General features: G+C 42.4%; 1 pseudogene; it reads right to left on the bottom strand.

Annotated features, from left to right (window-relative positions):
* Positions 1-56,874: 56,874 nt before the first annotated feature.
* On the bottom strand, positions 56,875-71,087 carry LOC123101675 (uncharacterized; annotated as a pseudogene).
* Positions 71,088-72,089: the final 1,002 nt, after the last annotated feature.

The following is a 72,089-nucleotide window of genomic DNA, read 5'->3' as shown; positions in this document are numbered from 1 at the left end:
CCAAATCCTGCCCTGCCAGCGCAGGTCTCACCGCATGTGGGAGCTTAATCCAGAAGGACCATGAACCCTACAACACTTCTTCGACACCACACATGAAGGGATGTGGAAGTTATTTTTCGGGAAGCGGAAACATTGGTCGGATACTGCCGAGGACGCTGGCCTTAACTGCAATCATCCGGATACCCTGGTAAGCACTTGGCTTTCGAACACTTTGTAATTATGCATACTGTAATATGGTACTGAGCAAGCTATCTTCTTCCAGAGCTAGATAAAGAAGGCGGAACTGATTATGTGTTCGGCCCTCTGCCCGAGGGCCCAGCAAATCCTGTTCTAACAAGGATGCTGGCCCTGGCACCATACCAGATGCCTGTGAAGGAGGGCGAGGCAGAGAGTGAGACGACCAAAGATGACCCCTATTCCCAGGGAACATCGGACTTTGTGTCTGGAGGAATCAAAATCCCCTTGTCCGAAGACAAAAGTGAAGGGGGGGGCACTCTCTCCTTCCCTCCTAGGAAGAAGAGGGCCACCTCCGAAGATTGGGAGAAGCAGGCTCCTAAGCGAGGCAAGATGCCTCTGGGGGGCGGCTCGGGCCTGGAGGACGTCGAAGCGCAGTCTTATGACGAGGACAAGCCTCTGGCCAAATCGTAAGTGAACAAGGCTGTTTTAAACATGTCCCATTCTTTTCTTATAATGCCTGGAATATATATATATTTTGCAGCTCAACGCGCAGTCCCCTTCAACAATCCTCTTCCTCGGGGGACCTTCTCCCGGAGATGATGGAAAGCGAGACGCCCTCACCGGCCTCTCCGTCCAATAGGGCGGACGACTTCAAGGTGTCGTCGCGGAGGGTCTCCCCCGACCAACAAGTGGTGCAAGGGATGATGAAGACATTACACGAAGGTGATACTTCGGCGGCCCAGGGTCCAGGGAACAACAATGAAGACCCCAATCAATCCGGAATACAGCCGGATACAAATAAACGGATCCCTTCAAAGGGTGGCCGTACTCCTGCAGCAACCTTCAGAGACCCAGAGGCGCTGGATATCCTGACGAACATGCTGCGACAGGCGTCCGTTTCAGAGGAACATCATACCTTGATGGGTACGGTGGTTAAAAAGTTCCTATCCACGAAGAGCGGATTGCATGAGGCCTTTGCGAGCCTACTAAGAGGCTTCGAGGTTTGTACTGTAATGTGTGCAATTGTGTTTTATTTAGAAAATACACCTGTGTATAGATAGCAGCCCCTGAGACTCGGGTTGGCTTCCCATGGGAGGCGAACGAAGGATCAAAAAGAAATATTCGAGGACTAATCTGATTAACTTTGAACACAGGCTGCTTCCCCCTGGCTACTTCCCAGACCGTGGATATTGCCGAGCTGCAACGGAAGCTTGATGTGGCCGGGGATGACATTACGTTAATCAATATGTGTCTTGACGAGTCGCAAGGTATGTATTCGGAGCAGTCCTTACACATACATTTTTGTGACATAAGCATGACGCTGAAAGTTATACATGGCTGCAGATGGTGCTGCCACCGTTGAAATTCTTCGAGCAGAGCTAGCCCGGGCCAAGGAGCAGGCCCGGTGTAGTAATGCGGCTGCCGAAAAGAAATCGGCTGAGTTAAAATCCGAACGAGCTTCTCGGCGTCAAGACGAGGAGAAGATATCCACGATGGCGCTTGAGCTAAAAAGTGCTGCTAGCCGCTGTGAACTCCTTGAGAAGGAGAATGAAGCCAAAACGGCTGAAATTGACATGGCCTGACGAGAGGCAAGAGAAGCGTGGTCTGAATCCAGAGCAGCTCGTGAGGAGATCCAGCAAGCTGGGGAGATTGCGGCTGGTAAGCCATTTTTGCTATAGACTAAGTTCGGTGATCCAAACTATGCTCAGCTTAACCAATTGTGGAGTTCTCCGGACGAGTTTTAAGACTTGCCGAAGAGTTCTTCCGATGCAGCGCAGTTTTACCAGGCACGAGAGGGGTATGCAACAGAGAAGCTTTTCTGGTCATAATTCGGCGCCTCGAAGCGCCCCTTGTTGCTGAATGAGCAGATGTCCTAGTGGGCCGAGCTTCATAGGATATGCGGTGCTGCCATGAAGAACGTCATAATCCATCTATGGCCAACTGAGCCTGTTCCGAATAGTTACTTCGGCTTGGTGTAGCGGCTTGTTGACGCGCTGCCACATATCGACATTGTGAAGCGGTCGGTGTGCATCGAGGGTGCACGGATGGCTTTTGCCCGAGTCAAGACATTCTGGGGGAAGATGAAGGCGATCGATGTTGCGGTGAAGAGTCCACCCAAGTGCAAGGACCGCCATGAACTAGAGCATTATTTTGAAGATGTCCAAGTAGCCGCCCGCTTGATAGAGGGTCAATGCCCGAAAGACATAATGTTTGAGTGAGGTGTATGAGAATTGTATGAGACAATTTTATAGTTAATCTATTTGTATGTTTTGCTCAAAACCTTGTGTTCCTCCTGTGCGGCCATTTTAATATAATCTGAAAGTTTTCCAGTCGTTGGCTTCAGCCCCCTTGTTGGAAGTACAGGGGTGTTCAAGAAAGCATCTGATCACTCTTGACCCAACGTCTTGGTCCGTTAAGGAGGTGTCAATGCGGCGAACCAGGCAACCAGACTATAGGGCGTTAATACTTTCACTTAGCCATAGGAGTTTTATGGTTGGTCTATGATATAGCCCCTGGTATGTATGCGGCTTATTCATATGATGCATTTACATATTTGACCGAAAAGTGGTCCTTCGTGTGACACGGAGGAATCATGAAAGATTCTGATAAGTCATCGAGTGGTTGACCAGCTCTCGCCACATCACGACAGTCAGTTTTTGGCTTTCTCTACTGAGGTGCTTAACCAGGTGAATCGATAGCACAATCACAGTAGTTCTCCCTTTACTACCCTAGCCGATAGAGCGGAATGTAGGATAGCCAACACAGGAGCCGGGCAACCCAACTATTAACCCAGGACATGATTCGGAGCTGATGCATATAAGGCCAAACTCGCGGCGCCGAAGTACGCTGTAAAAGCTGTTCGGACTTTGTTGGCAACTCATTTGTTCCCGTACCGAGCCCCTGGCAAGTTAAGCCGTGGTATATCCGTGAAACAACCATAGGAGGCGTATTCATTTGCGGAAAGACGCGGGTGATTAATTCGGATAATGTGAATTGGGACCTGAGCGATATGCCAATGATTACTTGATATACATAAAGGCCACGACCCTGGCTATTTGATATGCCCTGGGTCAAAGGCAGAGGAAAAAGGCATGTTACAGGCTCGAAAAGAAAGTGCGGTCTACAAAAAGTTATTTTGGACCTCCTGTCGCACGTCTGCGCCGCCTGTCCTCGGCGAGGGGAATCCTTGAAGGAAGTAGCCCCGTAGGTGAGTGTATGGATCCGAACTCCGATGGAGTCGGTCTTAGATGTTTCTCCTTAGCGCCACCTGTTTTTAAGGGATAATAATAAAAAAGGAAAGGAGATAAAAATGTTACCGGAGTGTTTGCAGACTTATCCGTATTGTGCTTCCGCCAATGCCCATGGCATCTTAAGCGCGTAGTTATGTATGTGCGGTATAGTTTTAACGTGTATATGAGATGGGCGGCGGCAGCCGAACTGCTATTTCTGTTCTGGATTTGATCGATCTTCAGGGGGAAATTGCCTCTGGCCCCCGACATATCGCTGGTGAACCACTCCGTCGTACCTATTGCCTGGCGGCCCCCTTCCCTTGTGTTCGGCGTTGAGCTTGCCGGCCTGCTTGTGGACCCAACAGCTTCTGTTGGTATGATTAGCTGGTTTATTGGGGTGGCCGTGAATCTGGCAGGGTCGGTCCAGTATCCTGTCTGGGTTGGATGGTCCGTATCTGTTCGCCTTGAATGGATTTTTCCGTTGACCGGGCTTGGGATTGCTGCTACCTCTTGAGCATTGCGTTGGTTTTCCCTTGAAGAGGAAAGGGTGATGCAGCAAAGTAGCGTAAGTATTTCCCTCAGTTTTTGAGAACCAAGGTATCAATCTAGTAGGAGGCTACGCACGAGTCCCTCGCACCTACACAAAACAAATAAATCCTCGCAACCAACGCGATAAGGGGTTGTCAATCCCTACATGGTTACTTACGAGAGTGAGATCTGATAGATATGATAAGATAATATTTTTGGTATTTTTATGATAAAGATGCAAAGTAAAATAAAAGGCAATGAAAATAACTGAGTGTTGGAAGATTAATATGATGGAAGATAGACCCAGGGGCCATAGGTTTCACTAGTGGCTTCTCTCAAGAGCATAAGTATTTTACGGTGGGTGAACAAATTACTGTTGAGCAATTGGCAGAATTGAGCATAGTGATACGTCCATTTTGCATCATGCTTTTATATCGATATTTATTGCATTATGGGCTGTTATTACACATTATGTCACAATACTTATGCTTATTCTCTCTTATTTTACAAGGTTTACCTAAAGAGGGAGAATGCCGGCAGCTGGGATTCTGGGCTGGAAAAGGAGTAAATATTAGAGACCTATTCTGCACAGCTCCAAAAGTCCTGAAACTTCACGGAAGACGTTTTCAGAATGTATAAAAAAATACTCAGTGGAAGAAATTCACCAGGGGGGCCACACCCTGCCCACGAGGGTGGGGGGCGTGCCCTACCCCCCTGGGCGCGCCCCTACCTCGTGGGCCCTCTGGTGGCCCTCGGTGGCCATCTTCTGCTATATGAAGTCTTTCGATGGAAAAAAATAAGAAGCCATCTTCTCGGACGGAACTCCGCCACCACTTGGCGGAACCAATCTAGGGCTCCGACAGAGCTGTTTTGTCGTTGAAACTTCCCTCCCGGAGGGGGAAATCGTCGCCATCGTCATCACCAACGCTCCTCTCATAAGGAGAGGGCAATCTCCATCAACATCTTCATCAGCACCATCTCCTCTCAAAACCCTAGTTCATCTCTTGTATCCAATTCTTGTCTCCAAGTCTGGGATTGGTGCTAGTAGGTTGCTAGTAGTGTTAATTACTCCTTGTAGTTGATGCTAGTTGGTTTATTTGGTGGAAGATCATATGTTCAGATCCTATATGCATATTAATACCCCTCTGATTATGAACATGTTTATGCTTTGTGAGTAGTTATGTTTGTTCCTGAGGACATGGGAGAAGTATTGCTATTAGTAGTCATGTGAATTTGGTATTCGTTCGATATTTTGATGAGATGTATGTTGTCTCTCCTCTAGTGGTGTTATGTGAACGTCGACTACATGACACTTCACCATTATTTGGGCCTAGAGGAAGGCATTGGGAAGTAATAAGTAGATGATGGGTTGCTAGAGTGACAGAAGCTCAAACCCTAGTTTATGTGTTGCTTCATAAGGGGCTGATTTGGATCCATATGTTTCATGCTATGGTTAGGTTTACCTTAATACTTTTGTTGTAGTTGCGGATGCTTGCAATAGAGGTTAATCATAAGTGGGATGCTTGTCCAAGTAAGGACAGTACCCAAGCACCGGTCCACCCACATACCAAATTATCAAAGTACCGAACGCGAATCATATGAGCGTGATGAAAGCTAGCTTGATGATATTCCCATGTGTCCTCGGGAGCGCTTTTCTCTATATAAGAGTTTGTCCAGGCTTGTCCTTTGCTACAAAAAGGATTGGGCTACCTTGCTGCACCTTATTTACTTTTGTTACTTGTTGCTCATTACAAATTATCCTATCACAAAACTATCTGTTACCACTTGTTTCGGTACTTGAAGAGAATACCTTGCTGGAAACCGCTTATCATTTCCTTCTGCTCCTTGTTGGGTTCGACACTCTTACTTATTGAAAGGACTACGATAGATCCCCTATACTTGTGGGTCATCAAGACTCTTTTCTGGCGCCGTGGCCGGGGAGTGAAGCGCCTTTGGTAGGTGAAATTTGGTAAGGAAAAATTTATATAGTGTGGTGAAATTTATTGTCACTTGTTACTATGGAAAGTAATCCTCTGAGGGGCTTGTTCGGGGTATCTTCACCCCGACCAGTAGAGCAAAGAGTTGCTCCTCAACCTACTGAACCTACTAAAAATGAAAATGTCTGCTTTGAAATTCCTTCGGGTATGATAGAAAAACTGCTAGCTAATCCCTTTTTAGGAGATGGAACAAAACATTCTGATGATCATCTAATATATGTGGATGAAGTTTGTGGATTATTTAAGCTTGCAGGTGTACCCGAAGATGTTGTTAAGAAGAAGGTCTTCCCTTTATCTTTGAAGGGAGATGCATCGACATGGTATAGGCTATGTGATGATATGGGGTCACGGAACTACAAACGATTGAAATTGGAATTTCATCAGAAGTTTTATCCTATGCATCTTGTTCATCGTGATCGCAATTATATATATAATTTTTGGCCTCGTGAAGGAGAAAGCATCGATCAAGCTTGGGGAGGCTTAAATCAATGTTATATTCATGCCCCAATCATGAGCTCTCAAGAAAAATGATTATTCAAAATTTTTATGCTCAGCTTTCTGATAACAATCGCACCATGCTTGATACTTCTTGTGCTGGCTCTTTTATGATGAAGACCATTGAATTCAAATGGGATTTATTGGAAAGAATTAAACGCAACTCTGAAGATTGGGACCTCGATAAAGGTAAGGAGTCAGGTATGACACCTAGGTTTGATTGTGTTAAATCTTTTATGGATACTGATGTTTTCCGTAAATTTAGCACTAAATAGACTCTGAGACAGTAGCTTCTTTCTGTGAATCTTTCTCTTCTTATGTTGATCTCCCCAAGGAGAAGTGGTTTAAATATCATCCTCCCATAGAAGTAAAAGTAGCTGCACCTATTAAAGTTGAAGAAAAGATTGTCACTTATAATGATCCTATTGTTCCTACTTCTTATGTTGATAAACCACCTTTTCCTGTTAGGATAAAGGATCATGCTAAAGCTTCAACTATGGTTCGTAAAAGCAATATTAAAACTTATACACCTCATGAGTAAATTAAAGTTGAACCTGATATTGCTATTGTTAAAGATCTCTTGTCTGATAATATTGATGGGTATGTTATTCATTTCCTTGATGAGACTGCTAGAATTGCTAAACCTTGTGCTAAAGATAAAAATAGACTTGTGGTAGGCATGCATGTTATTTTTGTTAAAATAGGAGATCATTGTTATCATGGCTTATGTGATATGGGTGCTAGTGCTAGTGCAATACCTTATTCCTTATATAAAGAAATTATGCATGATATTGCACCTGCTGAGATAGAAGATATTGATGTCACAATTAAACTTGCCAATAGAGATACTATTTCACCAATGGGAATTGTTAGACATGTTTAAGTCTTGTGTGGGAAAACTAAATATCCTGTTGATTTTCTTGTTCTTGGTTCCCCACAAGATAGCTTTTATCCCATTATATTTGGTAGACCCTTCTTGAACACTGTTAATGCTACCATAGATTGCAAAAGGGATGTTGTTACTATCGGTTTAGATGATATGACTCATGAATTTAATTTCTCTAAATTTAGTAGACAACACCGTGAAGAAGAATTACCTAGTAATGATGAAATTATTGGTCTTGCTTCTATTGCCGTACCTTCTAGTGATCCTTTAGAACAATGTTTGCTAGACCATGAAAATGATATGTTTATGAATGAAAGAAGGGAAATAGACGAAGTATTCTTTAAACAAGAACCTATTCTGAAAAACAATTTGCCTGTTGAAATCCCAGGGGATCCTCCTCCACCCAAGGGTGATCCCGTGTTTGAGCTTAAACCGTTACCTGATACTCTTAAATATGCTTATCTTGATGACAAAAAAATATATCCTGTTATTATTAGTGCTAACCTTTCAGAGCATGAGGAGGAGAGATTATTGAAAACTCTGAAGAAGCACCGTGCTGCTATTGGGTATACTCTTGATGATCTTAAGGGCATTAGTCCCACTCTATGTCAACATAAAATTAATTCGGAAGAAGATGCTAAACCAGTTTGTGATCATCAACGACGGCTGAATCCTAAAATGAAAGAAGTGGTAAGAAAGGAAATACTAAAGCTCCTTGAGGCAAGTATAATCTATCCCATTGCTAATAGTCGGTGGGTAAGTCCTGTTCATTGTGTCCCTAAGAAGGGAGGTATTATTGTCGTTCCTAATGATAAAGATGAATTGATTCCTCAAAGAATTATTACAGGTTATAGGATGGTAATTTATTTCCGCAAATTAAGTAAGGCAACTAAAAAGTATCATTACCCCTTACCTTTTATCGATCAAATGCTAGAAAGACTATCCAAACATACATATTTTTGCTTTCTAGATGGTTATTCTGGTTTCTCCCAAATACCCGTGTCAGCCAAAGATCAATCAAAAACTACTTTTACTTGCCCTTTTGGTACTTTTGCTTATAGACGTATGCCTTTTGGTCTATGTAATGCACCTGCTACCTTTCAAAGATGCATGATGGCTATATTCTCTGACTTTTGTGAAAAGATTTGTGAGGTTTTCATGGATGATTTCTCCGTCTATGGATCTTCTTTTGACGATTGCTTGAGCAACCTTGATCAAGTTTTGCAGAGATGTGAAGAAACTAATCTTGTCTTGAATTGGGAAAAGTGCCACTTTATGGTTAATGAAGGTATTTTCTTGGGGCACAAAGTTTCTGAAAGAGGTATTGAGGTTGATAAATCCAAGGTTGATGCTATTGAGAAGATGCCATGTCCCAAGGACATCAAAGGTATAAGAAGTTTCCTTGGTCATGCCGGATTTTATAGGAGGTTCATAATTAAGGACTTCTCAAAAATTTCTCAGCCTCTGACTAATTTATTACAAAAAGATATACCATTTGTTTTTTATGATGATTGTGTAGAAGCATTTGAAATACTTAAGAAAGCATTGATCTCTCCACCTATTGTTCGACCACGTGATTGGAATTTACCCTTTGAAATTATGTGTGATGCTAGTGATTATGCTATAGGTGCTGTTCTAGGGCAAAGAGTTGACAAGAAATTAAATGTTATTCAATATGCTAGTAAAACCCTAAACAATGCTCAAAGAAATTATGCTACTACTGAAAAAGAATTCTTAGCAGTTGTATTTGCTTGCGATAAGTTCAGACCTTATATTGTTGATTCTAAAGTAACTATTCACACTGATCATGCTGCTATTAAATATCTTATGGAAAAGAAAGATGCTAAACCTAGACTTATTAGATGGGTTCTCTTGCTACAAGAATTTGACTTACATATTGTTGATAGAAAGGGAGCTGAGAACCCCATTGCAGACAACTTGTCTAGGTTAGAAAATGTGCTTGATGACCCACTTCCTATTGATGATAGCTTTCCTGATGAGCAATTAAATGTCATAAATGCTTCTCGCACTGCTCCATGGTATGCTGATTATGCTAATTACATTGTTGCTAAGTTTATACCACCTAGTTTCACATACTAGCAACAAAAAGGTTCTTCTATGATTTGAGGCATTACTTTTGGGATGACCCACATCTTTATAAATAAGGAGTATATGGTGTTATTAGACATTGTGTACCTGAGCATGAACAGGAACAGATCCTACGCAAGTGTCACTCCGAAGCTTATGGAGGACACCATGCTAGGGATAGAACTGCACATAAGGTATTGCAATCTGGTTTTTATTGGCCTACTCTCTTCAAGGATGCCTGTAAGTTTGTCTTATCTTGTGATGAATGTCAAAGAATTGGTAATATTAGTAGACGTCAAGAAATGCCTATGAATTATTCACTTGTTATTGAACCATTTGATGTTTGGGGCTTTGACTATATGGGACCCTTTCCTTCCTCTAATGGATATACACATATTTTAGATGCTGTTGATTACGTTACTAAGTGGGTAGAAGCTATTCCAACTAGTAGTGCTGATCACAACACTTCTATTAAAAAGCTTAAAGAAGTTATTTTTCCAAGATTTGGAGTCCCTAGATATTTAATGACTCATGGTGGTTCACATTTTATTCATGGTGCTTTCCGTAAAATGCTTGCTAAATATGATGTTAATCATAGAATTGCATCTCCTTATCACCCACAGTCTAGTGGTCAAGTAGAATTGAGTAATAGAGAGCTCAAATTAATTTTGCAAAAGACTGTTAATAGATCTAGAAAGAATTGGTCCAAGAAACTTGATGATGCATTATGGGCCTATAGAACCGCATATAAAAATCCTATGGGTATGTCTCCGTATAAAATGGTTTATGGAAAAGCATGTCACTTACCTATCGAACTAGAACACAAGGCATATTGGGCTATTAAAGAGCTCAATTATGATTTTAAACATGCCGGTGAGAAGAAGTTATTTGATATTAGCTCACTCGATGAATGGAGAACCCAAGCCTACGAAAATACCAAGTTGTTGAAGGAAAAAGTTAAAAGATGGCATGATAAAAGGATACAAAAGCGTGAGTTTAATGTAGGTGATTATGTATTGCTATACAACTCTCGTTTAAGATTTTTTGCAGGAAAACTTCTCTCTAAATGGGAAGGTCCTTACGTTATCGAGGAGGTCTATCGTTCTGGTGCCATAAAAATTAAGAACTTCGAAGGCACAAATCCGAAGGTGGTAAACGGTCAAAGAATCAAACATTATATCTTAGGTAATCCCATAAATGTTGAAACCAATGTTATTGAGACCGTAACCCCGGAGGAATACATAACAGACACTTTCCGGAACGTTTCAGACCCCAAAAAGGAATAGGTATGTGGTATGGTAAGTAAACCGACTCCAAAACAGTTTTTAAGGCAATATTTCTCCGTTTTGGAATATTTAGAAAAATAGAAAAATAAGAAGCAGTCCGGGAAGGACACGAGGGCTCCACGGGGGTGGAGGGCGCGCCCTACCCCCTGGGCGCACCCCCTACCTCGTGGGCACCTCGTGCGCTTTTCGGACTCCGTTTTCTTACACGACACGTATTTTGGTCGGTAAAAATTCATTATATAATCTCCCGGGGGTTTCAACTCCCGTATCATGCAAAAAATCCCCTGTTTTTGTTTCGAGCTTTTTTTCTGACAGATCCAGGTTGTCATGTCGTCTTCAAGCGCCCCCAAGGACCAGTTCTTCGAGAAGGTCATCAACCCCTACCTCGCAGAAGTGCTGCAACACCCTCAAACCATTGAGATGCATGAGGGGTTGTTGCACATCCGCGATGCTGAGGGACCAAGGAAGACCGGAAGCACGGAGGCAAGGCTCGAAGCATTGGAGCAAGAAGTTTTCAAGTGTCAGGAGATGGTGGAGCATGGACTCGATTCCAATCACATTATGATCACGGAGTTCACCAACAACCACAAGCTGGACGTCAATGACATTGGGGAGGCCATCTTCAAGCTTAATGAGAAAAACGAGCACCTCCAAGCCCAGATCTATGACCTACAAAATCAAAACTGTGAGTATGAATATAGATTCAAGAGGATGAGTTTGGCTGCAGATTTGAGGTTTCAGGAGACTCGGTCGTCCTTCTATGATGGTGAGCCTATGCCTTGGAAGAAGGACGACAAGCCTAAGCCATCAACAAAATCACCACCGTCTCCACCAACGAATAAGAATTGAGTATCTAGTATGGGCACTCCCCTTGGCAACTTCCAAGCTAGGGGGAGTGCCCCAGTATCGTATAACCATCACTTTTATCTTTATCTTTTTCCTTAGTTCGATCCTTTTGGTATTATCTTGATCTAGTAGAATAAAGTTTATGGCATGATCTAGTTTTGAGTTTTTCTTTATAATTCCTCTATGTAATCGAGTCCGTGAGCTATATATATAATAAAGATTAGTGTTGAGTCAAGGTCTTGATTATTTTGCCATGATCCTAAGGGAATAAAAGAAAAAAGAAAGAAATAAAAAGAAACAAAGAGATCATGTGAGTCTTATGGAGAGTAATGAGCTCACATAGAAAAAGTACGATGAATAAAAGTTGTTGAGAGTTGACAAGCATAGTTTTGGTCATCGTTGCAATTAATAGGAAGTAATAAAGAAAGAGAGGTCTTCACATATAGATATACTATCTTGGACATATTTTATGATTGTGAGCACTCATTAAAATATGACATGCTAAAGAATTGATGTTGGATAAGGAAGACAACGTAATTGGTTATGTTTTCTTACATCTGAGATAAATTATATTATCATGGATCATCCAACATGGTTGAGCTTGCCTTTCCCTCTCATGCTAGCCAAATTCATCGCACCAAGTAGAGATACTACTTGTGCTTCCAAATACCCTTAAACCAGTTTTGCCATGAGAGTCCACCATACCTACCTATGGATTGAGTAAGATCCTCTATGTAAGTTGTCATCGGTGCAAGTAATAAAAATTGCTCTCTAAATATGTATGACTTATTAGTGTGGCAGAAATAAGCTTTGTACGATCGTGTGATATGGAAGAAATAAAAGCGACAGACTGCATAATAAAGGTCCATATCACAAGTGGCAATATAAAGTGACATTCTCTTGCACTAAGATTTTGTGCATCAAACCATAAAAGCGCATGACAACCTCTGCTTCCCTCTGCGAAGGGCCTATATTTTACTTTTATCTCCTACCTTGCATAAGAGTCATGGTGATCTTCGCCCTTCCTTTTTACATTTTATCCTTTAGCAAGCACAGTATGTTGGAAAGATCCTGATATATATGGCTAATTGGATGTGAGTTTTCATGAACTATTATTGTTGACATTACCCTTGAGGTAAAGCGTTGGGAGGCAAAACTATAAGCCCCTATCTTTCTTTGTGTCTGATTAAAACTCCATACCCATAAGTATTGCGTGAGTGTTAGCAATTGTGAAAGACTATATGATAGTTGAGTATATGGACTTGCTGAAAAGCTCTTATATGTTGACTCTTTCCTATGTTATGATAAATTGCAATTGCTCCAATGACTGGGATTATAGTTTGTTAGTTGTCAATGAAGTTTATGATTCATACTTGAAACTGTGATTTAATTGTTACCCTAGCATAAGAAATTATATGACAAGAATTATGTAAGTTGTTGTTCTAAGAATGATCATGATGTCCCCATGTCCGTATTTTATTTTATCAACACCTCTATCTCTAAACATGTGGACATATTTTTTGATTTAGGCTTTCGCTTGAGGACAAGCAAGGTCTAAGCTTGGGGGAGTTGATACGTCCATTTTGCATCATGCTTTTATATCGATATTTATTGCATTATGTGTTGTTATTACACATTATGTCACACTACTTATGCCTATTCTCTCTTATTTTACAAGGTTTACCTAAATAGGGAGAATGCCGACAGCTGGATTCTAGGCTGGAAAAGGAGCAAATAATAGAGACCTATTCTGCACAGCTCCAAAAGTCCTAAAACTTCAAGGAAGACGTTTTCGGAATATATAAAAAATACTCAGCGGAAGAAATTCACCAGGGGGGCCACACCCTGCCCATGAGGGTGGGGGCGTGCCCTAGCCCCTGGGCGCGCCCCCCTACCTCATGGGCCCCCTGGTGGCCCTTCGGTGGCCATCTTCTGCTATATGAAGTCTTTCGATGGAAAAAAAATAAGAAGCCATCTTCTCGGACGAAACTCCGCCGCCATGAGGCAGAACCAATCTAGGGCTCCGGCAGAGCTGTTCTACCGGGGAAACTTCCCTCCTGGAGGGGGAAATCGTCGCCATCGTCATCACCAACGCTCCTCTCATCGGGAGAGGGCAATCTCCATCAACATCTTCATCAGCACCATCTCCTCTCAAAACCCTAGTTCATCTCTTGTATCCAATTCTTGTCTCCAAGTCTAGGATTGGTGCTAGTAGGTTGCTAATAGTGTTAATTACTCCTTGTGGTTGATGCTAGTTGGTTTATTTGGTGGAAGATCATATGTTCAGGTCCTATATGCATATTAATACCCCTCTGATTATGAACATGTTTATGCTTTGTGAGTAGTTACGTTTGTTCCTGAGGACATGGGAGAAGTCTTGCTATTAGTAGTCATGTGAATTTGGTATTCGTTCGATATTTTGATGAGATATATGTTGTCTCTCCTCTAGTGGTGTTTTGTGAATGTCAACTACATGACACTTCACCATTATTTGGGCCTAGAGGAAGGCATTGGGAAGTAATAAGTAGATGATGGGTTGCTAGAGTGACAGAAGTTTAAACCCTAGTTTATGTGTTGCTTCGTAAGGGGCTGATTTGGATCCATATGTTTCATGCTATGGTTAGGTTTACCTTAATACTTTTGTTTTAGTTGCGGATGCTTGCAATAGAGGTTAATCATAAGTAGGATGCTTGTCCAAGTAAGGACAGTACCCAAGCACCGGTCTACCCACATACCAAATTATCAAAGTACCGAACGCGAATCATATGAGCGTGATGAAAACTAGTTTGATGATATTCCCATGTGTCCTCGGGAGCGCTTTTCTCTATATAAGAGTTTGTCCAGGCTTATCCTTTGCTACAAAAAGGATTGGGCCACCTTGCTGCACCTTATTTACTTTTGTTACTTGTTTCTCATTACAAATTATCCTATCACAAAACTATCTGTTACCAGTTGTTCAGTACTTGCAGAGAATACCTTGTTGGAAACCGCTTATCATTTCCTTCCGCTCCTCGTTGGGTTCGACACTCTTACCTATCGAAAGGACTACGATAGATCCCCTATACTTGTGGGTCATCACATAGTTATGAGAATATCTAGGTATGATCATCTATATAGGCATCACGTCCGAGACAAGTAGACCGACTCCTGCCTGCATCTACTACTATTACTCCACACATCGACCGCTATCCAGCATGCATCTAGAGTACTAAGTTCATAATAACAGATTAACGCTTTAAGCAAGATGACATGATGTAGAGGGATAAATTCATGCAATATGATAAAAAACCGATCTTGTTATCCTCGATGGCAACAATACAATACGTGCCTTGCTGCCCCTACTGTCACTGGGAAAGGACACCGCAAGATTGAACCCAAAGCTAAGCACTTCTCCCATTGCAAGAAAGATCAATCTAGTAGGCCAAACCAAACTGATAATTCAAAGAGACTTGCAAAGATAACCAATCATACATAAAAGAATTCAGAGAAGATTCAAATATTTTTCATAGATAAACTTGATCATAAACCCACAATTCATCGGTCTCAACAAACACACCGCAAAAAGAAGATTACATCGAATAGATCTCCACGAGAGAGGGGGAGAACATTGTATTGAGATCCAAAAAGAGAGAAGAAGCCATCTAGCTAATAACTATGGACCCGAAGGTCTGAGGTAAACTACTCACACTTCATCGGAAGGGCTATGCATGGTGTTGATGTAGAAGCCCTCCGTGATTGATGCCCCCTCCGGCGAAGCTCCGAAACAGGCCCCAAGATGGGATCTCATGGATACAAAAAGTTACAGCGATGGAATTAGGGGTTTGGCTCCGTTTTTGATCGTTTGGGGGTACATAGGTATATATAGGAGGAAGGAGTACATCGGTGGAGCAATAGGGGGCCCACGAGGGTGGAGGGCGCGCCGGGGGGGGGGGGGGGGTAGGTGCGCCCTCCTACCTCGTGGCCTCCTGGTTGATTTCTTGATGTAGGGTCCAAGTCCTCTGGATCATGTTCCTTCCAAAAATCACGTTCCCAAAGGTTTCATTCCGTTTGGACTCCGTTTGATATTCCTTTTCTTCGAAACCCTAAAATAGGCAAAAAAAAACAACAATTCTGAGCTGGGCCTCTGGTTAGTAGGTTAGTCCCAAAAATAATATAAAGTGTATAATAAAGCCCAATAATGTCCAAAACAGAATATAATATAGCATGGAACAATAAAAAATTATAGATACGTTGGAGACATATCAATTGCTGAATCCGGCGTTAACCGCTATGTCGCGTGATCTTTCATTATCATTGCGACTGTTGTGTTTGCTTCGTCGTGGCTTGCCATTGCCGTCTCGGATTTCGGAAGTGCCCGAGTTGCCGACGCTATTGCTTCTACGAGCGAGCCCATTGTCTTCTCCCGCGCAAAAGCGGGTCATTAGAGCGGTAACGGCTGTCATGGATCTAGGTCCTTCTTGACCGAGGTGGCGTGCAAGCCATTCATCCCAGACGTTGTCTTTAAAGGCCGCAAGGGCTTCCGCGTTCGGACAGTCGACGAATTGGTTCTTTTTAACTAAGAACCTAGTCTAGAGCTTCCTGGCTGACTCTCCGGGCTGCTGGACAATGTTACTTAAGTCATTGGCGTCCGGTGGCTGGACATATGTTCCTTGGAAGTTGTCACGAAAGGCGTCCTCCAAATCCTACGAGCTGCCAATAGAATTTTCTGGCAGACTGTTTAACCAGTACCGAGTTGGTCCTTTAAGTTTTAGTGGTAGGTATTTGATGGCATGAAGGTCGTCTCCACGGGCCATGTGGATATGGAGGAGGAAGTCCTCGATCCATACCGTGGGATCCGTTGTTCCATCGTATGATTCGATATTCATGGGTTTAAACCCTTCTAGGAATTCATGCTCCATTACTGCACATGTGAAGAAAAGAGGGTGTGCGGCGCCTCTATGTTGGGCCACACTGCGGCATACCTCTGATAGAGTCCATTTGCGGTTTTCAACCCGGGCGTGGCTAGGTTTGTCACGTCCGAATAGGTGGCCATTGTCGCATGTCGAGGTATGTCCTCGCGATCCGTAGATCGCTCTTGAGTGTCCTGCTTTACTACCCAAGTCCTGTTGAAGGACGTATGTACAACCCTGAGCTGTTTTGTTCTTGCCTTTACCGTGAGGTGGGGCGGTCTGGTGTTTGGCTTGAGTTGCCACTTTACCCGGACCAAGTTGTGGTCGACCTGCCGCATTGTGCGATGATGGTACGGGCTCCAGCGCCTTATTGTCGCCCTGGGGTAGCAATCTATGCTTCGGGTAGCTTTTGGCTGGTCCACTAAGGCCATATTCTTCGGCGGCTAGGACTTCGGTCCATCTATCATTGAGCAGATCTTGGTCAGCTTGAAGCTGCTGCTGCTTCTTTTTCAGGCTCCTTGTAGTGGCTATTAGTTGGCGCTTAAAGTGCTCCTGCTCAAGAGGTTCCTCAGGCACGATGAAATCCTCGATGCTGAGGCTCACCTCATCCCCAGAGAGCGGAAGGTAATTGTCGTCCTCCGAATCTTCATGCGTGGCCTGTTTACCAGGGCTAACCTGCCCCATCTTCCCATTCGTCTTGTTCATTAGCTGTATCGACGGGGTCTTCATTGTCTTCGACACCTTCTGGAGTGTTATCTTCTGCTGTGCCGGTGTTGCTGTCTCTACTGTGGCATGATTTAGAGCGGCGCCGCTGACGCCGGCGTTTGGACTGTATTTCGGAAGGTTTATCCTCAGCTGGATCTTCCTTGTTATCGCCGCTGTTCTCCTTAGGTGCATCCACCATGTATACATCATACAAGGAATTCGCCGTCCAGCGTCCGGTGAACGAAGGGTTCTGGGCCTCTTCTTCTCTAGCATCGTCGTTCATACCGTTGATGTCCTCAAAGTTGTAATCAAGCTCGTCAGTTAAATCCTCGACCGTGGCTATGAAGTGGGTGGCGGGTGGGAAGCAAAATTCTCCACCGCTAGCCCCTAGTTCGAGCCGGATATAGTTCGGATGTGAGTCCTTTGCCAAGGACAGGTTCTTTAATGAGTTTGGCACATCGCCCAAAGGCGAGTGCTGGAAGATGTCTATAGCGCTGAATTCGAAGATCGGTGAACGATCAAGTTCGGCGTCCGCGGGCTCACGTGGTTCAGAACTTATGGCCAGAGACGAGTCCGGAGTTTCGGTGACAAGGACGTCGTGAGATGTTAAGTCTATGTGCGGCTCCAACACCGTGGAATTTGTGGCCTCCATGGTGGGGTTGATCCTCCCGTCCTTGGATGGCGCAGCTTGCTCCGGATCTAAGGACAGAGTGGTTACAAGAGCAATCTCCTGGATGCGGCCTGATGCCAGATTTAGGTCATGATCATCGGGGTGGCCAGGAGCGGCTACTGCGGTCTCGAATCCAGCGAAGATCAAGTCCCCATGGATGTCCGCAACGTAGTTCAAGCTTCCCAATCTGACCTGATGGCTAGGGGCATAGCTTTCGATCTGCTCCAAATGGCCAAACGAGTTGGCCCACAGTGCGAAGCCGCCAAACACGATGATCTGTCCAGGAAGGAAAGTCTCTCCTTGGACAGCATCATTATGGACGATTTAAGGGGCCATCAAACCTTTTAGCCACAGCACAGAGGAACTCTCAATGAAAGCACCAATGTCGGTGTCAAAACCGGCGGATCTCGGGTAGGGGGTCCCGAACTGTGCGTAAACATGCCAAGTTGATGGTATGCTCCTATAATACCATGGTTGAAACATCTGTTCAGAAACAAAGAGCATGCCAAGTTGATGTGATGGCACAAAGAGGACCATAAGAAAGACGAGAAGTTGAGAGCACCCGCTGACCGGTCGCAGTGGAGAAAAATCGAGAGAAAGTGGGGAGACTTTGCAGGTGATGCAAGGAATGTTTGGTTTGGTTTAAGTGCGGATGTCATTAATACTTTTGGGGAGCAGAGTAGCAATCATAGCACCTGGCCCATGACAATATGTATCTATAACCTTCCTCCTTGGCTGTGCATGAAGCGGAAGTTCATTATGATGCCAGTTCTCATCCAAGGCCCTAAGCAACCCGGCAACGACATTGCTGTGTACCTAAGGCCATTAGTTGAAGAACTTTTACAGTTATGGAATGGAAAAGGTGTACATGTGTGGGATGAGCACGACCAGCAGGAATTTAACCTACATGTGTTGCTGTTTGTAACCATCAATGATTGGCCTGCTCTCAGCAACCTTTCAGGACAGACAAGCATGGGATACCATGCATGCACGCACTATTTAGATGACACCAAAAGTATATATTTGGACAAATGCAGGAAGAATGTGTACCTGGGGCATCATCGATTTCTTCCGACCAACCATCAATGTCGAAAGAAGGGCAAGCATTTCAAAGGCGAGGCAGATCACCCGAAGAAGCCTGCCGTCCGTACTGGCGATCACATACTTTCTATGGTCATTGATTTTCAAGTAATCTTTGGAAAGAGTCCTGGCGGACTATCTGTTGCGAATGACACTGAGGGACGCGCACCCATGTGTAAGAAGAAATCAATAGTTTTGGGCCTACCCTATTGGAAAGACCTAGAGGTCCGCACTGCAATCAACATGATGCACGTGACGAAGAATCTTTGCATGTACCTGCTAGGCTTCTTGGGCGTGTATGGGAGGACGAAAGATACACCAGAGGCACGAGAGGACCAACAACGTGTGCACAAAAAAGATAGCATGTCTCCAAAGCAGTATGAAGGTCCTGCCAGCTACGCTCTTACCAAAGAAGAGAAGGAAATCTTCTTTGAATGCCTGCTCAGTATGAAGGTCCCGTCTGGCTTCTCGTCGAATATAAAGGGAATAATAAATATGGCAGAGAAAAAGTTCTAGAACCTAAAGTCTCATGAATGCCACATGATTATGACGCAACTGCTTCTGGTTGCATTGAGGGGGCTTTTGCCGAAAAATGTTCGATTAGCCATTGTGAAGCTATGTGCATTCGTCACTGCAATCTCTCAGAAGGTGATCATTCCAGAAATACTACCAAGGTTAAGGAGTGATTTGGTGCAATGTCTTGTTAGTTTCGAGCTGTTGTTCCCACCATCCTTATTCAATATGCACATCCTAGTTCATCTAGTCGACGAGATTGCCATTCTGGTCCCTGTATTTCTACACAATATGTTCCCCTTTGAGAGGTTCATGGGAGTCTTAAAGAAATATGTTTGTAACTATGCTAGGCCAGAAGGAAGCATCTCGACGGGCCATCGAACAGAGGAGGTCACTGGGTTTTGTGTTGACTTCATTCCTGACCTTAAGAAGATTGGCCTCCCTCAATCGCAGTATGAGGGGAGACTGACTAGAAAAGGCACGCTAGGAGCGGACTCAATAATATGTAGCGATGGGCATTCTTGGTCTCAAGCACACTACACACTTCTACAGAATTCTACCTTGGTGACCCCATATGTCAATGAACATTGGTACAGCAACGTGTTGTACAAAGGATTTTTAACCCCTTTCCGCGACGGCATCTGGAACCGTCGCCAAGTGAGTGTGGGCGATAGGGGGGGTCCTTCCCACACGACCCAGAAATCGTCGAGGATAGGCCCTCCTGGGACACCAAATGAGCTCGTGTGCCATCGGGCGAGGCAATGAAAACCAATCATTTCCGTATGTATGAACATCCCACACGGGCAATCCCAAATTAACATTTCCGTAGGTATGTATATCACACACAGTTCTTTGTGTGGAACCGTTTATGCAAGGTGTCCTAACGCAAACAGTTCACTGCCGGAAGTCGTGTGTGATTGTTAGTTGATCGAACACGCCTACTTTCTAGAAACCGTGCGGGTTGTTTGAGTTCATCGCCAACAGTGTTGTCCGAGTAACCGTCTGCAATAGAAAACCCCAATAAGCAGGGTAATTAGCCTATTATTGATAATCCATGTACTAATCAAATTGATATTTCTCATAAAACACACCAGATATTTCATATCTGTATAACGGCAACCATGATTTCATAATCGAATTACATCATATAGCTTCAGCACTCAGTTACGCCATTACACACTAGCACCAAGTTTGACATGCAGCATCAAAAGCCTTTGGAAAGTGGCATCATACACAGTAAATAGAGAGATGAATCTCATCTGGGAAACTGCAGAAGTGGAAGGCAAATATTGAGCCTTCAGTGATGTTGAATGTCCTTGCAACTTTAGGCCAGTGGCTATGGATAATTGCCCGCCCAACCTTCGACCTCTTCAAAAAGACTTCAATATTGTACCATGGGTGTTGAATGAATACCTTCCTCGCCTCTTGACCATGCAGGTGGTTTGAGAGGTAATCATCGGTGAACTTCTTTCAAAAGTACTAAAAACAAAGATATGCATAAATCGCTGTTATAAATTTTGAAATGGCGCAAGGGGTAAAAACAAGGTAAAAAAGTTAGTACCATCCTATAGTTGACTGATGTCTTCTTCATTGTGCAAACAAAGATCTTGCTGTTATTGGTTGCAAGTTTCTTTATCCTAATAATCTTTCTGAGTTTCTTGACTTGACTGATCGATATTCATGGACATCTCATTTCCCCATATGCAAAATGTGTCGAACAGTGGGTCTAAGCCTCTGACAGCAGGACCTACATGTGAAGATCAAATTGTAAGAAACCTAAATATTAGAATGATTCCTGCAACTGCACAATAATGTGCTATTAGCAAAAGGACCATGCTTGAACAAACCTCAATGGTAAACCGCAGTGTCTCCCATTGTTTCCCTACAACACACATAAGGAAGATCTTGATCAGGTAACTGAGAGTTGCCATACTATCAATAGAATATGTATCGAGTACAGCCAAATTCGATTGGTGTCACATGCATAACAATACAAAATTGTACCCACAGCAAATGAAAATCAAATTGCAAAACTGAACCAAACAGTTAAATGGACAGCAAACTAAATGAACCAAAATAGTTAACTGAGCACGACATTGCAGAATAGACACATGTACTAGAAGATAAGACAGTTAACAAAACAAAGAATGCTTGAGAACAGTACTACGAAATGTAGCAATTGTTGGACCAAAGTGTTAACTGAACATTACATTTCAGAGGACCAAAATGTTAACTGAACATCAGATTACATATTAACATTACACAGGACAAATCACTAGAAGGCACTGGCGGTGGCCTCGAGAAAACAACACGAACTTTATTTTAATGTAGACAACCGCGTGGCGGTGTCGACAGTGGCCACGAAGGCGAGGTGCTCCTCCAAGATCTGGCGATCGGCACACATGGCAGCCATAGCAACCTCATGCGCATGTGCGGCCGCATGCTACCGCACTCCATGTTATACTGCATGCAAAATGGCTGTGGGCGGCGCTTAATTGGAGGAGGGGGACAGTGATTTTGGTGGAAGGTGTCGTGCCGTCGGTCGGGGCATGTGGGACGGGAAAGGAGGAGGATGGTGTGGGTGGGGTGTGGATTACCTCACCATATCGACGAGGCCGTGTAGCAAGAACTAGGGTCAGTGGCGAGGAGGCCATGCAGCAAGAAGAAGGGTCACCGGCGAGGAGGCGGCGATGCAAGAAGAAGGGTCGCCGGCGAGGAGGCTGAGCTTCCAGTAAGCAACAGTGAAGGTTTGAACTGGGACAAGGAGGAACAGTGGAAATGTGGCTTTTGGTGGGAGGGAGGGTCTGGGAGATAGATATTTCCACGGTGGCAAAAAAATTTGCTCGATGCCACGAGAAACTGGCGCGCAAGTGTGGTTCAAGCGGGGGCGGTGGACTGTAGACGACGAAGCTTCCTGCGTAAGCCAAACAAGACGGTGCGCCAAGATATTTTATATCGCATTCCACACGATTCTTTCTAGTAAACTATTTGTGGTATACCTAATTTTTTCATTATGTTTTGAAAGATAAAATGGTGTTACGGAGGGAAAGGATGGTGTTTGAATTGCTAGAACATTTACGTACAGTTAACGTGCAACTAGTACATGAGTGTCGTGTTTAAATTTGGAATTATTCCGGTTTTGTTTGGCATTTTTATGCATTAGTTGAGTTTCTGGGCATTTAATGTGCATAATTTAAATTTGAACTACAAGCACATGCTCTAGTGCACCAAAGTTTGTTGAAAAATCACATGTGTGTCTTTGGGTGAATTTATAGGTCCCATGCAAGAAATGGGAATGAAATTCAAACATGTGGGCATCGTTGCTCTGCCGAAAAGATTGAGAAACCTGGTTTTTTAATTCCTGTAAATCCAAAACACGTCTAAAAATCATGAAACTTGGCATGGTGTCATGACATGGCACCAACATGCTGCGGTAAATTTTTTGGCCGAATTGAGACAATCTTTGGTGTAAGCTTCTTGCAAACAAGAGCTTCCCTCAAGAAGGCTCGTGGTTCCAAAAGGGAATGTGTCACCTCTGTGTGCGAAACGACATATGTACACTGCCTTCTCCCGCCTTAATTTTTTTACACAGGCAGATTAGACCAAATAAAAGTATCGTGCTAAATTTTGGAAGTATTCCAGATTCGTTTGGCCTTTTTATGCATTAATTGAGTTTCTGGACATTTAATGTGCATAATTCAAATTTGAACTACAATCACATACTCCAGTGCACCAAAATTGGTTGAAAAATCACATGTGTGCCTTTGAGTGAATTCATAGGTCCCATGCAAGAAATGGGATTGAAATTCAAACATCTGGGCGTCGTGGCTCGGCCGGAAAGATTGAGAAACTTGATTTTTTAATTCCTATAAATCCAAAACACGCCTGAAAATCATAAAACTTGGCATGGTGTCATGACATGGCACCAACATGGTGCGGTAAATTTTTTGGCCGAAATGGAACAAGCTTTGGTGTAAGCTTTTTGCAAACCGGAGCTTCCTGATAACCCACAAGTATAGGGGATCACAATAGTTTTTGAGGGAAGAGTATTCAACCCAAATTTATTGGTTCGGCACAAGGGGAGCCAAAGAATATTATCAACTATTAACAAATGAGTTGTCAATTCAACCGCACCTGAAAGACTTAATATCTGCAGCAAAGTATTTAGTAGCAAAGTAATATGGACGTAACGGTAATAGTGGCAAAAGTAACAGTATTGGTTTTGTAGTGATTGTAACAGTGGCAACGGAAAAGTAACTAAGCAAAGATCAATATGTGAAAAGCTCGTAGGTAATGGATCAGTGATGGATAATTATGTCGGATGCGATTCCTCATGCAACAGTTATAACATAGGGTGACACAGAACTAGCTCCAGTTCATCAATGTAATGTAGGCATGTATCCCGAATATAGTCATACGTGCTTATCGAAAAGAACTTGCATGACATCTTTTGTCCTACCCTCCCGTGGCAGCGGCGTCCTATGGAAACTAAGGGATATTAAGGCCTCCTTTAATAGAGTACCGGACCAAAGCATTAACACTTAGTGAATACATGAACTCCTCAAACTATGGTCATCACCGGGAGTGGTCCCGATTATTGTCACTTCGGGGTTACCGGATCATAACACATAGTAGGTGACTATTGACTTGCAAAATAGGATCAAGAACTCACATATATTCATGAAAACATAATAGGTTTAGATCTGAAATCATGGCACTCGGGTCCTAGTGGCAAGCATTAAGCATAGCAAAGTCATAGCAACGTCAATCTCAGAACATAATGGACACTAGGGAGCAAACCCTAACAAAACTAACTCGATTACACGATAAATCTCATCCAACCCATCACCGTCTAGCAAGCATGCGATGGAATTACTCATGCATGGTGGTGAGCATCATGAAATTGGTGATGGAGGAAGGCTGATGATGACGATGGCGATAGATTCCCCTCTTTGGAGCCCCGAACGGACTCCAGATCAGCCCTACCGAGAGAGATTAGGGCTTGGTGGCGGCTCCGTATCGTAAAACGCGATGAATCCTTCCCTCTGATTTTTTTCTCCCCGAAAGTGAATATATAGAGTTGGAGTTGAGGTCGGTGGAGCCTCAGGGGGCGCACAAGACAGGGGGCGCGCCCCAGGGGGGTGGGCGCCCCCCACCCTCGTGGACAGGGTGTGGGCCCCCTGATGTTGATTCTTTCGCCAATATTTTTTATTTATTCCAAAAATATTCTCCATGAAGTTTCAGGTCATTCCGAGATCTTTTATTTCTGCGCAAAAATAACACGATGGCAATTCTGCTGAAAAACAACGTCAGTCCGTGTTAGTTCCAATCAAATCACACAAGTTAGAGTATAAAACAAGGTCAAAAGTGTTTGGAAAAGTAGATACGATGGAGACGTATCAACTCCCCCAAGCTTAAACCTTTGCTTGTCCTCAAGCAATTCAGTTGACAAACTGAAAGTGATAAATAAAAACTTTTACAAACTCTGTTTGATCTTGTTGTTGTAAATATGTAAAGCCAACATTCAAGTTTTCAGCAAAGATTATGAACTAACCATATTCACAATAACATTTAGGTCTCATGTTTACTCATATCAATGGCATAATCAACTAGCGAGCAATAATAGTAAATCTCGGATCACAAAACTTTCTCAAAACAATCATAATCTGATATAACAAGATGGTATCTCGCTAGCCCTTTCTAAGACCGCAAAAGATAAATGCAGAGCACCTCTGAAGTTCAAGGACTCACTAAACATTGTAATTGATGGTAAAAGAGATCCAGTCATAGACATACTCAAGGTAAACTAATAGTAATGCATGCACATGACATCGGTGCTCTCCAACTGGTGCTTTTTAATAAGAGGATGATGACTCAACATAAAAGTAAATAGATAGGCCCTTCGCAGATGGAAGCGAGGATTTGTAGAGGTGCCAGAGCTCGATTTTTGAAATAAAGATAAATAATATTTTGAGTGGCATACCTTCATTGTCAACATAACAACCGAGAGATCTCGATATCTTCCATGCTACACACATTATAGGCGGTTCCCAAATAGAATGGTAAAGTTTATACTCCCCCACCACCAACAAACATCAATCCATGGCTTGTCCGAAACAACGGGTGCCTCCAACTAACAGCAATCCTGGGGGAGTTTTGTTTGAAATTATTTTATTTTAAGCATGGGACTAGGCATCCCGGTTACCAGCCATTTTCTCGTGAATGAGGAGCGGAGTCCACTCCTCGTAGAATAACGCACCTAGCATGGAAGATATAGACAACCCTAGTTGATACATGAGCTATTCGAGCATACAAAGCAGAATTTCATTTGAAGGTTTTGAGTTTGGCACATACAAATTTACTTGGAACGACAGGTGGATACCGCATACAGGAAGGTATGGTGGACTCATATGGAATAACTTTTGGGGTTTATGGAAGTGGATGCACAAGCTGAAGGAAATATGCCCTAGAGGCAATAATAAAGTTATTATTTATTTCCTTATATCATGATAAATGTTTATTATTCATGCTAGAATTGTATTAACCGGAAACATAATACATGTGTGAATACATAGACAAAAAGAGTGTCACTAGTATGCCTCTACTTGAGTAGCTCGTTAATCAAAGATGGTTATGTTTCCTAACCATGGACAAAGAGTTGTTATTTGATTAACGGGATCACATCATTAAGTGAATGATCTGATTGACATGACCCATTCCATTAGCTTAGCACTCGATCGTTTAGTATGTTGCTATTGCTTTCTTCATGACTTATACATGTTCCTATGACTATGAGATTATGCAACTCCCGTTTGCCGGAGGAACACTTTGTGTGCTACCAAACATCACAACGTAACTGGGTGATTATAAAGGTGCTCTACAGGTGTCTCCAAAGGTACATGTTGGGTTGGCGTATTTCGAGATTAGGATTTGTCACTACGAATGTCGGAGAGGTATCTCTGGGCCCTCTCGGTAATGCACATCACATAAGCCTTGCAAGCATTACAACTAATGAGTTAGTTGCAAGATGGTGTATTACGAAACGAGTAAAGAGACTTGCCGGTAACGAGATTGAACTAGGTATTGAGATACCAACGATCGAATCTCGGGCAAGTAACATACCGATGACAAAGGGAACACTGTATGTTGTTATGCGGTCTGACCGATAAAGATCTTCGTAGAATATGTGGGAGCCAATATGAGCATCCAGGTTCCACTATTGGGTATTGACCGGAGACGTGTCTCGGTCATGTCTACATTGTTCTCGAACCCGTAGGGTCCGCACGCTTAAGGTTTTGATGACAGTTATATTATGAGTTTATGCATTTTGATGTACCAAAGTTTGTTTGGAGTCCCGGATGTGATCACAGACATGATGAGGAGTCTCGAAATGGTCGAGACATAAAGATTGATATATTGGAAGCCTATATTTGGATATCAGAAGTGTTCCGGGTGAAATCGGGATTTTACCGGAGTACCAGGAGGTTACCGGAACCCCCCGGGAGGTATATGGGCCTTAGTGGGCTTTAGTGGAAGAGAGGAGAGGTGGCCAGGGCTGGGCCGCGCGCCCCTCCTCCCTAGTCCGAATAGGACAAGGAGAGGGGGGCGGCGCCCCCCTTCCTTTTCTCTCTCCTTTTTCCCCTTCCCGAATCCTATTCCAACTAGGAAAGGGGGGGATCCTACTCCCGGTGGGAGTAGGACTCCTCCTGGCGCGCCCTCCTCCTGGCCGGCCGCACCCCCCTTGATCCTTTATATACGGAGGCAGGGGGCACCCCATAGACACAAGTTGATCCACGTGATCATATTCTTAGCCGTGTGCGGTGCCCCCTTCCACCATAATCCTCGATAATATTGTAGCGGTGCTTAGGCGAAGCCCTGCGACGGTAGAACATCAAGATCGTCACCACGCCGTTGTGCTGACGGAACTCTTCCCCGACACTTTGCTAGATCGGAGTCCGGGGATCGTCATCGAGCTGAACGTGTGCTAAAACTCGGAGGTGCCGTAGTTTCGGTGCTTGATTGGTCGGGCCGTGAAGACGTACGACTACATCAACCGTGTTGTGCTAACGCTTCCGCTGTCAGTCTACAAGGGTACGTAGATCACACTCTCCCCTCTCGTTGCTATGCATCACCATGATCTTGCGTGTGCGTAGGAATTTTTTTGAAATTACTACGTTCCCCAACAGTGGCATCCGAGCCTAGGTTTTATATGTTGATGTTATATGCATGAGTAGAACACAAGTGAGTTGTGGGCGATATAAGTCATACTGCTTACCCGCATGTCATACTTTGGTTCGGCGGTATTGTTGGACGAAGCAGCCCAGACCGACATTACGCGTACGCTTACGCGAGACCGGTTCTCCCGACGTGCTTTGCACAGAGGTGGCTAGCGGGTGACAGTTTCTCCAACTTTAGTTGAACCGGGTGTGGCTACGCCCGGTCCTTGCGAAGGTTAAAACAACACCAACTTGACAAACTATCATTGTGGTTTTGATGTGTAGGTAAGATTGGTTCTTGCTTAAGCCCGTAGCAGCCACGTAAAACTTGCAACAACAAAGTAGAGGACGTCTAACTTGTTTTTGCAGGGCATGTTGTGATGTGATATGGTCAAGACATGATGCTAAATTTTATTGTATGAGATGATCATGTTTTGTAACCGAGTTATCGGCAACTGGCAGGAGCCATATGGTTGTCGCTTTATTGTATGCAATGCAATCGCGCTGTAATGCTTTACTTTATCACTAAGCGGTAGCGATAGTCGTGGAAGCATAAGATTGGCGAGACGACAACGATGCTACGATGGAGATCAAGGTGTCGCGCCGGTGACGATGGTGATCACGACGGTGCTTCGAAGATGGAGATCACAAGCACAAGATGATGATGGCCATATCATATCACTTATATTGATTGCATGTGATGTTTATCTTTTATGCATCTTATCTTGCTTTGATTGACGGTAGCATTATAAGATGATCTCTCACTAATTATCAAGAAGTGTTCTCCCTGAGTATGCACCGTTGTGAAAGTTCTTCGTGCTGAGACACCACGTGATGATCGGGTGTGATAGGCTCAACGTTCAAATACAACGGGTGCAAAACAGTTGCACACGCGGAATACTCAGGTTATACTTGACGAGCCAAGCATATACAGATATGGCCTCGGAACACGGAGACCGAAAGGTCGAGCGTGAATCATATAGTAGATATGATCAACATAGTGATGTTCACCAATGAAACTAATCCATCTCACGTGATGATCGGACATGGTTTAGTAGATTTGGATCACGTAATCACTTAGAGGATTAGAGGGATGTCTATCTAAGTGGGAGTTCTTTAAGTAATATGATTAATTGAACCTAAATTTATCATGAAACTTAGTACCTGATAGTATCTTGCTTGTTTATGCTTGATTGTAGATAGATGGCCCGTGCTGTTGTTCCGTTGAATTTTAATGCATTCCTTGAGAAAGCAAAATTGAAAGATGATGGTAGAAATTACACGGACTGGGTCCGTAACTTGAGGATTATCCTTATTGCTACACAGAAGAATTACGTCCTGGAAGCACCGCTGGGTGCCAGGCCTGCTGTTGGAGCAACACCAGATGTTATGAATGTCTGGCAGAGCAAAGCTAATGACTACTCGATAGTTCAGTGTGCCATGCTTTACGGCTTAGAATCGGGACTTCAACGACGTTTTGAACGTCATGGAGCATATGAGATGTTCCAGGAGTTGAAGTTAATATTTCAAGCAAATGCCCGGATTGAGAGATATGAAGTCTCCAATAAGTTCTATAGCTGCAAGATGGAGGAGAACAGTTCCGTCGGTGAGCATATACTCAAAATTTCTGGGTATAATAATCACTTGATTCAATTGGGATTTAATCTTCCAGATGATTGCGTTATTGACAGAATTCTCCAATCACTGCCACCAAGCTACAAGAGCTTCGTGATGAACCATAATATGCAAGGGATGAATAAGACTATTCCCGAGCTCTTCGCAATGCTGAAAGCTGCGGAGGTAGAAATCAAGAAGGAGCATCAAGTGTTGATGGTCAACAAGACCACTAGTTTCAAGAAAAAGGGCAAAGGGAAGAAGAAGGGGAACTTCAAAAAGAACAGCAAGCAAGTTGCTACTCAAGAGAAGAAACCCAAACCTGGACCTAAACCTAAAACTGAGTGCTTCTACTGCAAGCAGACTGGTCACTGGAAGCGGAACTGCCCCAAGTATTTGGCGGATAAGAAGGATGGTAAGGTGAACAAAGGTATATGTGATATACATGTTATTGATGTGTACCTTACTAATGCTCGCAGTAGCACCTGGATATTTGATACTGGTTCTGTTGCTAATATTTGCAACTCGAAACAGGGACTATGGATTAAGCGAAGATTGGCTAAGGACGAGGTGACGATGCGCGTGGGAAATGGTTCCAAAGTCGATGTGATCGCAGTCGGCACGCTACCTCTACATCTACCTTCGGGATTAATATTAGACCTAAATAATTGTTATTTGGTGCCAGCATTAAGCATGAACATTATATCTGGATCTTGTTTGATGCAAGATGGTTATTCATTTAAATCAGAGAATAATGGTTGTTCTATTTACATGAGTAATATCTTTTATGGTCATGCACCCTTAAAGAGTGGTCTGTTCTTATTAAATCTCGATAGTAGTGACACACATATTCATAGTGTTGAAACCAAAAGATGCAGAGTTGATAATGATAGTGCAACTTATTTGTGGCACTGCCGTTTGGGTCATATCGGTATAAAGCGCATGAAGAAACTCCATAATGATGGGCTTTTGGAACCACTTGATTATGAATCACTTGGTACTTGCGAACCGTGCCTTATGGGTAAGATGACAAAAACACCGTTCTCCGGTACTATGGAGAGAGCAACAGATTTGTTGGAAATCATACATACAAATGTATGTGGTCCAATGAATGTTGTGGCTCGTGGCGGATATCGTTATTTTCTCACCTTCACAGATGACTTAAGCAGATGTGGGTATATCTACTTAATGAAACACAAGTCTGAAACATTTGAAAAGTTCAAAGAATTTCAGAGTGAAGTTGAAAATCATCGTAACAAGAAAATAAAATTCCTACGATCTGATCGTGGAGGAGAATATTTGAGTTACGAGTTTGGTGTACATTTGAAAAAATGTGGAATAGTTTCGCAACTCACGCCACCCGGAACATCACAGCGTAATGGTGTGTCCGAACATCGTAATCGTACTTTACTAGATATGGTGCGATCTATGATGTCTCTTACTGATTTACCGCTATCGTTTTGGGGATACACTCTAGAGACGGCCGCATTCACGTTAAATAGGGCACCATCAAAATCCGTTGAGACGACGCCTTATGAACTGTGGTTTGGCAAGAAACCAAATTTGTCGTTTCTGAAAGTTTGGGGCTGCGATGCTTATGTGAAAAAGCTTCAACCTGATAAGCTCGAACCCAAATCGGAGAAATGTGTCTTCATAGGATATCCAAAGGAAACTATTGGATACACCTTCTATCACAGATCCGAAGGCAAGACTTTTGTTGCTAAATTCAGAAACTTTCTGGAGAAGGAGTTTCTCTCGAAAGAAGTGAGTGGGAGGAAAGTAGAACTTGACGAGGTAACTGTACCTACTCCCTTATTGGAAAGTAGTACATCACAGAAACCTGTTTCTGTGACACCTACACCAGTTAGTGAGGAAGCTAATGATGATGATCATGAAACTTCAGAACAAGATACTACTGAACCTCGTAGATCAACCAGAGTGAGATCCGCACCAGAGTGGTACGGTAATCCTGTTCTGGAAGTCATGCTACTAGATCATGATGAACCTACGAACTATGAAGAAGCGATGGTGAGCCCAGATTCCGCAAAATGGCTTGAAGCCATGAAATCTGAGATGGGATCCATGTATGAGAACAAAGTATGGACTTTGGTTGACTTGCCCAATGATCGGCAAGCAATTGAGAATAAATGGATCTTCAAGAAGAAGACTGACGCTGACGGTAATATTACTGTCTACAAAGCTCGACTTGTCGCAAAAGGTTTTCGGCAAGTTCAAGGGATTGACTACGATGAGACCTTCTCACCCGTAGCGATGCTTAAGTCTGTCCGAATCATGTTAGCAATTGCCGCATTTTATGATTATGAAATTTGGCAGATGGATGTCAAAACTGCATTCCTGAATGGATTTCTGGAAGAAGAGTTGTATATGATGCAACCAGAAGGTTTTGTTGATCCAAAGGGAGCTAACAAAGTGTGCAAGCTCCAGCGATCCATTTATGGACTGGTGCAAGCCTCTCGGAGTTGGAATAAACGCTTTGATAGTGTGATCAAAGCATTTGGTTTTATACAGACTTTTGGAGAAGCCTGTATTTACAAGAAAGTGAGTGGGAGCTCTATAGCATTTCTGATATTATATGTGGATGACATATTACTAATTGGAAATGATATAGAATTTCTGGATAGCATAAAGGGATACTTGAATAAGAGTTTTTCAATGAAAGACCTCGGTGAAGCTGCTTACATATTAGGCATTAAGATCTATAGAGATAGATCAAGACGCTTAATTGGACTTTCACAAATCACATACCTTGACAAAGTTTTGAAGAAGTTCAAAATGGATCAAGCAAAGAAAGGGTTCTTGCCTGTGTTACAAGGTGTGAAGTTGAGTAAGACTCAATGCCCGACCACTGCAGAAGATAGAGAGAAAATGAAAGATGTTCCCTATGCTTCAGCCATAGGCTCTATCATGTATGCAATGCTGTGTACCAGACCTGATGTGTTCCTTGCTATAAGTCTAGCAGGGAGGTACCAAAGTGATCCAGGAGTGGATCACTGGACAGCGGTCAAGAACATCCTGAAATACCTGAAAAGGACTGAGGATATGTTTCTCGTTTATGGAGGTGACAAAGAGCTCATCGTAAATGGTTACGTTGATGCAAGCTTTGACACTGATCCGAACGATTCTAAATCGCAAACCGGATACGTGTTTACATTAAACGGTGGAGCTATCAGTTGGTGCAGTTCTAAACAAAGCGTTGTGGCGGGATCTACGTGTGAAGCGGAATACATAGTTGCTTCGGAAGCAGAAAATGAAGGAGTCTGGATGAAGGAGTTCATATCCGATCTAGGTGTCATACCTAGTGCATCGGATCCAATGAAAATCTATTGTGACAACACTGGTGCAATTGCCTTGGCAAAGGAATCCAGATTTCACAAGAGAACCAAGCACATCAAGAGACGCTTCAATTCCATCCGGGATCTAGTCCAGGTGGGAGACATAGAGATTTGCAAGATACATACGGATCTGAATGTAGCAGACCCGTTGACTAAGCCTCTTCCACGAGCAAAACATGATCAACACCAAGGCTCCATGGGTGTTAGAATCATTACTGTGTAATCTAGATTATTGACTCTAGTGCAAGTGGGAGACTAAAGGAAATATGCCCTAGAGGCAATAATAAAGTTATTATTTATTTCCTTATATCATGATAAATGTTTATTATTCATGCTAGAATTTTATTAACTGGCAACATAATACATGTGTGAATACATAGACAAAAAGAGTGTCACTAGTATGCCTCTACTTGACTAGCTCATTAATCAAAGATGGTTATGTTTCCTAACCATGGACAAAGAGTTGTTATTTGATTAACGGGATCACATCATTAGGTGAATGATCTGATTGACATGACCCATTCCATTAGCTTAGCACTTGATCGTTTAGTATGTTGCTATTGCTTCCTTCATGACTTATACATGTTCCTATGACTATGAGATTATGCAACTCCTGTTTGCCGGAGGAACACTCTGTGTGCTACCAAGCGTCACAACGTAACTGGGTGATTATAAAGGTGCTCTACAGGTGTCTCCAAAGGTACATGTTGGGTTGGCGTATTTCGAGATTAGGATTTGTCACTACGAATGTCGGAGAGGTATCTCTGGGCCCTCTCGGTAATGCACATCACATAAGCCTTGCAAGCATTACAACTAATGAGTTAGTTGCAAGATGATGTATTACGAAATGAGTAAAGAGACTTGCCGATAACGAGATTGAACTAGGTATTGAGATACCAACGATCGAATCTCGGGCAAGTAACATACCGATGACAAAGGGAACAATGTATGTTGTTATGCGGTCTGACCGAGAAAGATCTTCGTAGAATATGTGGGAGCCAATATGAGCATCCAGGTTCCGCTATTGGTTATTGACCGGAGACGTGTCTCGGTCATGTCTACATTGTTCTCGAACCCGTAGGGTCCGCACGCTTAAGGTTTTGATGACAGTTATATTATGAGTTTATGCATTTTGATGTACCGAAGTTTGTTCGGAGTCCCGGATGTGATCACGGACATGACGAGGAGTCTCGAAATGGTCGAGACATAAAGATTGATATATTGGAAGCCTATATTTGGATATCGAAAGTGTTCAGGGTGAAATCGGGATTTTACCGGAGTACCGGGAGGTTACCGGAACCCCCCGGGAGGTATATGGGCCTTAGTGGGCTTTAGTGGAAGAGAGGAGAGGTGGCCAGGGCTGGGCCGCACGCCCCTGCCCCCTAGTCCAAATAGGACAAGGAGAGGGGGGCGGCGCCCCCTTCCTTTTCTCTCTCCTTTTTTCCCCTTCCCGAATCCTATTCCAACTAGGAAAGGAGGGGAGTCCTACTCCCGGTGGGAGTAGGACTCCTCCTGGCGCGCCCTCCTCCTGGCCGGCCGCACCCCCCCTTGATCCTTTAAATACGGAGGCAGGGGGCACCCCATAGACACAAGTTGATCCACGTGATCATATTCTTAGCCGTGTGCGGTACCCCCTTCCACCATAATCCTCGATAATATTGTAGCGGTGCTTAGGCGAAGCCCTGCGACGGTAGAACATGCAGATCGTCACCACGCCGTTGTGCTAACGGAGCTCTTCCCCGACACTTTGCTGGATCGGAGTCCGGGGATCGTCATCGAGCTGAACGTGTGCTAAAACTCGGAGGTGCCGTAGTTTCGGTGCTTGATCGGTCGGGCCGTGAAGACGTACGACTACATCAACCACGTTGTGCTAACGCTTCCGCTGTCGGTCTACAAGGGTACGTAGATCACACTCTCCCCTCTCGTTGCTATGCATCACCATGATCTTGCGTGTGCGTAGGAAATGTTTTGAAATTACTATGTTCCCCAACACAAGCAGTATTCCCGCTTAGTACAAGTGAAGGCTAGAAACAGACTGGGAAGCGACCAGCTAGAGAGCGACAACAGTCATGAACATGCATTAAAATTAATCAACATTGAGTGCAAGCATGAGTAGGATATAATTCACCATGAACATAAATATCTGGGATGCTATGTTGATTTTTTTTCATCTACATGCGTGAACATGTGCCAAGTCAAGCCACTCGAATCGTTCAAAGGAGGATACCACTCTATCATACCACATCATAGCCATTTTAATAGCATTTTGGCATGCAAGGTAAACCATTATAAACTCCTAGCTAATTAATCATGACATGAGGAACTATAATCTCTAATTGTCATTGCAAACATGTTTCATTCATAATAGGCTGAATCAGGAACGACGAACGAATCATATTTACAAAAACAAGATAGGCCGAGTTCATGCCAGCTTCTCACATCTCAATCAGTCCATCATATATCGTCATTATTGTCTGTCACTTGCACAACCGAACGGTGTGGATAATAATAATAGTGCACATGCATTGGACTAAGCTAGAATATGCAAGCATTTAATACACACGAGAAGACAAGGTAATATGGGCTGTTAGTTAGATCAACAATAATGCATATGAGAGCCACTCAACATTTTCATCATGGTCTTCTCCCCTTGACCCCCAAAGAAAAGAAATAGAACTAAAACTATTTACACGGGAAAGCTCCCAACAAGCAGAAGAAAAATGAGAAATATTTTTGGGTTTTCTTTTAATTATTACTAATATAGGCATGGAAAGTAAACTAGCTAAAAGCTACAACTATTTTTTTTGTTTTTCTTAAGGTTTTTCAAACACACAAGAAGAATGCTGGAAAAGAAAATAAACTAGCATGGATAGTACAATGAAAAAGTATGAGCACCGACAACTAAAATGAGCATGTGAACATGAATGTAATGTCGGTGAGAAATACGTACCCCCCAAGCTTAGGCGTTTGGCCTAAGTTGATCTATGGCCACTGATGGCCTGGTGGATATCCAAAGTTGTAGCTAGGGTTGTACTGAGATGCAGCAACTACTACCTGATGAGCTCCCTCCGTCATCCTCTTGTACTCATTCGCCTCCTCACTGGTTATAACATATCTCCTTTTTGCCTGAAAGTCAAAGAAAGTAGGAGCAACATGGACGGTGTGACGTCTATCAAAGATTAGTCGGTACTGGAGGAATTGATCGTTCCTCCCAACAAACTGGTGTCAAACCATAGCATCATAATCTAGATAAGCAGGAGGAAACTCAATATCATTTCTGTGGATGGGTATATTAAGATAATTAGCTACACGAGTTGCATAAATTCCACCAAACAAATCTCCACTTATACTATTGTGATGCAACCTTCGTGCAACAATGGCCCCCAAATTATATTGTTTATCACCTAATACCGCACTCTTGAGGACACTAAGATCTGGAATGCACATGTGACAAGCCTCATCTTGACTGTTAATGCATCTACCAATGAAGAGAGCAAAATAATGTATGGAAGGGAAATGAATGCTCCCTATGGTAGCTTGTGTGATTTCCCTAGATTCCCCCACGGTAATACTAGAAAGAAAGTCTTTATATTTAGATTTGCGAGATTCACTAACATTGCCCCACTACGGGAGTTTATAAGCAATATTAAAATCTTCTAGGTCCATGGTATATGATTTATCATAAAGATCAAATAAAACAGTGTGAGAATTGCGCGAGGATGTAAATTTAAACCTTCTCACAAAGGAATCAGTTAGATAGCTGTATTGCCAGCACTTATCTGACACCAAGCCATCAAGATCAGCGTTACGCACATACGTGTCAAATTCATCCTTGATGCCTACCTAGACCATAAACTCCTCTGACGACCACTCACAAGGCCGCACTTGAGCTTCCCTTGGTGGTTCGTCGTCCTGCTCACGTATCGTGAGCCTTGATCCTTGCTTCCTTGAGGAACGACCTTGGGACATTTTCCTAAACATTTTTCTTCCTCTGAAAATTTTCTGAAATTTTTAGTGACTCAAAATAAAAGTGAATCAAACTCAACAATATTGACAACAACTACTCCTACAAGTGCCTAGAGGCCATATCATGCATTAAAACTACTTTTGACCACATAAATTTGACATGCAAGCTCAATAACAGGGTCACCTAAGCAGCACAAATTTGCAATAAATAAAGCACTAGAACAAAAACTAATTGGACCATTAGAGCAGTCACATACCGAAGAACAATCCCCCAAAGCAGTTTTGTGAGCGGAGCTTTGAGCTAGGAGATCGAAAATGGCTGCAAGATGAGCTAGAACACGGGTTTGAGCTGTGGGAGGATTTTTTCTTGAGGAAGACGAAGTGTGTGGGTGCAGGAATAAGTGGAGGGGGCCACATGGGGTCCACGAGGCAGGGGGCGCGCCCTGGACCCTCGTGGCCAGGTGGTGTGGCCCCCAGGTGTGTTCTTAGTGCCAACAATTCTTAAATATTCTACAAAAGATCATCTAAAATTTTCACGACATTTGGAGAATTTTTATTTCGAGGGTATTTTTTTATTGCAAGGATAATTCAGAGAACAGACAAAAATACTATTTTTGCTTTATTTAATCTAAATAGCAGAAAGTAAAAAGAGAGTACAGAGATTTGTGCTTTCTAACTTCATCCATCCCATGCTCATCAAAAAGGAATCCATTAACAAGGTTGATCAAGTCTTGTTAACAAACTCTTTCCGAATAACATGAAACCGGAGAATTTTCAAATAACACTAAGTTACCTCAACAGGGATATGCATATCCACAACAATAAGAATATCATATTTCTTCTTGAAAGTAGGAAGAGGAAATTCAAAACCTCCAACAGTAATTGTTGAAGTTTTTCCAATAGAATTTATACTATGGACTTAAGGTTGTTTCCTCGGAAAATGTACCGTATGCTCATTACCATTAACATGAAAGGTGACATTGCCTTTGTTGCAATCAATAACAGCCCCTGCAGTATTCAAAAAGGGTTTACCAAGAATAATAGACATACTATCATCTTCGGGAATATCAAGAATAACAAAGTCTGTTAAAATAGTAACATTTGCAACCACAACAAGTACATCCTCCCAAATACCGACAGGTATAGCAGTTGATTTATCAGCCATTTGCAAAGATATTTTAATAGGTGTCAACTTATTCAAATCAAGTCTACGATATAAAGAGAGAGGCATAACACTAACACCGACTCCAAGATCACAAAAAGCAGTTTTTAACACAGTTTCTTTTAATGGAGCATGGTATAGTTGGTACTCCGTGCTACCTCTTGAGCACTTGCATTGGTTTTCCCTTCAAGAGGAAAGGGTGGTGCAGCAAAGCAGCGTAAGTATTTCCCTCAGTTTTTGAGAATCAAGGTATCAATCCAGTAGGAGGCTACGCGCGAGTCCCTCGCACCTACACAAAACAAATAAATCCTCACAACCAACATGATAAGGGGTTGTCAATCCCTACACGGTCACTTACGAGAGTGAGATCTGATAGATATGATAAGCTAATATTTTTGGTATTTTTATGATAAAGATGCAAAGTAAAATAAAAGCAATGAAAACAACTACGTATTGGAAGATTTAATATAATGAAGATAGACCTGGGGGCCATAGGTTTCACTAGTGGCTTCTCTCAAGAGCATAGGTATTTTACTATGGGTGAACAAATTACTGTTGAGCAACTGACAGAATTGAGCATAACTATGAGAATATCTAGGTATGATCATGTATATAGGCATCACGTCCGAGACAAGTAAACCGACTCCTGCCTGCATCTACTATTATTACTCCACACATCAACCGCTATCCAGCATGCATCTAGAGTATTAAATTCATAAGAACAGAGTAACGCCATAAGCAAGATGACATGATGTAGAGGGATAGTAGCACAAGTGATAATAAAGGAGACTCTCTGTCATGAAGATCATGGTGCTACTTTGAAGCACAAGTGTGGTAAAGGGATAGTAGCATTGTCCCTTCTCTTTTTTTCTCTCATATTATTTTTTTATTTGGGCCTTTTATCCTTTTTTATGGCCTCTTTTTTTTCGTCCGGAGTCTCAACCGGACTTGTGGGGGAATTATAGTCTCCATCATCCTTTCCTCACTGGGACAATGCTCTAATAATGATGATCACCACACTTTTATTTTCTTACAACTCAAGAATTACAACTCGATACTTAGAACAAGATATGAGTCTATATGAATGCCTCCGGCAGTGTACCGGGATATACAATGACTCATGAGTGACATGTATGAAAAAATTATGAACAGTGGCTTTGCGACAAATACAATGTCAACTACATGATCATGCAAAGCAATATGAAAATGATGGAGTGTGTCATAGTAAATGGAATGGTGGAAAGCTGCATGGCAATATATCTCGGAATGGCTATGGAAATGCCATGATAGGTAGGTATGGTTGCTGTTTTGAGGAAGGTATATGGTGGGTGTATGATACCGGCGAAAGGTGCGCGGTATTAGAGAGGCTAGCAATGGTGGAAGGGTGAGAGTGCATATAATCCATGGACTCAACATTAGTCATAAAGAACTCATATACTTATTGCAAAAATCTACAAGTTATCAAAGCAAAGTATTGCGCGCATGCTCCTAGGGGGATAGATTGGTAGGAAAAGACCATCACTCGTCCCCGACTGCCACTCATAAGGAAGACAATCAATAAATAAATCATGCTCCGACTTCATCACATAACGGTTCACCATACGTGCATGCTACAGGAATCACAAAATTTAACACAAGTATTTCTAAAATCCACAACTACTCAACTAGCACAACTTTAATATCACCATCTCCATATCTCAAAACAATTATCAAGTATCAAACTTCTCTTAGTATTCAACACACTCATAAGAGAATTTTATTATTAATCTTGCATACCTAGCATATTAGGATTATTTAAGCAATTTACCATGATATTTAAGACTCTCAAAATAATCTAAGTTAAGCATGAGAGATCAAAAGTTTCTATAAAACAAATCCACCACCGCGCTCTAAAAGATATAAGTGAAGTACTAGAGCAAAACATATAACTCAAAAGATATAAGTGAAGCACATAGAGTATCCTGATAATTTCTGAATCATGTGTGTCTCTCTCAAAAGGTATGTACAACAAATATGATTGTGGTAAACTAAAAAGCAAAGACTCAAATCATACAAGACGCTCCAAGCAAAACACATATCATGTGGTGAATAAAAATATAGCTCCAAGTAAAGTTACCGATAGAAGTAGACGAAAGAGGGGATGCCTTCTGGGGCATCCCCAAGCTTTGGCTTTTAGGTGTCCTTAGATTATCTTGGGGGTTACATGGGAATACCCAAGCTTAGGCCCTTGCCACTCCTTTTTCCATAATCCATCAAATCTTTACCCAAAACTTGAAAACTTCACAACACAAAACTTAAAGTAGAAAATCTCTTGAGCTCTGTTAGCAAAAGAAAATAAAAGACCACTTCAAGGTACTGTAATGAACTCATTATTTATTTATATTGGTGTTAAACCTACTGTATTCCAACTTCTCTATGGTTTATAAACTATTTTACTAGCCATAGATTCATCAAAATGAGCAAACAACACACGCAAAACAGAATCTGTCAAAAATAGAACAGTCTGTAGTAATCTGTAGCTGGAGCAAGATCTGGAACCCCAAAAATTCTAAAATAAATTTATGGACGTGAGGAATTTATCTGTTAATCGTATTAAAAAGAATTAACTAAATATCACTTTTCAAATAAACATGGCAGCAGTTCTCGTGAGCGCTAAAGTTTCTGTTTTTTACAGCAAGATTAACAAGACTTTCCCCAAGTCTTCCCAACGGTTCTACTTGGCACAAACACTAATTAAACACAAAAAAACACAACCAAAACAGAGGCTAGATAAATTATTTATTACTAAACAGGAGCAAAAAGCAAGGAATAAAAATAAAATGGGGTTGCCTCCCAACAAGCGCTATCGTTTAACGCCCCTAGCTACACATAAAAAGCAAGGATAGATCTAGGTATTGCCATCTTTGGTAGGCAATCCATAAGTGGCTTTCATAATAGATTAATAAGGTAATTTAATTTTATTTCTAGGAAAGTGTTCCATGACTTTCCTTAACGGAAATTGGAATCTAATAGTTCCTTCCATCATATCAATAATTGCACCAATCGTTCTAAGGAAAGATCTACCAAGAATAATATGACATGAAGGATTTCAATCTATGTCAAGAACAATAAAATCTACGGGCACATAATTCCTATTTGCAACAATAAAAACGTCATTAATTCTTCCCATAGGTTTCTTAATAGTGGAATCCGCAAGGTGCAAGTTTAGAGAGCAATCATCAAAATCACGGAAACCTAACAAATCACACAAAGTTTTTGGAATCGTGGAAACACTAGCACCCAAATCACACAAAGCATAGCATTCATGATCTTTAATTTTAATTTTAATAGTTGGTTCCCACTCATCATAAAGTTTTCTAGGGATAGAAACTTCCAACTCAAGTTTTTCTTCATAAGATTGCATCAAAGCATCAACGATATGTTTGGTAAAACCTTTATTCTGACTATAAGCATGAGGAGAATTTAGCATGGATTGCAACAAGGAAATACAATCGATCAAAGAGAAATTATCATAATTAAATTCCTTGAAATCCAAAATAGTAGGTACATTAACATCTAGAGTTTTGATCTCTACAATCCCACTTTTATCAAATTTAGCATCAAGATCTAAAAACTCTGAATTTTTGGAACGCCTTCTAGGTAAAGGAGGATCATATTCAGTCCCATAATTATCAATATTCATATTAGAAAACAAAGATTTAATAGGGTACACATCAATAACTTTTAGATCTTCATCCCTATTATCATGGGAACTAGAAGAACACGCTTTTATAAAGCAATCTTTCTTAGCACGCATCCTTATTATCATGGAAATTCTCATGGCTTTCAGAGACTCATTGATATCATGCTTAGGTGGAATATATCTAAGTTTCAAAGAATCAACATCAAGAGAAATTCTATCAACGTTTGTAGCCAACTCATCAATCTTAAGCAATTTTTCTTCAACCAAAGCATTGAAATTCTTTTGCGAAGTAATAAATTCTTTAATATTAGATTCAAAATCAGAGAGTATCTTATTATAATTTCCATAAGAATTGTTGTAGGAATTACCATAATTATTAGAGGAATTACTAATATGCGGCCTAGGTTTAAAGTTTCCTCTATACGTGTTGTTACCAAAATTATTCCTACCAACAAAATTCACATCCATAGATTCTTTATTATTCTCAATCAAAGTAGACAAAGGCATATCATTAGGATCAGAAGAAAGACTTATATTAGCAAATAATTTCATAAGTTGATCCATCTTTCCACACAAAACATTAATTTCTTCTATCGCATGCACTTTCTTATTAGTAGATCTTTCAGTGTGCCATTGAGAATAATTAACCATAATATTATTTAGGAGTTTAGTAGATTCTCCTAAAGTGATTTCCATAAAAGTGCCTCCCGCGGCCGAATCTAAAAGATTTCTAGAAGCAAAATTCAATCCGGCATAAAAATTTTGTATAATCATCCACAAACTTAAACCATGTGTTGGGCCATTACGTATCATTAATTTTATCCTCTCCCAAGCTTGTGCAACATGTTCATGATCAAGTTGCTTAAAATTCATAATATCATTTCTAAGAGAGATGATCTTAGCGGGAGGAAAATACTTAGAGATAAAAGCATCTTTGCACTTATTCCAAGAATCAATACTATTTTTAGGCAAAGACGAAAACCAAGCTTTAGCACGATCTCTAAGCAAAAAAGGAAATAGCTTCAATTTAACAATATCATTGTCCACATCTTTCTTCTTTTGCATATCACACAAATCAACGAAGCTATTTAGATGGGTAGCGGCATCTTCACTAGGAAGGCCGGAAAACGGATCTTTCATGACAAGATTCAGCAAAACAGCATTAATTTTACAAGATTCAGCATCAGTAAGAGGAGAAATTGAAGTGCTAATAAAATCATTATTGTTGGCATTGGTAAAGTCACACAATTTAGTGTTATCTTGAGCCATCGCGACAAGCAAGCAATCCAACACACAAGCAAATGAGGAGCAAGCGAAAAAGAGGCAAATAGAGAAAGAGAGGGAGGATAGAGAGAGAGGGCGAATAAAACGACAAGGGTGAAGTGGGGGAGAGGAAAACAAGAGGCAAATGGCAAATAATGTAATGCGAGAGATAAGGGTTTGTGATGGGTACTTGGTATATTGACTTTTGCGTAGACCTCCCCGGCAACGGCGCCAGAAATCCTTCTTGCTACCTCTTGAGCACTTGCGTTGGTTTTCCCTTGAAGAGGAAAGGGTGGTGCAGCAAAGTAGCGTAAGTATTTCCCTCAGTTTTTGAGAACCAAGGTATCAATCCAGTAGAAGGCTACGCGCGAGTCCCTCGCACCTACAAAAAACAAATAAATCCTCGCAACCAACGCGATAAGGGGTTGTCAATCCCTAAACGGCCACTCACGAGAGTGAGATCTGATAGATATGATAAGATAATATTTTTGGTATTTTTATGATAAAGATGCAAAGTAAAATAAAAGCAATGAAAATAACTAAGTATTGGAAGATTTAATATAACGAAGATAGACCCGGGGGCCATAGGTTTCACTAGTGGCTTCTCTCAAGAGCATAGGTATTTTACGGTGGGTGAGCAAATTACTGTTGAGCAATTGACAGAATTGAGCATAGTTATGAGAATATCTAGGTATGATCATGTATATAGGCATCATGTCCAAGACAAGTAGACCGACTCCTGCCTGCATCTACTACTATTACTCCACACATCGACCGCTATCCAGCATGCATCTAGAGTATTAAGTTCATAAGAACAGAGTAACGCCTTAAGCATGATGACATGATGTAGAGGGATAAACTCATGCAATATGATGAAAACCCCATCTTGTTATCCTCGATGGCAACAATACAATACGTGCCTTGCTGCCCCTACTGTCAGTGGGAAAGGACACCGCAAGATTGAACCCAAAGCTAAGCACTTCTCCCATTGCAAGAAAGATCAATCTAGTAGGCCAAACCAAACTGATAATTCGAACAGACTTGCAAAGATAACCAATCATACATAAAAGAATTCAGAGAAGATTTAAATATTGTTCATAGATAAACTTGATCATAAACTCACAATTCATCGGTCTCAACAAACACACCGCAAAAAGAAAATTACATTGAATAGATCTCCACAAGAGAGGGGGAGAACTTTGTATTGAGATCCAAAAAGAGAGAAGAAGTCATCTAGCTAATAACTATGGACCCGAAGGTCTGAGGTAAACTACTCACACTTCATCGGAGAGGCTATGGTATTGATGTAGAAGCCCTTCATGATCGATGCCCGCTCCGGCGGAGCTCCAGAACAGGCCCCAAGATGGGATCTCGTGGATACAGAAAGTTACGGCGGTCGAATTAGGGTTTTGGCTCCATATCTGATCGTTTGGGGGTACGTAGGTATATATAGGAGGAAGGAGTACGTCGGTAGAGCAACAGGGGGGCTGCTATGTCTTGAGCTTGCGTTGGTTTTCCCCGAAGAGGAAGGGATGATGCAGCAAAGTAGCGTAAGTATTTCCCTCAGTTTTTGAGAACCAAGGTATCAATCCAGTAGGAGGCCACGCTCAAGTCCCTCGTACTTGCACAAAACGATAGCTACTCACAACCAACACGATTAGGGGTTGTCAATCCCTTCACGTAGATATAATATGTTTGGTATTTTTGGTATAAGGATGCAAAGTAAAAAGTAGAGGCAAAGTAAAAATCAAAACAAGATTAAAGTGATGGAGATTGATATGATGAGAATAGACCCGGGGGCCATAGGTTTCACTAGTGGCTTCTCTCAAGAGCATAAGTATTCTACGGTGGGTGAACAAATTACTGTTGAGCAATTAACAGAATTGAGCATAGTTATTAGAATATCTAGGCATGATCATGTATATAGGAAACACGTGCGTGACAAGTAGACCGAAACAATTCTGCATCTACTACTATTACTCCACTCATTGACTGCTATCCAACATGCATCTAGAGTATTAAGTTAAAAACAGAGTAACGCCTTAAGCAAGATGACATGATGTAGAGAGATAAATTCATGCAATATGAAATAAACCCCATCTTGTTATCCTCAATGGCAACGATACAATACGTGCCTTACTGCCCCTTCTGTCACTGGGAAAGGACACCGCAAGATCGAACCCAAAGCTAAGCACTTCTCCCATGGCAAGAACTACCAATCTAGTTGGCCAAACCAAATGGATAATTTGAAGAGACTTGCAAAGATAACCAATCATACATAAAAGAATTCAGAGAAGATTCGAATATTATTCATAGATATACTTGATCATAAACCCACAATTCATCGGTCTCAACAAACACACCGCAAAAAGAAGATTACATCGAATAGATCTCCACAAGAGAGGGGGAGAACTTTGTATTGAGATCCAAAAAGAGAGAAGAAGCCATCTAGCTACTAACTATGGACCCAAAGGTCTGAGGTAAACTACTCACACTTCATCGGAGAGGCTATGATGATGTAGAAGCCCTCTGTGATGACGGCCCTCTCCGGCGGATCTCTGGAAAAGGCCCCAAGATGGGATCTCGTGGATACAGAAAGTTGCGGTGGTGGAATTAGGTTTTTCGCTCCGTATCTGTTCGTTTGGGGGTACGTAGGTATATATAGGAGTAAGGAGTACGTCGGTGGAGCTCCGAGGGGCCCACGAGACAGGGGGTGCCCCCCCACCCTCGTGACCGCCTCTTTGACTCCTTGGAGTTGGGTCCAAGTTTCCTGGATCACGTTCGGTGAGAAAATCACGTTCCTGAAGGTTTTATTCCGTTTGGACTCTATTTGATATTCCGTTTCTTCAAAACACTGAAATAGGCAAAAAACCAGCAATTCTGGGCTGGGCCTCCGGTTAATAGGTTAGTCCCAAAAATAATATAAAAGTGGAAAATAAAGCCCAATATAGTCCAAAATAGTAGATAATATAGCATGGAGCAATCAAAATTATAGATACGTTGGTGACGTATCAGGCATCCCCAAGCTTAATTCCTGCTCGTCCTCGAGTAGGTAAATGATAAAAAGAGAATTTTTGAGGCGGAGTGCTACTTGGCATAATTTCAATGCAAATCTTCTGAATTGTGATATGAATATTCGGATTCGAAAGATTCAAGACAAAAGTCTATATTGACATAAAAATAATAATACTTCAAGCATACTAACAAAGCAATTATGTCTTCTCAAAATAACATGGCCAAAGAAAGTTATCCCTACAAAATCATATAGTCTGGCTATGCTCTATCTTCACCACACAAAGTATTTAAATCATGCACAACCCCGATGACAAGCCAAGCAATTGTTTCATACTCTAACTTTTTCAAAACTTTTTCAATCTTCACGTAATACATGAGCGTGAGCCATGGATATAGCACTATAGGTGGAATAGAATGGTGGTTGTGGAGAAGACAAAAAGGAGGGGAAGATAGTCTCACATCAACTAGGCGTATCAACGGGCTTTGGAGATGCCCATCAATAGATATCAATGTGAGTGAGTAGGGATTGCCATGCAACGGATGCACTAGAGCTATAAGTATATGAAAGCTCAATAAGAAACTAAGTGGGTGTGCATCCAACTTGCTTGCTCATGAAGACCTAGGGCAATTTGAGGAAGCCCATCATTGGAATATACAAGCCAAGTTCTATAATGTAAAATTCCCACTAGTATATGAAAGTGATAACATGAGAGACTCTCTACTATGAAGATCATGGTGCTACTTTGAAGCACGAGTGTGGTAAAAGGAGAGTAGCATTGCCCCTTTTTATTTGTTTTCTCTTTTTTGGCCTTCTTTTTTTCTTTGGCCTTTCTCTTTTTTGGGACAATGCTCTATTAAATGATGATCATCACACTTTTAATTATTTACAACTCAATGATTACAACTCGATTGTAAAAAAAAGTATGACTCTATATGGATGCCTCCGGCGGTGTACCGGGATATGCAATGAATCAAGAGTGACAAGTATGAAAAAATTATAAACTGTGGCTTTGCCACAAATACTATGTCAACTACATGATCATGCTAGGAAATATGACAATGATGAATGTGTCATGATGAACTAGATGGTGGAAAGTTGCATGGCAATATATCTCGGAATGGCTATGGAAATGCCATAATAGGTAGGTATGGTGGCTGTTTTGAGGAAGGTATATGGTAGGTGTATGATACCGGCGAAAGGTGCGCGGTATTAGAGAGGCTAGCAAAGGTGGAAGGGTGAGAGTGCGTATAATCTATGGACTCAACATTAGTCATAAAGAACTCATATACTTATTGCAAAAATCTAGAAGTTATCAAAGCAAAGTATTACGCGCAAGCTCCTAGGGGGATAGATTGGTAGGAAAAGACCATCGCTCGTCCCCGACCGCCACTCGTAAGGAAGACAATCAATAAATAAATCATGCTCCGACTTCATCACATAACGGTTCACCATATGTGCATGCTACGGGAATCACAAACTTTAACACAAGTATTCTTTATATTCACAACTACTCAACTAGCATGACTTCAATATTATCACCTCCATATCTCGAAACAATTATCATGCTTCAATCTTTTCTTAGTATTCAACACACTCAAAAGAAAGTTTCACAAATCTTGAATACCAAGCATATTATTATTAAGCAAATTACCATGCTATTAAGACTCTCAAAATAATTTAAGTGAAGCATGAGAGATCAATAGTTTCTTTCAAACAAATCCACCACCGTGCTCTAAAAGATCTAAGTGAAGCACATAGAGCAAAATTATAATGCTCAAAAGATATAAGTGAATCACATAGAGCAAAACTACTTAACTCAAAAGATATAAGTGAAGCACATAGAGTATACTATCAAATTTTAATTCATGTATGGCTCTCTCAAAAGGTGTGTACAGCAAGGATGATTGTGGCATACTAAGACACAAAGACACAAATAATACAAGACGCTCCAAGCAAAACACATATCATGTTGGTGAATAAAAATATAGCTCCAAGTAAATTACCGATGGAAGTGGACGAAAGAGGGGATTCCCCGGATGCCTTCCGGGGCATCCCCAAGCTTTGACTTCTTGGTGTCCTTGGATTATCTTGGGGGTGCCATGGGCATCCCCAATCTTAGGCTCTTGCCACTCCTTGTGCCATAATCCATCAAAAGAATTCATCCCAAAACTTGAAAACTTCACAACACAAAACTTAAAGTAGAAAACTCGTGAGCTCCGTTAGCGAAAGAAAACAAAAGACCACTTCAAGGTACTGTAATGAACTCATTCTTTATTTATATTGGTGTTAAACATACTGTATTGAAACTTCTCTATGGATTATAAACTATTTTACTAACCATAGATTCATCAAAATAAGCAAACAACACACGAAAAACAGAATCTGTCAAAAACAGAACAGTCTGTAGTAATCTGTAGCTAGCGCAAGATCTGGAACCCCAAAAATTCTAAAATAAATTGCTGGACGTGAGGATTTTATCTATTAGTCATCTTAAAAAATAATTAACTAAATATCACTCTTCAAATAAAAATGACAGAAGTTCTCGTGAGCACTAAAGTTTCTGTTTTTTGCAGCAAGTTCAACAAGACTTTCCCCAAATCTTCCCAACGGTTCTACTTGGCACAAACACTAATTAAACACAAAAAACACAACCAAAACATAGGCTAAATAATTTATTTATTACTAAGAAGGAGCAAAAAGCAAGGTATAAAAATAAAATTGGGTTGCCTCCCAACAAGCGCTATCGTTTAACGCCCCTAGCTAGGCATAAAAGCGAGCATAGATCTAGGTATTGCCATCTTTGGTAGGCAATCCATAAGTGGCTCTCATGATAGTTTCATATGGCAATTTTATTTTCTTTCTGGGAAAGTGTTCCATGCCCTTTTTTAATGTAAATTTAAATCTAATATTCCCTTCCTTCATATGAATAATCGCACCAACCGTTCTAAGGAAAGGTCTACCAAGAATAATAGGGCAAGAAGGATTTCAATCTATATCAAGAACAATGAAATATACGGGCACATAATTCCTATTTGCAACAATAAGAACATCATTAATCCTTCCCATAGGTTTCTTAATAGTAGAATCCGCAAGATGCAAGTTTAGGGAGCAATCATCAAAATTACGGAAATCTAGCAAATGACACAAAGTCTTGGGAATAGTAGAGACACTAGCACCCCAATCACACAAAGCATAAAACTCATGATCTTTAATTTTAATTTTAATAGTTGGTTCCCACTCATAATAGAGTTTTCTAGGGATATAAACTTTCAACTCAAGTTTTTCTTCATAAGATTGCATCAAGGCATCAACTATATGTTCGGTGAAGGCTTTATGTTGACTATAAGCATGTGGAGAATTTAGCACGGATTGCAACAAGGAAATACAATCAATTAAAGATCAACTTTCATAATTAAATTCCTTGAAATCCAATATAGTGGGTTTAGCAACATCTAGATTTTTATTTCTTTCAATCCCACTTTCATCAATTTCATCATAAAGATCTAAATACTCCGAATTTTTAGGACTTCTTCTAGGTAAAGGAAGATCATATTCAGTTTCATCAAGATTCATATTGCAAAACAAATATTTAATAGGGGACACATCAATAACTTTTAGATCTTCATCTTGATTTTCATAGGAATTGGAAGAACACGCTTTAATAAAGGCATCTTTAGAAGCACGCACCCTAGCGGTTCTTTCCTTGCACTCATCAAAGGAAATTCTCATGGCTTTGAGAGACTCATTGATATCATGCTTAGGAGGAATAGATCTAATCTTTGAAGAATCAATCTCAAGAGAAATTCTATCAACGTTTCTAGCCAAATCATCAACTTTAAGCAATTTCTCTTCAAGCAAAGCATTAAAATTCTTTTGTGAATTCATAAACTCTTTAACACTATTCTCAAATTCAGAGGGCATCTTATTATAATTTCCATAGGAATTGTTGTAGGAATTCCCATAATTATTAGAAGGATTACTAGGATATGGCCTAGGATTAAAATTCCCTCTATAAGCGTTGTTACCAAAATTATTCCTACCAACAAAATTCACATCCATAGATTCATTGTTATTCTCAATCAAAGTAGACAAAGGCATATCATTAGGATCAGAAAAAACACTCTTAGTAGCAAATAATTTCATAAGTTCATCCATCTTTCCACTCAAAACATTGATTTCTTCTATCCTATGCACTTTTTTATTAGAAGATCGTTCAGTATGCCATTGAGGATAATTAACCATAATATTATCTAGGAGTTTAGTAGCATCTCCTAAAGTGATTTCCATAAAAGTGCCTCCCGCGGCCAAATCTAAAAGATTTCTAGAAGCAAAAATCAATCCGTCATAAAAATTTTGTATAATCATCCGCAAATTCAAACCATGAGCAGGGCAATTACGTATCATTAATTTCATTCTCTCCCAAGCTTGTGCAACATGTTCATGATCAAGTTGCTTAAAGTTCATAATATCGTTTCTAAGAGAGATGATCTTAGCGGGAGGGAAATACTTAGAGATAAAAGCATCTTTGCACTTGTTCCAAGAATCAATACTATTTTTAGGCAAAGACAAAAACCAAGCTTTAGCATGATCTCTAAGCGAAAAAGGAAATAGCTTCAATTTAACAACATTATTATCGATTTTTTTTCTTTTGCATATCGCATAAATCAACGAAGCTATTCAGATGAGTAGCGGCATCTTCACTAGGAAGGCCGGCGAATTGATCTTTCATAACAAGATTCAACAAAGAAGTATTAATTTCACAAGATTCAACATCGGTAAGAGGAGCAATCGGAGTGCTAATAAAATAATTGTTGTTGGTATTGGTGAAGTCACACAATTTAGTATTATCTTGAGCCATCTCGACAAACAAGCAAACTAGCACACAAGCAAACAAGAGCAAACAGGCAAAAGAGGCGAATAGAGAGGGAGGATAGAGAGAGATAGGGCGAATAAAACGGCAAGGGTGAAGTGGGGGAGAGGAAAACTAGAGGCAAATGGCAAATAATGTAATGCGAGAGATAGGGATTGTGATGGGTAGTTGGTATGTTGACTTTTTGCGTAGACTCCCCGGCAACGGCGCCAGAAATCCTTCTTGCTACGTCTTGAGCTTGCGTTGGTTTTCCCCGAAGAGGAAGGGATGATGCAGCAAAGTAGCGTAAGTATTTCCCTCAGTTTTTGAGAACCAAGGTATCAATCCAGTAGGAGGCCATGCTCAAGTCCCTCGTACCTGCACAAAACGATAGCTACTCGCAACCAACGCGATTAGGGGTTGTCAATCCCTTGATGGTCACTTACGAGAGTGAGATCTGATAGATATAATATTTTTGGTATTTTTGGTATAAGGATGCAAAGTAAAAAGTAAAGGCAAAGTAAATAGCAAAACAAGATTAAAGTGATGGAGATTGATATGATGAGAATAGACCAGGGGGCCATAGGTTTCACTAGTGGCTTCTCTCTAGAGCATAAGTATTCTACGGTGGGTGAACAAATTACTGTTGAACAATTGACAGAATTGAGCATAGTTATGAGAATATCTAGGCATGATCATGTATATAGGCATCACGTCCGTGACAAGTAGACCGAAATGATTCTACATCTACTACTATTACTCCACTCATCGACCGCTATCCAGCATGCATCTAGAGTATTACGTTAAAAACAGAGTAACGCCTTAAGCAAGATGACATGATGTAGAGAGATCAATTCATGCAATATGAAATAAACCAAATCTTGTTATCCTCGATGGCAACGATGCAATACGTGCCTTGCTGCCACTTCAGTCACTGGGAAAGGACACCGCAAGATCGAACCCAAAGCTAAGCACTTCTCCCATGGCAAGAACTACCAATCTAGTTGGCCAAACCAAACAGATAATTCGAAGAGAATTCCAAAGATAACCAATCATACATAAAAGAATTCAGAGAAGATTCAAATATTATTCATAGATAGACTTGATCATAAACCCACAATTCATCGGTCTCAACAAACACACCGCAAATAGAAGATTACATCGAATAGATCTCCACAAGAGAGGGGGAGAACTTTGTATTGAGATCCAAAAAGAGAGAAGAAGCCATCTAGCTACTAACTATGGACCCGAAGGTCTGAGGTAAGCTACTCACACTTCATCGGAGAGGCTATGATGATGTAGAAGCCCTCCGTGATGACAGACCTCTCCGGCGGAGCTCCGGAACAGGCCCCAAGATGGGATCTCGTGGATACAGAAAGTTGCGGCGGTGGAATTATGTCTTTGGCTCCGTATCTGTTCGTTTGGGGGTACGTAGGTATATATAGGAGGAAGGAGTACGTCGGTGGAGCTCCGAGGGGCCCATGAGGCAGGGGGCGCGCCCTAGGGGGGCATGCCCCCCACCCTCGTGACCGCCTCTTTGACTCCTTGGAGTAGGGTCCAAGTCTCCTGGATCACGTTCGGTGAGAAAATCACATTCCCGAAGGTTTTATTCCGTTTGGACTCCGTTTGATATTCCGTTTCTTCAAAACACTGAAATAGGCAAAAAACAGCAATTCTGGGCTGGGCCTCCGGTTAATAGGTTTGTCCCAAAAATAATATAAAATTGGAAAATAAAGCCCAATATAGTCCAAAACAGTAGATAATATAGCATGGAGCAATCAAAACTTATAGATACGTTGGAGACATATCAGGGGCCACGAGGGTGGAGGGCGCGCCTGGGGGGTAGGCGTGCCCTCCTACCTCGTGGCCTCCCTGTTGGTTGCTTGATGTAGGGTCCAAGTCTCCTGGATCTTGTTCATTCCAAAAATCACGTTCCCGAAGGTTTCATTCCGTCTGGACTCCGTTTGATATTCCTTTTCTTTGAAACCCTAAAATAGGCAAAAAAAAACAACAATTCTGGGCTGGGCCTCCGGTTAATAGGTTAGTCCCAAAAATAATATAAAAGTGGATAATAAAGCCCAATAATGTCCAAAATAGAAGATAATATAGCATGGAGCAATCAAAAATAATAGATACGTTGGAGACGTATCACTCCGGGATCTCCTAGTTTCTTTGGTATTCCACCCTTAAAATTATAATTAGCAAGCATGGTGGAAATTTCAGCTTCCGGTATCTTCCTTTTATTTGTAACAATATCTTTCATATACTAACATAAGGATTCATTTTAAGAATATCAGTCAAATGCATACGCAAAAATATAGGTCTAATCATTTCAGCAAAGCGCTCAAAATCCTCATCATCCTTTTTCTTGGATGGTTTTGGAGGAAAAGGCATGAGTTTCTGAACCCATGGTTGTCTTTCTTTACCATGCTTCCTAGCCACAAAGTCTCTCTTATCATAACGTTGATTCTTTGATTGTGGGTTATCAAGATCAACAGCAGGTTCAATTTCTTCACCATTGTTATTGATAGGTTGAGCATCAACATGAACATAATTAATAACATTATCACTAGGTTCATCTTCATTACCCAATTGTGTTTCAGTATCCGAAATAGAAATATCATTGGGATTCTCAGGTGTGTCAACAACAGGTTCACTAGAAGCATGCAAAGTCCTATCATTTTTCTTTTTCTTCTTCTTAGAAGGACTAGGTGCATCAACATTAGTTCTCTGAGAATCTTGCTCAATTCTCTTAGGGTGGCCCGCAGGATACAAAGGTTCCTAAGTCATTCTACCCCCCCTAGTCACAACTCTAACAACATTATCATTTTTCTTATTATTTAATTCTTTGAGAAAATCATTCTGAGCTTTAAGCACTTGTTCTACTTGAGTGGTAACCATAGAAGCATGTTTAGTAATAAGTTTAAGCTCACCTTTAACTCTAGACATATAATCACTCGAGTGCTCAATCATATAAGCATTATGTTTCAATTGTCTACTAACATAAGCATTGAAGTTTTCTTGTTTAAAAATAAAATTATCAAACTCATCCGAGCATTGGCTAGAAGACTTATTACGAGGAATATCACCTTCATCAAATCTATAGAGAGAATTTACCTTTACTACCTGTGTCGGGTTATCAAGACCATGTATTTCCTCAATAGGTGGTAAATTCTTAACATCTTCAGCTTTAATACCTTTTTCTTTCATAGATTTCTTTGCCGCTTGCATATCTTCAGGACTGAGAAATAGAATACACCTTTTCTTCACAGTTGGGTTAGGAGTTGGTTCAGGAAGTGTCCAATCATTATCATTACTCAACATATTATTCAATAGCAATTCAGCTTGATCAACAGTTCTTTCCTGAAAACACAACCAACACAACTATCCAGGTGGTCTCTGGAAGCATCGGTTAGTCCATTATAAAAGATATCAAGTATTTCATTTTTCTTGAGAGGATGATCGGGCAAAGAATTAAGTAATCGGAGAAGCCTCCCGCAAGCTTGTGTGAGACTCTCTTCTTCAATTTGCACAAAATTATATATTTCCCTTAAGGCGGCTTGTTTCTTATGAGCGGGGAAATATTTAGCAGAGAAGTAATAAATCATATCTTGTGGACTACGCACACAACCAGGATCAAGAGAATTAAACCATATTTTAGTATCACCCTTTAATGAGAACTTAAATAACTTAAGGATATAGTAGTAACGATTTTTTTCCTCATTAGTGAATAGGGTGGCTATATCATTCAATTTAGTAAGATGTGCCCCAACAGTTTCAGATTCATAGCCATAAAAAGGATCAGATTCAACCAAAGTAATTATCTCAGGATCGACAGAAAAATAATAATCCTTATCAGAGATACAGATAGGTGAAGTAGCAAAAGCAGGGTCATATTTCATTCTATCATTCAAATATTTTTCTTTCAGGTTAGCTAAGAGTTTCTTAAGATCATATCTATCTTTGCAAGCTAAAAGATCTCTAGCAGTTTCTTCATCCATAACATAACCCTGAGGCACATCAGACAATTCATATCTAGGGGGAGAATCTTCATCATCACTTTCATCAATATTATCAGTTTCAATAATTTCATTCTCTCTAACCCTAGCAAGTTGTTCATCAAGAAATTCACGTAATGGCACAATATTATCAAGCATAGAAGTAGTTTCATCATAACTATCATGCAAAGTAGAAGTGGCATCATCTATAACATGTGATATATTAGAATCAATAGCAGGTGTAGGTGTCGCAAGATTACTCAAAACAGAAGGTAGATCAAGTGCAGAGCTAGATGGCAGTTCCTTATCTCCCCTCGTAGTTGAGGAAAAAATCTTGGTTCTTTCATCTTTCAAGTTCCTCATAGTGATCAACATATATAAATCCCAAGTGACTCAAAGAATAGAGCTATGCTCCCCGGCAACGGCGCTAGAAAATAGTCTTGATAACCCACAAGTATAGGGGATCGCAACAGTTTTCGAGGGAAGAGTATTCAACCCAAATTTATTGATTCGACACAAGGGGAGCCAAAGAATATTCTCAAGTATTAACGTATGAGTTGTCAATTCAACCGCACCTGAACGACTTAATATCTGCATCAAAGTATTTAGTAGCAAAGTAATATGGAAGTAACGGTAATGGTGGCAATGGAAAAGTAACTAAGCAAAGATCAATATGTGAAAAGCTCATAGGCAATGGATCAGTGATGGATAATTATGTCGGATGCGATTCCTCCACTAATAGAAAAAGGGTCTTCTGTCCCGGTTGGTAAGGGCCTTTTGTCCCGGTTTTTGAACCGAGACTAAAGGGTCTTTACTAATGCCCTGGCCCTTTAGTCCCGGTTCAAACAGGAACCGGGACAGATGGGCCTCCACGTGGCCGGTGCGCCAAGCCCAGGCAGGAGGGGCTTTGATCCTGGTTGGTGGCGCCAACCGGGACCAATAGGCATCCACGCGTCAGCATTTCAGGGGCTGAGGTTTTTGGTTTTTTTGCCTTTGATCCCGGTTGGTGGCACCAACCAGGACCAATAGGCATCCACGCGTCAGCATTTCAGGGGCTGAGGTTTTTGTTTTTTTTAAGGGGGGGTGGGGGTTTTGGGAGGTTAATTTAGGTGTTTCATATATTGTTTTAGCTAGCTAATTAATTGAGAGAAGTGTCCTCTCTTATGTCCATGCTTGGTCGACGCTATGTACTATATACATATAGAGAGGACTAGACACGCTAGCTAGCTAGTAAGCAAATGAAGGAAACAAAAGATCGTCATGAACATATATGCATACAGAGAGAAGTAATATCGACCACCTCTCCTTCTCCGAGAGATTGGTCGAACAACAAGTTCTCGTATATCTATCCGACACTACCGGCTACATATACACAATAATTATCTCTTACAATATAATATCCTAATTATATACGAACACATGATCCACATAGTATTCTCCGTCTTCAGCGATCACGTGGTCAAGGAAGAATGCCGCCAATTCCTCTTGAATTGCTCGCATACGAGCCGGTGCTAGGAGTTCATCCCGCATCCGAAAGATCTAATTTGAAGAAGGGGGTCAACACACACACACACACACACACACACACACACACACACACACATATATATATATATATATATATATATATATATGAATAAATGAAACTCAACACAAATGATGGTAATAAAATAAAATTGTGAATATTATTGCTTACGCACTTCATATTGTTCGTTAGGGTACCCTCGTTCACAGGTCGTGTGGCGGATGGACTCGCAAACGTAGTATCCACAGTAATCATTCCCTTGTTCCTGCCACAACCACTTTACAAGAAATAGAGGTCAATCAAACTGATAAGCAAGCATGCCAAATGGTATTGATGAAACTAGCTCTTGAATCACTAGGAGATGCGCGGAACATGTTACTATAGTACTTACTTTCGGGTGTCTAAATTGCAGCTTCTTCGGCAGTCCCAGAGCTTTTTTGGTGAATTTTTCCAAACCCAGCTAGACAAAGAAAACAATTACTTGATATCAGGAAATGAACAAAGTTGCTGATATGGTGGATAATGATCGATTTAACTTACTTCTCGAGCATTTGAGTCATGTCCGCATAGTCCTGGGGATCTTTTCGTCTCGAGTCTAAGACGGTTACTAGTCCCTGCTCAAGCTTAATCTCTAGGAGAATATAGTGGAACCTGTGCACGCATGCATAACTCATCAATTACATTACAATAACCTGGACTAATAAGGGAAACCAAATATGCACAAGATAGTAACACTCACTTGAAGTTGTAAGGAAAGAGTATTATATCTTTGTTTTCATTTATTACCAACGATCGTAGCAAGTTGGCCTCGGTATCGTCGGCATGATATTTAACCTTAGTTGCATCTATGAGATTTGTGTTAATGAACCCAATATCACCAATTTGTCTTCTCTTCAATTCGGCGATCTTCAATCTGCATAGTATAGTGAGGATAATTATAAATACATGCAATGAAAGAGCTGACCTATATAGAGAGACTTAATGGCAGAAGTAGTACTACTTACAGATAGTAGCAAGTGACCGTTGCTTTATCGAGGGCCTTTTGATTGAAAAACTGGAAGAACTCCTCAAATGGAACATTCAACAGTTCAATTTCCGACGAGGTCATGCTCCTCTCTAACTCTCAACGTCAAAGTATTCCTCCCCCCAGACTCTCTGCAGGTTTTCATGTACCAATCATGGAATCCTCGCATCATCGTTGTTAGAGATCTTTCATCTTTGACGAGAGGCTTCTCGTACTCGTATTTGTGTTCCCCCACCTCCAAGAACTCATAATGTACATCATCGGGCAGGTAATCTCCAAGATTGCTATAACCGGGCACCATCCTCGGATCATTAGTAGGCACCTTGAGTGGGGGGCACGATTTGTTTGCTTGTTCGCCGAGCTGGGGAATTTTTTCCCAGCTCGTCGTTCTTTTAACCTTTGATCACTGATAGTACTTCCCGACCGCTCCGCTTCGACAAATGACTTTTCAATAATGCTCTCATAGTTGCCTTTCGGCGGAGACTTTGCTGGTTTTTTCAGGGCAGCCAGAGTGCGCTTCGCTTTCACCGGATCTACCTTCTCCTCCGGAGGTGGATGTTTCTTTGCTCTCACCCCTTCAAGGAAGTTCCTCACTTCTTCTTGCGCGATCTCGGCATTCTCCTCCGGGGTCCTCTCATATGATAACTTCTCTGGAGTCTTCAGAGAAGGACCGAATCTGTATTGCCTCCGCCTCTGGATGTACTGCTAGACGCCGGCAGAGCAGACGGAGCGGCTGCGGCTATCTTCTTTCCTTGCTTATGAGGAGGAGGAGAAGGACTACGACGCGCTGGAGCAGCCGGAGCGGCGGCGGGTCTCTTCCCCCCTTGTTGACGAGGCGGAGAAGGAGGAGGCTGGCTACTAGGGCATGCCGGCACAGGCAGAGAAGGAGGCGGAGTGCCGCCACGCGCCGGAGAAGGAGGCCGAGTGCCCTGATCGTCACTCATCGGAGGAGGAGGCGGTGGAGGAGGTGGAGTGCCCTGACTCGCCGGAGGAGGAGGCGGAGGCGTCCAGTTCGGAAGGTTGATGAGCTCCTTTCGCCATAGGCATGGAGTCTTCAGAGCAGAACCCAGCCGAGTCTCCCCTTCACCAGTAGGGTGGTCAAGCTGGAGGTCCTCCAATCCCTCTGTTATTTCATCCACCATCACCCTAGCATATCCTTCGGGAATCGGCCGGCAGTGAAAAGTTGCGTTCGGTTCAGTAGGAAAAACAGAGCCAACAACCGCCTTGACCTTCAAATTCATCCATTGTGTCATAAGGTGGAAATTTTGAGACTCCATGATAGCATCCACGGGATAGCTAGCAGGAGCCGTCAAGACATGCTCCGGCTGAAGCAGCTCGGTGGAAGCCATGCCGCTTCTCCGCTGAGATGGCGGGGTAGCTTCGGGGGAAGCTTCGGCAGTTCGTTTGCTGCGATTTGCTTCTCGTTCCTCTACCGCTTGTACCCTTGCGTGCAGCGCCTGCATTTGGGTCTGCTGCACTTTTTTCCTCCTCTCCTAGCATTTGTAACCGCCTGCGTCCGGAAAACCAGCCCTCCACGGAATGGAGCCTGGCGTGCCTCCTGTCCGTCCAGGGTGCTCATGATTCCCGAGGGCCATTGTGAGCTCATCGTTCTCTCTGCCTGGAATGAACGTCCCTTGCTGCGCTGCATCAATATAGTGTTTTAGCTTCTTGACTGGTACGTTCATTTGCTCATCCGTCCAAACGCATTTCCCTGATATAGGGTCCACGGTTCCGTCAGCCCCGAAGAACCAAGTCCGGCAACGGTCTGGCCAGTTCATTGTCTCTGGTTCGATCCCTTTATCAAGCAAATCATTCTCAGCCTTGGCCCACTTAGGCCGGGCTTTGAGGTAGCCACCTGACCCCATGCGATGGTGAAGCTTCTTCTTTGCAGCATTTTTCTTGTTTGTCGCCGACATCTTCTTACTCTTTTCCGATATCTTGTAGGCCACAAATGCAGGCCAGTGATCTCTGATCTTCTCATCTCTGCCGATAAATTATGGTGTCTCTTCGTTGTCGACAAACGTTTTTAGCTCATTCTTCCACCTCCTGAATAGCTCTGCCATCTTCTGAAGAGCATGAGACTTGATTAATTGCTCTTTAACTGGCTTCTCCGGATCCTCCTCTGGCGGTAGGGTGAAATTTGCCTTCAGCTAAGTCCAAAGATCATCTTTCTGCATATCATTGACATAAGACACCTCAGGGTCTTTGTTCTTAGGCTTATACCATTGCTGGATGTTGATCGAGATCTTGTCCCTAACAAGAACCCCGCACTGAGCAGAAAATGCATCCTTTGTCCGGATGGGTTCAATCGGCATGCCATCGCGTGTGATTTTTGTGATCTCAAACCTTTCATCCGAGTGCAACTTTTTCCTGGGGCCTCGTCTCTTTACCGAAGTTGTGCTCGATCCGGAGGGCTAGAAAAAAGAAGAATTAGACGAGAGTTAATTAATATGTGTACATACCAAAACAATGAATGCATCAATTAGCTAGTCATCACAGGCTTAACTAATATATTTACCTGGCCGGACTCTGTTCGGTCACCCGAGCCGTCATCACGGGCTCCTTCTTGCACCAGCATTGGGTCACCGGAGCCATCATAATCATGTGTTTCCTCCTCCATTCTTCGATCACCGTAGCCTGCTTCTTCTTCACCCTATTCTGCTTCCATACCATCATTGTCGTTAAGATATGACATGACATCACCTCCGGCTAAGATTATGTCCCCCAACACATGTTCTTGTTCCTCGTCTCGTCCGAACTCCAGTGTTTCTGCAAATATTACAACATGGCAATTATTACACAAACATGACAGCATGTGGCGGGAGGGGATAGGAGACCGACATCGTTTTTTTCTAGGGTATAAGTTATCACGGTCGAAGTTATCCAGGAGGGGGTTATATCGACAACGAGGACATACATACATGGGAAAATAATGTTATCGGGGAGGGGGTAGGTCGAACCCCCCCCCCTCGTGTTGAAGTTATCGGGACACGGGGTATATCGACCCCCCCTCGTGTTGAAGTTATCGGGAGGGGGTATATCGACCCCCCACGTGTTGAAGTTATCGGGAGGGGGTATATCGACCCCCCTCGTGTTGAAGTTATCGGGAGGGGGTATATCGACCCCCCCCCCCACGTGTTGAAGTTATCGGGAGTTCATATCGACACGACATACGTACACGAAAAAAATATTATCGGGGAGGGGGTATATCGACCCCCCCCCCACGTGTTGAAGTTATCGGGAGGGGTATATCGACGACGACAGACCTGATAAAACATAAGAAAACGAAGAAGAAATAAAAAGAGGAGAAGAAGAAAGGAATATAGGAGAAGATCGAAGAAAAAAAAGAAAAAAAGAGGAGAAGAAGAAAGGAATAGAGGAGAAGAAGAAGAAATAGAATTTTTTTTTCTATTTCTTCTTCTTCTCCTCTATTCCTTTCTTCTTCTCCTCTATTTTTTCTTCTTTTTTCCTCTTCTTATTTATTTCTCCTCTTCTTCCTCTCCCCTTCTTCTTTCTTCCTCTTCTTATTTTCTTTTTTCCTATCCTTCTTTTTCTTCTAAATTTTAGCATATTCTAAATTTTCTTTTAACTTTCTATATATGAACAAAAAACTTTCTATGAACAAAAAACTTTCTATATATATATATATATGAACAAAATTTTCTTCTTTCTTCCTCTTCTTATTTATTTTCTTCTAACTTTCTATATATGAACAAAAAAACTTTCTATGAACAAAACAACATTTTTGACAAATATATTTAGCATATTATAAATTTTACAACCAGAAAAATTACATATATGGAAAAAACATTAATACACATATGAACAAAAAAATACATATATGAACAAAAACATGCTCTGAACAATGTTTTATACATTTTGAACATATAGATACACATAGCTACATACATAAACATATACATACACATATACTCAGAGCAAGGGCGGGGGCGGCGTGCGGCGGCCGCGCAGGGCAGGGGCGGCGCGCGGCGGCCGCTCAGAGCAGGGGCGGCGCGCGGCGGCCGCTCAGAGCAGGGGCGGCGCATGGCGGGATGGCACGCGGCGGCCGCGCAAGGCAGGGGCGGCGCGCGGCGGCCGCGCAGGGCAGGTGCGGCGGTGTGGTGGCAGTGCGCGGCGGCGACGGCGGCCAGTACAAGGGGAGGAGCAGGGGAACGGGGCGGCGCTCACAGCGAGGTGGCGTCAGCGACGAGGAAGGCTTGGGGACGACGACGGTGAAGGCACGCTCGGGGGCGAGGGCAGGGGCACGCGGGCTCGGGGACGACGTTGGCGACGGCGACGGAGACGTCGAGGCGCGGGCGACGGCGACGGCGATGGCGCGGTCGGGGGCGACGGCAGGGGCGGCGGACGGCGTCGGGGTAGCCTGGCGGCATCGATGAGCTCGGCGTCGTCGGGGGCAAATGGTCAATGAGAAACTAAAATTTTCACAAGTCCTGGTTATATACCAAGAGCACTGGTCCCTGTTCGTGGCACCAACGGGGACCAATGCCTCCTTTAGTCCCGGTTGGTGCCACCAACCGAGACCAAAGGCCTCTTTTCAGCAGCCCAAAGGGCGGGAAGCAGAGGCCTTTGGTCCCGGTTAGTGGCACCAACCGGGACTAAAGGTGGGCATTGGTCCCGGTTGGTGCCACGAACCGGGACCAAAGGTGGGCATTGCTCCCGGTTCGTGCCACCAACCGGGGCCAGTGGCCTTGCACAGCGGCATGGTGGTGGGAGTTTAGTCCCACCTCGCTAGTTGAGAGCGCCCAACACCTGTTTATAAGCTCCGCTACCTCCTCCCTCTCGAACTCTTGTGAACTGCAGGCCTATGGGCCTAATCTGACACTGCTTTGCCTGTGGGCCTATTGGGCCTTCTACGGGCCTGAATCTTGGCCCAGGTTGGGTTTCTATTCGTATTCAGGCCGTGGTGGCCCAATAGGCGGCAGTTTTTTTTGTTTTTCCAGTTTTTTTGTTTTTTTTTTGCATTATTTATTTTCTGTTGTTTTTTGCTTTATTTTTTAATTCTTTTTCCTTTTAGGTCAGAAAAATTATAAACTTTCTGTTAGTGCCATTAGTTTTATAAAAATTATAAACTTTCTGTTAGTGCCATTATTTTTCAAATGTGAATAGTTAAAATCTGAATTCTTTGATATTTGTGTGAATCACAAGTTTGTGATTAACTTTACTAGAAAAATAGTTTTTTTCCTATTTTTTTGTTTTCTTTTTTGCATTATTTATTTTCTTTTGTTTTTTGCTTTATTTTTTAATTCTTTTTGCTTTTAGGTCAGCAAAATTGTAAACTTTCTGTTAGTGCCATTAGTTTTCAAATTTGAATAGTTAAAATTTGAATTCTTTGAAATTTATGTGAATCACAAGTTTGTGATTAACTTTACTAGAAAAATAGTTTTTTTCTAGTTTTTTTGTTTTGTTTTCTGCATTATTTATTTTCTTTTGTTTTTTGCTTTATTTTTTAATTATTTTTTCTTTTAGGTCAGCAAAATTACAAACTTTCTGTTAGTGCCATTAGTTTTCAAATTTGAATAGTTAAAATTTGAATTCTTTGAAATTTATGTGAATCACAAGTTTGTGATTAACTTTACTAGAAAAATAGTTTTTTCCTGTTTTTTGTTTTGTTTTTTGCATTATTTATTTTCTTTTCTTTTTTGCTTTATTTTTTAATTCTTTTTCTTTTAGGTCAGCAAAATTGTAAACTTTCTGTTAGTGCCATTAGTTTTCAAATTTGAATAGTTAAAATTTGAATTCTTTGAAATTTGTGTGTTTGTGATTAACTTACTAAAAAATGAGAATAGATGTGCTTATAGAGAAAATTCAACCTAAATTCATAGTAAATTTCTATGAATTTCAGAGAAATTCACTCTGAATTTAGGTTAAACTTTTGTCTATTAGGGCATCTATTTTCACTCTGAGAGGAGCTCAACAAGGCAGAGAGGGAAGGGCTTATAAACCGGTGTGAGGCCCCTTTGGTTGGCGGGGTGGGACTAAACTCTGCCTGCAACGAGGACCAACCCTTTAGTCCCGGTTTGTGGCACAAACCGGGACTAATGGTCATGGGCCAGGGGCGAGGAGCATTGATCCTGGTTGGTGCCACGAACCGGGACCAATGCCCCCTTTAGTACCGGTTGGTGCCACCAACCGGGACCAAAGGCCTTGCGCTGCCCGCGGCCAAAAGTTTAGTCCTACCTCGCTAGTTGAGAGGGGCTCGGAGTGGTTTATAACCTCCACTGCGGCTGCCCTCTCGAGGTCCTCTCAAATGCAGGCTTACGGGCCTAATCTCACACTATGCTGTCTGTGGGCCTATTAGGCCTTTTGCGGGCCTGAATCCTGGCCCAGGTTGGGTTTCTAGTCGTATTCAGGCCTTGGTGGCCCAATAGGTGGCAGTTTTTTTAATTTTTTTTCCAGTTTTTTTGTTTTGTTTTTTGCATTATTTATTTTCTTTTGTTTCTTGCTTTATTTTTTAATTCGTTTTGCTTTTCGGTCAGAAAAATTGTAAACTTTCTGTTAGTGCCATTAGTTTTCAAATTTGAATAGTTAAAATTTGAATTCTTTGAAATTTGTGTGACTCACAAGTTTGTGATTAACTTTACTATAAAAATAGCCTTTTCCATTTCTTTTGTTTTGTTTTTTGCATTATTTATTTTCTTTCGTTTTTTGCTTTTTTAATTTTTTTTGCTTTTAGGTTAGCACAATTATAAACTTTTTGTTGTTGCCATTAGTTTTAGAAAAATTATAAACTTTCTGTTAGTGCCATTAGTTTTCAAATTTGAATAGTTAAAATTTGAATTCTTTGAAATTTGTGTGAATCACAAGTTTGTGATTAACTTTACTTTTTCCAGTTTTTTTGTTTTGTTTTTTGCATTATTTATTTTCTTTTGTTTTTTGCTTTTTTTTATTCTTTTTGCTTTTAGGTCAGCAAAATTATAAACTTTCTGTTAGTGCCATTAGTTTTAGAAAAATTATAAACTTTCTGTTACTGTCATTAGTTTTCAAATTTAATAGTTAAAATTTGAATTCTTTGAAATTTGTGTGAATCACAAGTTTGTGATTCACTTTACTATAAAAATAGTTTTTTCCAGTTTTTTTTGTTTTTTGCATTATTTATTTTCTTTTGTTTTTTGCTTTATTTTTTAATTCTTTTTGCTTTTAGGTCAGAAAAATTATAAACTTTCTGTTAGTGCCGTTAGTTTTAGAAAAAATTAAAAACTTTCTGTTAGTGCCATTAGTTTTCAAATTTGAATAGTTAAAATTTGAATAATGGTATTACAAGGGCCGAACCATAAGACATTAAAGCATTTCAAATGAAGTCTGAAAAAGTTGAAAGTTGGCATGGTATCATAATTTCACCCACATAGCATGTGCATGTACAAAACGGACAATGGTATCATACTCGTCTGTTACAAAGTTGGCATGGTATCATCATAATAGTTGCGGGAGAAAGTCTTCACTTTTTCTTCGCATGTGTCATTTGCTTATTGCGCCGTAACCATGGATAATCTTCATCGTTTATCAAGATGCTTGGGTCAGCCTTGACTTTGAAGGGAGGAATTTCATGAAACTTTTCATAATCTTCGGACATGTTTGTCTTGCCCTCCACTCCCACGATGTCCCTTTTTCCTGAAAGAACTATGTGGCGCTTTGGCTCATCGTCTGATGTATTCGCTTCCTTATTTTTTCTTTTTCTCAGTTTGGTAGACATGTCCTTCACATAGATAACATGTCCCACATCATTGGCTAGGACGAACGGTTCGTCAATGTACCCAAGATTGTTCAGATCCACTGTTGTCATTCCGTACTGTGGGTCTACCTGTACCCCGCCTCCTGACAGATTGACACATTTGCATTTAAACAAAGGGACCTTAAAATCTACTCTGTAGTCAAGTTCCCATATGTCCACTATGTAACCATAATATGTGTCATTTCCCCTCTCGGTTGCTGCATCAAAGCGGACACCGCTGTTTTGGTTGGTGCTCTTTTGATCTTGGGCGATCGTGTAAAATGTATTCCCATTTATCTCGTATCCTTTCCAAATCATTACAGTCGAAGATGGTCCCCTGGACAATGAGTACAGGTCATCCCAAACAGTGTTTTCACATCTGAGACGTGTTTCCAACCAACTGCTGAAAGTCCTGATGTGTTCACATGTAATCCAGTCTTCGCACTGCTCCGGGTGTTTGGAGCACAGACTGTTCTTCTGTTCATCGACATACGGGGTCACCAAGGTAGAGTTGTGTAGAACTGTGTAGTGTGCTTGAGACCAAGAATATACATCCCTGCATATTATTGATTCCCCTCCAAGCGTGCATTTTCCTGTCAGTCTCCCCTCATACCGCGATTTAGGGAGACCTATCTTCTTAAGGCCAGGAATGAAGTCAACACAAAACCCAATGACATCCTCTGTTTGATGGCCCATGGAGATGCTTCCTTCTGGCCTAGCGCAGTTACGGACATATTTCATTAGGACTCCCATGAACCTCTCAAAGGGGTACATATTGTGTAGAAATACGGGGCCCAGAATGACAATCTCGTCAACTAGATGAACTAGGACGTGCGTCATGATATTGAAGAAGGATGGTGGGAACACCAGCTCGAAACTGACAAGACATTGCACCACATCACTCCTTAGCCTTGGTATGATTTCTGGATCGATCACCTTCTGAGAGATTGCATTGAGGAATGCACATAGCTTCACAATGGCTAATCAGACGTTTTCCGGTAGAAGCCCCCTCAATGCAACCGAAAGCAGTTGCGTCATAATCACGTGGAAGTCATGAGACTTTAGGTTCTGAAAATTTTTCTCTGGCATATTTATTATTCCCTTTATATTCGACGAGAAGCCAGTCGGGACCTTCATACTAAGCAGGCATTCAAAGAAGATTTCCTTCTCTTCTTTGGTAAGAGCGTAGCTGGCAGGACCTTCTTACTGCTTTGGAGGCAGGCCGTCTTTTTCGTGCAAATGTTGCAGGTCCTCCCGTGCCTCAGCTATATCTTTTGTCTTCCCATACACACCCAAGAAGCCTAGCAGGTTCACGCAAAGGTCCTTCGTCACATGCATCACGTCGATCGAAGAGCGGACCTCTAGGTCTTTCCAGTAGGGTAGGTCCCAAAATATAGATTTCTTCTTCCACATGGGTCCGTGTCCCTCAGCGTCACTCGGAACAGCTTATGTGTAAATCATTGACCATAGCAAGTACGTGATCACCGGTACGCATGGCGGGCTTCTTCCGGTGATCTGCCTCGCCTTTGAAATGCTTGCCTTTCTTTCGACATTGATGGTTGGTCGGAAGAAATCGACGATGGCCCAGGTACACATTCTTCCTGCAGCTTCCCAGGTATATACTTTCGGTGTCAGCTAAATAGTGCGTGCATGCGTGGTATCCCTTGTTTGTCTGTCCTGAAAGGTTACTGAGAGCGGGCCAATCGTTGATGGTTAGAAACAGCAACGCGTGCAGGTTAAATTCCTCCTGTTTGTGCTCATCCCATGCACGTACACCATTTCCATTCCACAGCTATAAAAGTTCTTCAACTAATGGCCTTAGGTACACATCAATGTTGTTGCCGGGTTGCTTAGGGCCTTGGATGAGAACTGGCATCATAATGAACTTCCGCTTCATGCACATCCAAGGAGGAAGGTTATACATACATAGATTCATGGGCCAGGTGTTGTGATTGCTGATCTGCTCCCCGAAAAGATTAATGCCATCCGCGCTTAAACCAAACCATATGTTCCTTGGGTCACGTGCAAACTCAGCCCAGTACTCTCTCTCTCGATTTTTCTCCACTGCGACCCGTCAGTGGGTGCTCTCAACTTCCCGTCTTTCTTACGGTCCTCACTGTGCCATCGCATCAACTTGGCATGCTCTTTGTTTCTGAACAGTCATTTCAACCGTGGTATTATAGGAGCATACCACATCACCTTCGCAAGAACTCTCTTCCTGCGGGGCTCGCCGTCAACATTTCCAGGTTCATCTCGTCTGATCTTATACCGCAATGCACCGCATACCGGGCATGCATTCAAATCCTCGTACGCACCGCAGTAGAGGATGCAGTCATTAGGGCATGTATGTATTTTCTGCACCTCCAATCCTAGAGGGCATACGACCTTCTTTGCTACATATGTACTGTCGGGCAATTCATTATCCTTTGGAAGCTTCTTCTTCAATATTTTCAATAGCTTCTCAAATCCTTTGTCAAGCACAGCATTCTCTGCCTTCCACTGCAGCAATTCCACTACGATACCCAGTTTTGTGTTACCATCTTCGCAATTGGGGTACAACCCTTTTTTTGGGATCCTCTAACATGCGATCGAACTTCATCTTCTCCTTTCGACTTTCGCATTGCGTCCTTGCATCGACAATGACCTGGCGGAGATCATCATCATCGGGCACATCATCTGGTTCCTCTTGATCTTCAGCAGCTTCCCCCATTGCAGCATCATCGGGCACATCGTCTGGTTCCTCTTGATCTTCAGCAGCTCCCCCCGTTGCAGCATCACCGTATTCAGGGGGCACATAGTTGTCATCGTCCTCTTCTTCTTCGTCGTCGTCCATCATAACCCCTATTTCTCCGTGCCTCGTCCAAACATTATAGTGTGGCATGAAACCCTTGTAAAGCAGGTGGGTGTGAAGGATTTTCCGGTCAGAATAAGACTTCGTATTCCCACATTTAGTGCATGGACAACAAAAAAACCATTCTGCTTGTTTGCCTCAGCCACTTCGAGAAAATTATGCACACCCTTAATGTACTCAGAGGTGTGTCTGTCACCATACATCCATTGCCGATTCATCTGCGTGCATTATATATAATTATGTGTGTCAAAAGTAAGAAAATCAGACAAATATCTATCTAAAGTAAGAAAATCAGACAAGTATCAGAAAGAAGATAAGAACAAGAGGCTCACCACGGTGGTGCCGGCGACGAGATTGGCGCGGGTGATCAACGGCGGTGAAAACGGGGACGGGGCATGACAGACCGCTAAATCTAGACAAATCTCGAGAAAAATGAAGCTCCGAGGTCGAGCTTCGAGAGGAGAAAGCTTAACTAGTGTGGCTCGGGCATGTCATCGAACACCTCATGTGCATAGGAGGTGAACTAGAGCACCCAAATGCCCTCCCCTCGCCGGCTTGAAAAAACAGAGCACTGTGGAGTGCCCTGCCGCGGCGATGGGTATATATAGGCAATTTATTTGTGCCGGTTCGTGCCACGAACCGGAACTAAAGCCCCCCTTCTACACCGGTTCAAGGCATGAACCGGTACCAATGGATATGGGCCAGGAGCGAGGACCATTCGTCCCGGTTCGTGCCTAGAACCGAGACAAATGGGTCCAGACGAACCGGGACCAATGCCCACGAGGCCCCGGCCGGCCCCCTGGGCTCATGAACCGGGTCTAATCGCCCCCCCCCCCCATGGGTCCAAGTTCGTGAAGAACCGGGACTAATGGGTTGGCCAGGCCCGAACGATAGCCCTGTTTTCTACTAGTGTTTGGCAATTACATATTAGGAATCGCAAGATATGTTATATATTGTATATATGCATGAACGTGTACTATACGTAGTAGCGTCGAATAGATATACGAAAACTTTGTTCGACCAAGCACGGAGAAAAAGAGGTCACTTCTCTATATTCATGACGATGTTGTGTACCTTCATTGCTATATGTAGTAGCTAGTGTCGAGTTGAATGGAAAACATAAAATAAGAATGAAAACCCTAAATGAAAAATTATTGAATGATAAACAAAAAAGGAAATGGGAAACACAATATGAAACCACTAACCCTCCAAAACCCTAAACCCCTCCTTTCAAAAAAACCCATAAACCCCAGCGCTGCCTTTTAGCCCAGTTGGTGTTAACAACTGTGACTAAATATCCTCCTGCCTGGCCTTTCCACGGTGGCCACGTGGAGCCCCTTTAGTCCCGGTTCGTAACACAACTGAGACTAAAAGTTGGGGCATTTAGTCCCGATTTCTTTGTCCCGGTTGCACAACCGAGACTAAAGGCCCTTACGAACCGGGACGAATGCCTTGTTTTCTATGACGGAGCGATCGAGGCACCGATGCGGGGGGAGAAAAAAGCAATGGAGCGTTGACCCATCCAACAATTGGAGAGGATGGGATTGGACGGCTACCAAAATCAGTCAGATAATTTGTAGCAGTCCCTTTAACAAAATCCAGAGAAAAGAATGGGAGCGAGAATTAGAATATGTGAGATTCTAGACATGTCTAATGGTACCTGTCCTCATCCTTGATTGGCACAAGGATGTCAATGTTTTCAGCAGTGCCCATGAGGCAATTCAAAATCTAATGTAAGCATAATTCACATAGAGATTTTGACTATCAGGAGTAACTGTAATCAATGAAATAAATACGTTAACATGTTTCAAGTAATATTTCACCAAAGTACATTTATCAGCAATGGCTCCTTGCTCCCCCGCAAAAAAAAAAAGCAAGGGCTCCTTGCTGTTAATAGAATAGGCAGGTGGTGTACTACCAGTACACAAACTGACCAAGTAAAAAAAAGGTTGTACATGGCAATTCAAATGTACTAGCAGCTTAGTGCATGCAGGCATACTTCAGACGACTGTATCCCCCAGAGTGAAGAAATCAAGAGGCAACACAACAGGGTGGTCGATCCATGGAATGGTGAGAGATCTGGACGACAGAAGACGCATCTTACTTGTGCTGCACCCCACGTGAATGCCAACAAGGTGGGCATGCCTGTCGTTGAGCCTAGGCAGCAGCATGTAAAGTACGCTACCGCCGTGCTGTTGCCTCCAGACGGGAAACCTGGGTTCAGTCCTCGGCAGCCCCTTCTTCCGGAAGGCATACATCCGCCAGATACTTTGCATTTTGAACTCCCCAAGTTTTTGCCACTTCTTAGTCTTCTTCTTGGACATGAGCTGTGTGAGGTCCATAGTCCAAACCTTCACATTGGTGTGTCTGGCACTGTTGTCTGATGGTTCGATGGCAACGAACCAGATGGTGGAGTCCCCGACCAAGCCCATATTGCGGTGCACATGCACCGCGTCCATTATGTCGGTGGGCATGCTGCAGTCCTTGGGCAACGGGATATACTTGAAATCCACGGGCTCTCCACCATTGAGAGCATCACTGATGCTACAGTAGAAGATGCCTTGCATGAGATCGACCCAGAAAGCATAGTCCTTGGACGAGAAGACCACGTGCGCATTGAAGCGGTCGGAAACGGCAGGCCGACGGCTCTTCGCCACCCACGGATCCATGTCGTTCTGCTGACGCGGCAGTGCCGGAGGCTTCATATTGTGAGGCAGAGGCGGCAGTGACCACAGGCAGAGAACATCTGACTCGTCATCACCCACCCAGTTGGATCTGCAGGCCAAGAAGGCCAGAGAATAGCGTCCGTCATCTTGGCGGCGCACCGGGAGAGGGCACCGTGTAGCGATGGTTCGGCAATCCGGAGGCAGGTACGGGATCATGAAGAGGGTCACGGTGGCGGAGTCGTAGACGAGGTAGTACGCCCGGAAAGGTCTGGCATCGTGGCTGGCGACGAACACCAGGCTGATGACCATGACATCCCCTTGGATGGAGAAGACGCGGCAGCACATGCGGAGATTCCTTCCCCAGAAGTGCGCCGTCCTGTCGTCGACCTCCGCGCTGAGGAGGTCGAACGCCTCGTCGGACACGCGGATACACATCCGGGGGTAGCGCAGCGGGTCGTCATCGTCGCCGCCGCGGACCAAGTAGAGCGAGATGCCCTCCAAGACGCGCACGCCAGTCGGCCCGCAGCCAACGGCACTCCTCTTGCACTCCACGACCTCTAAGCCAAGCGACCCAGGTTCTCGGAGGAGGTCGTAGTTGCTCACAATGTCGGCAATCATAAGGAACGGCCGGGAACGCGCCGCCTTCGCCATGGCGTGCGGGGCACATCCTCCAGGAGGGGGGTGGGGGGGCTGGGAACGCGCCGCCTTGGTCGCCATGGCTTGCGGGGAAGATCCTCCAGTAGGGGGGTGGCGGGGCTGGGAACGCGCCGCCTTGGTCGCCATGGCTTGCGGCGGCTAGGTTTCAATCGAGTATACAAGGGCAGATCTCGATCAGGTTTTGTCTAGTTTTATTGATTTATGGCGCCCTCTAGTTTTTCTTATTTTCGTCTCAGATAGTCCGGGCACAAAGCATCTTATACATGGGTATATATAGGAGCTAACCGACCTAGCAAGCAAACCCGAGTTTGGAACTCCTAAACCTACACGGACACGCACACGGCATATACACAGGCAATGCCCACACGCGTTGGTACGTCGGTGAGTCAAGGGATGGAAAGCTAAAGTGCTATTGTGAGCTCGAGCTCACAGGCACCCTTTGCTACAGTAAAAAAAATATTTAAAATTTCAAAATTTTTGAATTTTTGGCAACAAACATAGATGTTTTTTCTACATGCGTGCAAAATTTCATGACAAAATAACATTCATGAAGGTCTCGGTAAAAAAGAAAAATCGATGCTCCAAAATGCTTCCAAAAACAGTTTTTTTTTGGAGAATGATTTTGTTTTTTTTGCCGAGACCTCCACAAATGTCATTTCATCATGAAAATTGGCATGCATGTAGAAAAAACATCAAAGTTTCTTGAAAAAAATTCAGATTTTTTTGAATATTTTTACTATTTTTTCTGATTTTACTGTTCATCTGGGATCACTAGTCCTCGGGATCACATGCTCCATGTCCGAGGGAAAGGGAGGATCGAACATGATTTGGAAAGGAAAACGATTCTATACATCCGCATGTAAACATCTACACGTGTCGGCTGTCTCCACCATGAGTCTTGGCCGGGCCCACAAGTGCGTTTGCGCGACCCAAGCGGACCGGCTCCCGCGCGCAGGCCACTTGCTTCTTTTTTTCCGGGAGGACACGCACTCGTCGTTCCTAAGAGAATCTTCAACAGACGTGCTAGTTTTTGGCGTGCGCGGAAAAAGATGCCGCCTTTGCGCGCGCGAGCGCGTTTAACGCGCTCCAGCAGGCTCGCGAAAGTCCGGTGCTAAAAGAAATTGCGCG

Source organism: Triticum aestivum, chromosome 5A, assembly GCF_018294505.1.
Source record: "Triticum aestivum cultivar Chinese Spring chromosome 5A, IWGSC CS RefSeq v2.1, whole genome shotgun sequence".
In the NCBI taxonomy this organism is placed as follows: Eukaryota; Viridiplantae; Streptophyta; class Magnoliopsida; order Poales; family Poaceae; genus Triticum; species Triticum aestivum.
The sequence above is the reverse complement of the archived record's forward strand: the minus strand, read 5'-3'. Positions and strand labels throughout refer to the sequence as shown.